Raw genomic sequence first — 71,927 nt, forward strand, 5'->3', positions numbered from 1 at the left:
AGACTCTAAGGCAGGGCAGAAGCTAGTGATGGAAATGTCATTCACTGGAAGGCCAAAACTAATAACATTCCACAGGAATGGAAATATAATTCTTTCCAAACAGGAAACATAGGAATGTAAGTCATGCAACCACAACTCAAAATAAAAAATGTCGGATTTGGGAGTGGAAGAACATGGAGCCAATTTACTACTTTGTCTGAGAGATACAGCAAAAACAGTGGCAGGTTCTAGGTAAGTTATTAATAAAATAATTTATAGTGGCAGAGAAGGCTGATCCAAATGGCTGAATTTACAGCATCCCAAACACAACTTTTCAGAATCCAGGAATTCAAGTCAGGGCTGTTCTTTTGGTGTATGGAACAATGCTCCTGTGGTGGAGCAAAAGTTGGGAAACCATGGTTCCAGAGTTACATCCAGAAAGAGACTTGAGGAACCCTGTGACAACACTGAATTAAAATCCTTCATAAAAAGATCATTAATCCCAAATCCCAAATTCAAAGGCTGAAGCATCAAGTTGAAAATATGTGTGAAGTTTTACTATTGTGAAAATGCTAGAACTGAGAGTCACTGGAATTCATGTTGTACACAAGAAAGTGTAAGGGTTTTCAATTTCAATTTCCATGCTTTAGAACCCCTTACAAAGCAGTGTGCAAAGACAGCAAGTAGCATAAGGGAGTTGGAGCCACAGAAAAAAAGCATGCTCAGGTTGTTTGCCCTTACACTGCTTAAGCCAGAATTTACAGCAAGAAATCACTACCCATAATAGCACTGTCCATTATTAAAGTCCAGGGACATGCTCTGGCTGTATCTCAACTACACACTGGGAGCACTAGGCCACTGCATGCAGCAGTCTCACACACTTTTATGCTGCTATTATTACTTTCAGTTCAATATAAGGAATCCCAGACTGCTGCCCAGGCAGGATGTAGATGGATCCAAACTATAATCATAGAATCATTGGATCATTTAGGTTCACAGAGACCATTAAAATCTTCAAGTCCAACCATTAACCCAGCACTGCTGAGAACACTACTAAACCATGTCCCTAAGTGCCTACACATCTACACATATTTTAAATACCTTCAGGTGACTCAACCACTTCCCTGGGCAGCCTGTTCCAATCCTTGACCAGCCTTTCATTGAAGAAATACACAATCCTCAAGACACAACTTGAGGCTGTTTCCTGTTGAGCTGTCCTTTGTTACTTGGGAGCGGAGACCAACGCCCACTGACTGCAACCTCCTTCCAGGAGTTGGAGAGTCATGTCACCCCTCAGCCTCCTTTTCTCCAGGCATAACAACTCCAGCTCCCTCAGCTGCTCCTCAACAAACCTGTGCTCCAGACTCTTTATTAGTGTCACCACCCTTCTCCAGACACCCTTCAGCGCCTCCAAATCTAATTTGCGGTGAGGGGCCCAGACTGAACACATTTGAGGTGTGGTCTCACCGGTGCCAAATACTGGGGGACAATCCCTGCCCTGTTCCTGCTGGCCACACCATTGCTGATACAGGCTGGGATGCCACTGACCCTCTCAGCCCCCTGGGCACAGCTGGCTCATGTTCAGACAGCTGCCAACCAGGGCCCCCAGGTCATTTTGTGTCAGAGAGATGTCCAGTCACGTTCCCCTAAGCCTCTAGTGCTGCATGGGGTTGTTCTGACCCAAGTGCAGGCCCCTGAAACTTTGTAGTTAGACATCTTTCTGGAACTCCTGAACAGTCCAAAAGATCTCACAGTCAATGTTACCTAATATTGTATCTCAACAGTTTTTCTCTCTCCACTGTACCCTAGTACCTACAATGCCATTTTTTTCAGAAAACCTTGATCAAGAGTACCTTGAGGCTTGGACCCAAAAAAAAATTAGCTTGATTATTCTTCACATTTCATTTCATACTCATGAACAAAAGGTATTTGGATCCCCTATGTCACACATATGGCAGTATTAACTTGCACAACCATGTGATAGGCAATAGTCAATCATGTCATATTTGCCTTTAAAAAAAAATTCACCAAAAGTGGAATTGTAAATGTCCATGAGTCAAATGAGAAAAAATCATCTTGTGCATAAAAATGTTAGGGGTTTAAGCACCGTTTCCCAACCTACTCATGCTAGAAATGGGAGGTCTAAGAGAAGGAGAACCTTGAGTTTTCAAGGGAATATTTCAAATGATTTTTACCCTGTAGTGTGATGAAGTGACATAGTTCAAGATCATGCAATGATATTCATTCACAGAAGAGCTACCAAAGATGATCTCACAAGGGGAGAAATTTCAAACATACTGTAAAAAATGTTGCTTAAAACACTATAAAATAGTGAATTCCCTTAAAATAAATTGACTTAAATTCTTTCTCAACGTGTGACTGCTTGGCATCGTCCAAACCTTTCACTGTTATTCATCTGCAGATGATCTGCAGAGCTTATTATGAGGTTTTGCTACCTGTTGATGCTGCACCTACACTAAACACAGGTTGATAAAATTCCCCACTAGACTGTCCCGAAGTTTGTATACATAAAGGTTGACAGAACTTCCTTCAGGACACATATAGATGTTGGCTTTCTCAACTGGGGCACATTTGGTCACAATCACCAGCCTTTTACTCTCCAATGACACATTATTTCAGTGTTCACTCTAGTCATGCAAATTGGGACATCAGCAATGAAGGGCTGCTTTAATCCTTGAGCACTGATCTTTAAAATAGATATCCTGAGGCACAAAGGTGTTCCAAACATGATAGCTGGCATCAGTCCTTACTTATATACTGACTGGATTATTTTTCCAGAGAAGGTTATTGGCTTTCTTTTCAATGAATATCACCTTCCTAATGAACACCTGAATGCAGCATGCCACTGCCCCTAAGGAAGAAAACCCAGTCTTGGTGATACTCCATGGATGTCAGGGTTTTGTCCACAGTTTCTAAAGTCTCAATAGAAACATTCAAATAACACACACCAGACACCTGGACCCTAACTGAGAAAAACACAGTTTTTCTTGCTTAAGGTAACCCTAAAAACGAATTAATGGGTCTTTCTTGACTGAAGTGCTATAGAAATAGTATAACCACTTCTTCATTCTTCAGGCTAGGCACCCTATTACCCATTGTAAACTTAGCCTATTTATAAGGGATAATTTTGGCATTTGATTTTTTTGCTAATTATTTCCCTGTTAAAATGATAATGAAAAATATCCTCTTATTTAAAAGGTAGGAACATCTGTTGGAAAAAAATTACTATGTGAAATATGAGCAGTGACAAACTTGAAAAGTAGTCTCACAACATGGCTACTGACATATGGTACCCTTGGCAGCATAAGTGGTCATTTAATGAGGGCCATTGTAGGCTGTGCATGTAACTTATGCTTTAACTTTTGTAAACAGCACCTAGTTGCTATGGCTGGAGGCTCTGTATAAATCATTAAACAAATATATTCAACAATTTATACAAAATCAAGAAGCAGGAAATCTCCATTTCCATATTTAAATCTGCCTGTATGTACATCATTATTTTATCAACTTCCCAATAGATGCCCTCCATCTCATACTGTACTGACAACAGTTGGCTTTTTTTTTAGCCTATACCTATAGAATTTTCTATGGAAGTGTGGAAGCATAAGTTACACTGGGGTTTGTAACCTTTCTTTAAGTAATCAAATCAAGAGGGGTCCATGACCAGATTAATAAAATGACTACTTATAAGGAAATGAGCTATGGCCAGAAGTCATCATCATATCAAGAATTACAAAGCAGCCATATACGATCTTTTCCAAGCTCATATCAGGCCTCTTCCAGAAATTGAAAGAGACAGTCCTACAAAGGCTGGAGCACAGTCTTTAAACTTAATGTGAGTAATCACATTAGCATCAGTTGAACTTCTCTGGTGCTTAAACACATGTAAGTCTCTGTGGTATTGGTATCTAAATTCATATGGTTAGACTTTATGGAATACAGAAACTGCAGAGTGCATAAGTCTAAAAAAATACTTCTTTCGTTGATTTTACACCCAAACAGTTCAGAGTTCTAATAAAAGGCACACAGAATAATGGTATAAAATTATTCTTATCCCTTATTCTCAGAAGCATCAGTCAATGAGAAGAAAAGACTATAGCCTATCCATATTTAATTATAAAGAAGGTTTCTCTCTGATTAATTGAATCATTAAACATGCACAGATACATTTCATGGTATTAAATATTAGTTACCTTCCAGTATATTAAGAAGTAAAAATCAGAGTGGATTAAATGGGAAGAATTATTCTTAGAGTACATCTTGCAGTGCATACCACCCCTCACTTGTTTCCCAGGAAACCAAATGAAAGCATAGACATTTCACACAGAACAAGAAAATGTGCATAGGCTGCAGAACAACTGGCAAAAAATCTTGACTTCTTTTTAATTTATTTATGGTTTAGCAATTGTACTGTTTATTCTAGCCTTTACAAATGAACAATTTCAGCACTACTCATAATCCAGTGCTGGCAGTTGGTGTCTCCATTAAAAATACAATAAAAACACTAGTTTAGGCATTAGGAGACATGGAAAAACATACTGAACCAAAATATTCACAGCATATGTTTATAATAACAGAGGATTTATCAAAACATTTTTATCTGAGAACCCATGTTTTAAGTGACAAGCAACAAACACCATACTTCAGTTCACAGGTTTGTTCATGTACATATATATATAGATAGATATAGATATACACAATTTACACCCAGAGAATTTATTTCTGTCCTATAACTTAATTAAAAGAGAATATAAAGGAGAAGATTAAAAAAAAAAAGGAAATCAGGTGTCACTCAAAGAAATGACAAGGCTGAGAGAATAGTTTGGAGCAGAGGCTTTAAGCTGCCATGCTGTGCCTTTCACAGCTGCCTACACTTCATGTCATTAATAACCAGTAAATAAGATCTGCAGGTGGGCATACAGGGCACCCTGAGCCAAGAAGCTGTAGCTAGGGCTTCTGTCTCTAAGATGGGTGGCCGGGCTCATTTGCACAAGGCTGCTTATGTTTCCATACAGAAGTGTAACCCTACTTAGCATAGCTTCAGGGAAGCTGCTACGATAGAGAGAATGCTAATTACTGTAACCAACTGGCAATGATGCATCCAAAATTAAATGGCCTGTGACTGAGCAGATGAACAATTTTTATAGCCCTAAGTTCAGGGAACATGGATAGTCTGTCAAATTAACAGACAGTCTATTTGGTCTTAATAGGTAAATTGAAGTATTTTAAAACACATTTAGATGTGCTATTAAGTTATCAGTTATTAAGTGCAGTTCTCCTTTCAGCTTAAAGGTATACAATTTGAATCTAAAATGCCTGTAGTTATTACATTTAAAAAAATGAAAACACAAAACCAACCAAACAAAAATAAACCTACAACATTTTATAGCCCCTAAAAGCTTAATTTTCAGGTGAAACTGAAACATTGCCTCTGCTCCTACTCTTAGTTCCTGCACCTCTCTTTGTACTTAGGCAAAATTCCCACTGAAGTCAGTAGCAACTTTGAGCATCGAGGTCTTCAGGTACAGACATTGGAGGCTGCCTCCTCAGTGTTCAATTCCAGTGAAAGCTTAGATTTTTTCTTTTCAGAACATTGTAAGATCAAAGTTTTCTACAGTGAACATTTATAAGAAAATCAAAACTAAGGCCAGACATAAATAGTCCTTGATTTTTCCTCATTGCACCTAGCAAATTAATTAGCCATGTATTTCAGCAGAGATGATACAGCAGCCCAGGTTTTCTATAAGCACTTTAAATAAATTCATGTATTCCTCAACTAACTTTATTATACTCTTTAAAGTTATCAAAGATCTTTCTCTGAATACTAGAAAATACTTGAGAAAATGAAAAAAAAAAAGTAATAAACAACATACAAAAAAGTTCCAAAAAAGCAGAGTTTATTGCCAGAGTACAATCCTTTTCAAAGGATGTTTTGTAGCAAGTAAGACTCACAAAGAAAATTATTGGTGCAGTATATCTGGCAAAACAGATCATTTAGAAATTTGTCAGTAAGCAAGACTGGTTCATTTCAGGAAAATACAATTGTAAGCAAGTCTGCCTTAGTGTCCCCCCAGAAAATAAACAGCTGGCTCTAAAACCCACTGCACTTAGGATATTATTACAGAAATGTCACTGAAATCAAGATCTTTACTTACTGGTCAGACTTCACCATTTTTGTCAATCGAATTGAAACAGACATTTCTTCACCCAGCTTTCTAACATCAAACTGTGGGATTCACCTTGTCAGCCCTACGAGAAATCTACAACGTCTGGCCAATTCACTCTAGCAACCCTTTATAGGCCCTGGATTAAAACTAGACACTTTAAGAACACAATTCAGCTAATTTATTTAGGATGTTTATCTGAAGATATGATGTCTCATATCCTAGAAAGCTCTGTTTCTTGGCAGTGACTCCCAGATGTGGTTGGTGAGATCTGCTTTTTGTTGGGTGAAGAAGAATCTAAAAAAATTTCTTACTCATTTTTCAGACAGCCAAGATGGAAGTTGTGCAACCTGTACTCCCTTCAGGGCTCTTTATGAGTTCCTTGAAGAGAGCACACCCACTGATGGAGCCCCCTCTCAAAGCCACCAGGACACCACCTCCTCCACTGCCACGAGCATGGAGGGGTGGGGGGAGCTTCAGGGATGAGCTGCAAGGAGCAAAGCTGGCAAGAACAGCTGCAGCCATCAGTCAAGCCAGAACTGATGGATATTGATAACATCACCACAGCATCGCTGCAGTTTTCTCATTGGCCCCTCACTCCTCCTATTCATTGTTCATTCCAATTACTTCTCTATTTATTCTTCTGTTTCTCCATTTCCTTCCTACCATAACCCCCCCAAACAGATTTGAAAAACAATAGCACAAAGCTTATTAAACTGCAGCAGTTCCTGGATATATGTTACATCCTTCCTTCCCTTCTTCTCTTGTCAATTTAAGATCTGTACAGCAGCCTATTTCTTGACTATGTTTTTTGAGAAACTTGCCTCAGAGGCTAAGACCACATTTACCTGAACTGTGGAGCACTCTGAAGTCACATCTGGCAAGCTATTATAAAATACTAAGAACAGGGTGGGAGATTTCTGGTTTAATCCAGTGACCTTACTATGACAGACAAGAAGAAAAATTACTTGAATTTTGAACACCTTTGCTAAACATTCTTGCAATAAAGAGATGGAGAAACTGGCATTACAGTTTTCAGAGTTAAGTGAGGAAGAAAAGATCTGGGGCTGATTTGGATCTATAGCATCTTTCTGGCAGATGCCTGGTCCTGCAAGGAGCCATGTACACTGCCCTGGTTGCCACTTCACTCCAGAGGTCTCTGATTTTGAGCCAAGGATAACTGTATACATATATTTTAAAAATGTAAAATTCCACTTTTTTATATTTTTAACAAGAAAGGTTTTTCAAATATCAGCTGAATTTAATTAATTCAATCCAATTAATGCAAAATTGAAAAAAACAGGTGTATCTACTGCATATACTCACAGGAAATGCATTGTTTTTCTCTTACGTTATTCTGAAGTTGAAAGAATTTAATTGAAATACACAGCCTTGCATATTCTAGACTAATCGAACTCTGCACATTTAGGGAAAGATTGAATTTTTTTTTAAAAGGCATTTTCATAAGCTAGTACCTTATATTCAACCACCTTACTCATTCTCAGAAGTGCTGAAGTTGTTGAGCAGTGAATTAGTGACACAATACTTCAGTAGGAAAACACCAATTGGGCCATTTTGCAGGTGTCTGCAGCAAAAAGCCAGGAAGAGTTGGGGCATTGTTACAATTATCTCTCTCTATTGCTTTGCAGCTTTTCTTTTTCTTCTTTTCTGCCAGGAAAGATTGTCTGGGATTACCAAACTCAACATAAAACACTGCTGAAATTCACAGTAGCATCTGTCAAACCACTGGATAAACTGGAAAACCTCGTTCCAGCCATCACACTATTGCAAAGAACTCATCAGAACTGCATCTCCTTGGCATCCCTCCTGTTTCAAGATGTTAGCTGCAACTGGCCTCAGAATCCACTTCTGATTACACAACACAGAGAACAGACAAGCATTTTTTAAGGTTACTGCTGGGGCAATTTAACATGTCCCCAGTTGCATACCCTTGCTAGCTCTTCTCTGCTGGAAATAACTGTGCCATCGCAGACAATGCCCTTCTAGATTTGCCATAATGCAAAACAAAGAAATTATGTCTACCATGTTCATAGTCCATGGATAATGAAAGTAAAAAATGGTCTAACTTTGCAGCAAACAGATAAGTAGCAAACTGCTCAGAGATGAAAATATCTTAAATCTTCACAGCTATTCATAAAATAAATGGGTTATCTGAATGCCCTCTGCACATGTTTCTGACATGATCCTTACAGGCTGACTTTTCTGAAAGTGCAGAAAAGCAGTGTGTGTGACAGATTTAAGGGAAGGGGTCTGATAACTTGCTGCAGTGTGATTTAATTTTTTATGGTAAATGAGTGGTATATTTGATTGGGGAATAGGACTCTGGAAATCACATCAGCTTTCTACAACTTTAGATAAATGGATAGTCACAAAAGTGATCCATTCTCCATCAGCCAAAGAAAGGAATGCTAACAGGGGTCAGCATGACTCCATAGTGATGCTGGAGAGCACACCAGGACACTATGCTGCTCATGATTTGAAGCCGTATTTCAGAGCCTCTCAGAAGAGCAGTGCCAGAACAAATAAGAGTTTTGGAGTGACAACAATGGGCAACCAGTTTTGATGTCAGACATTAAAGATGAATCATAGAATTTTTCAGAGTTGTAAAAGATAATGGTCATTACATTATCCCATTACTCTAAAGTCCTCAGTCCAGTGAGATTTTAGGGAACATTGACTTTGACACTCTTTTTCTACCGGAGCACAGGACAAAGAACCAAATGTACTGCAGAAGCCAACCAAGAAATCTGTCAATTTCAGTGTGAAGTACAGCATTCAATGTAAAATACAAAGTAGGGGGTAGAAAAGGATGCATCCTACGTGGGGAATGCTTCAGGTCACTCTTCAGATGTGTGCTCTTACTCCTGATATGGCTATATATCTGTTTCTTAAGCTACAAGATCAGACATAACCAGAAACACACACACACAAAAAAAAAAAATTAATTGTCAAGATGGAGATTATTAGGTGCAACTGGACCAGAAATATTAATAAAATTGCTTGTATTGCTTTTGTAGTGCTTCAGGTGTGATGAGCGTGCTGTGAGGAGGACTGTGTTCCTTCCAAACGCTTGGATTTTTTCCTAGGCACAAGAGAGGCAGTAGCAGGCCCTGCAAGAGCACCCCCAGGTACCCTCACCATCCTAGAATGAGTCACAAGGTCATGTGTGGGACAAGGGACTGCAGTAGGGCTGGGGACATTCAACCTATGTACCCACAAACACACCCCTCACATAGCTTGTGGGACATCTGGCAGAGGCCAAGGGGCAGCCAAGTGCTGCCTGATAATCATGAGCACACCACCATCTGTGATGGACTACCTGGAGTCAGGACATGGCCACTGAGGCTGGGAAGAGAAATATCAGAGCCCTCTTTGCCCCTTCAGAAAAATCCACACTTAGTCACAAATTACTCCTGCTGGGATGAGTGGGATGTAGCTTCGATGTGAAGAGGTGACAGATGCCAGTCAGCAAGCCCTACAGGGTGACCCGTGCGCACACGGGACCTTCCAGGAGGAGGTGACAAACCTGCCGAAAGGTGGCACAATGTGCGGCGGCTGCACTGTTGGCTGGCTGCTCAAATTAAATTTTAATAGAACTTTTAAAAATAATTTCAGTGTAAACCACAATGTATGTGAGTGAGCCTAAATTAATAAAAAACTATCTTTCAAGAATGAAGAATAAATGTAATCTGAGATCAATATTTATGAAGCTGTGATTAATTGACTGATGACCAAATGATTACAAACTTCTGTCTGAGGCAGGTACTCAAATGTATTAGCTTTGACAAAAAAAATTTAAAAAAATACAAACTGGGTCAATGAAAAAATGCATTCCTAATCAATTTTTAATAGCACTTAAGATTTTATGATTTTTTAAACTTTCTTTTTAATAATTAATCAGAAAAATGAATCTAATTTAAACAAGGTGGTGTAAGGTGTTCTGTATCTGTTTGATGGTCTTCTTAATGAAGAAATTCAATTAGGGCTGACTTTTCACTATAAATCTCTGGTTTTAAGGAATGCTCTGATTGGCTGGTAAACATTTGAGACTAGGAGAATAATGGAGGTGAACCGCACCGCTCAGCACAATCTACTCATTAAGATTTTACACAGCTAATTCCAGCTTCCCCTTGCTTAACAAGAAGGGAAGGGAAGGGAAGGGAAGGGAAGGGAAGGGAAGGGAAGGGAAGGGAAGGGAAGGGAAGGGAAGGGAAGGGAAGGGAAGGGAAGGGAAGGGAAGGGAAGGGAAGGGAAGGGAAGGGAAGGGAAGGGAAGGGAAGGGAAGGGAAGGGAAGGGAAGGGAAGGGAAGGGAAGGGAAGGGAAGGGAAGGGAAGGGAAGGGAAGGGAAGGGAAGGGAAGGGAAGGGAAGGGAAGGGAAGGGAAGGGAAGGGGAGACCATGATTTCTGTAATCTCTGTAACCTTATTAAACTTTTCTGATGTTTTGCCTCATTCTTCACTACATCCTGGGGGACAGATCCTCTGCTGGCAGCAGGCACCACAAGGTTTTCTGAAAGGCTTTTGTAATTACAATTTAAATCAAGGCCTGTTGCATCAAACCACCAAACACTGGGAGCAATGCCAGAGATAAGGTAGCAACCAAAACTTGTAGAATAATGGCCTAAATTTGAAGATATTCCCTGCAGAAGCAGTCTCCTAAGTCAGTTAAATCTATGCAGATGGGTTAGCAAGAAACTTTCTATGAATAAAAGATAGCTAAAATTCACCCCTCTTCACTGTTATATGGCCTATTTCACAAAGGCTTTCTATGTACTAGCAAATAAAATAAGCAAATAAGATTAGAAAGTCTGTTTATCCATATCTCTTGATAGTCAGCACCTCACCTGGTACATCTGTGTCTCATTGCAACCAGCCTTCACCCAGACAGTCTCCTGTCTGGTGAAAAGTCCATGGAGACATCCTTAGGCTGAGATATACGAGCAGGGTAAAAGAGCGCCTGCACAGCACAATACTTGTGGAGCTTCTCCCTGCCCTCAGATGTCATTCTAGTATAATACAGTTTGTTTAGATAAAATATCTGAACAAGGATCTAAAGGGAAATCAGCCTCTTGCATGACCCTTAAAAAGAAAGAAGGGCACAGCTTAATGTCCTGAGTATGAAAGCTGCACCGGCTTCAGGTACAACCCAGCATTATCTATTTACTTGTTTGGCTCCTTGCTGACACATCAAGAAAAATGGAAAACATCAGAACTGCAAGATCAAAAAATCTAAAAGAGATCATGAAGAATGGGGTTTTTCTTACTGAACTTCAGATGCCTAGAAGCAAGATGTCTACATCTGAGCTAGTCCTTGAATTCCTTTGTGGGTTTGGAACCTGAGAGCAGAAATATTCTTCTTTACGAGGGTAAAGTTACAGCAGTTAAACTCAAAATGAAAACTTTAAAAGTGATTTGTCATATTTTACTATTTCTTGTGAAGAAGACTAACTGCAACAAGCTCCCACAAGACTGTGAATCTCAAATATTATTAAATCAACAAGTTATTCTCTTTGTCCCAGTTCTCTTACCCAATGGCCAGAGATTAATCTTCTGGCCTCTAGGATTCACTTTATTTCCTTTCTGGAAATACCAAATTTTTTTCACAGCCAAACCCCAAAACACCCTTTTAAAGAGAGATAAATTTGTTTACATTTGAAAATGAAGGCCACATGGGAACTCCCAAAGAGCAGGTGGCAAGAAGAGGCTACAGTCCTCAGGCAGCATAGACAGGAATATCTGAGAGCTACTTGTTTCCACTGAATGGCCTCTGAATGGAAGCTGGTGAATCCCCGAGATGGTGCCACAACAGGAGTCAGTGAGGCCACCACTCTGCAGGGCTCCTCAACAGTAAAATCCTGAGCAGGGGGAACCTGTTTTCACCCTTTAATAACCACAGGGCTGATTTAGGCACCTAGAACCCAATGCTTCTTTACTCAGTTTGAGGCAAATTCTATATTCCCCTAAATCATGCAAAACCATCTGGGAAATCCTTTTATAAAGGCTGAAGATCCATCCAGTCTTGTTACTGAAGAGGAAACTTTTCCAATCCAACTTGAACAGACTTCACTGTTGCAGAAGTGGCCACTGAGGGGGGATAGTTTGGCTATCATTTCTACTTGTGTTGGTACAAAAAATAACCTTTAGGTTAGGTTTTCATGGCATAAAGCCCCACATCCAAATATATATATATTCAAATTATTGGAAGCAATGTGACTGCATTATTTGTTACTGGGCTAATCAGCCAAGAAGACAGACATTTCATACCTACACCTGCTCTTTCCTCTCTCTGCATGCTGCTGGGAAACATGCACAGATCCAAAATACAGGAATTTATATACTTAAAGCAAAAAATATGGTAACTTTATTAATCTTTATGAATCAAACAATATATGTCTCAAGCAGAATAGAAGACTTACTTGTCTCAGATTAGTACTCTGATCAGTTTTTCTTGTCCTTGTATTGTTTTTTTTCAAGCTCTCATCAAAGGACTTTTCACATTTTGTGACAGATGCTATTCTCATATTTCCACTATTAATCCTCTCAGATATCTGAGATTTCAGGAGCAGGTAGTGAAGCTGCTGAAGCATCTCACAAATGAAGCCCTAATCCTAGGAGATCATTCATGGTTAGAGTCTCAGCTTTTAACCCATCTTTTCTCTATAGATTTACCAGCAGTGGCCAGATTGTTGGAAAATTGCCTGACTGTTTGATCCTTATGCCCCAGTGCCTCAGCAGAGGCATGCCAGGCATTCCAGGAATTTTTTTATCTGTTTCATCCTGGCTGCAGCTCTCTTGCAAAAGTATCCTCCATGCTATGTGGACTACGGTGTTCAATAGCCTGGACCTGTTAAACATTTGTTACCTCCTGCATTTGCATGGTATTTCTCAGCTCCCCTCAGCTGCAGATCGTTATCCCTCCAGCTCCTTTCTCCTTGTTCTCTGAGGTCTCACTTTCAGTACTACAGAATTAAGTATTTTCCATACCCCTGAAGAGTTGGTAACATCAACCCATAAATTTCAACAAAACCTGAGGCGCTAGTAGATCACAAATAATTTTTAAAGTATTCCTTCACAGACTATGCATACAACTTCAGCAAAAATCCACTAAACAAATACGTTTAACCTCCTTAAGAGAAAACATGTACCTTTTAGCAGCTTATTCAGAAAAATAAACTCCTTTACAAGTTATTTTTTGTTGAGAGAAAATATATTCATCCCAACAGAGCTTGTTCTCTAACAGGTCACTTTCCAGTTACATACACTTTTTTGAAGCAGTGGAAGTCATGTCTTTGAAAGGGTTCCTGCTTTATCCCAGATTCATTTAAAAGAGTTTCACATGTCAAATGTGAGACATATTTCCTTGCTTTTGATTTCTCTTTCATGCATTTACCCTTTCTACTCTCTATATTGTCTATTCACATTTTTTCAATAAGTCAATAAAAAAATAAAGCTAAGAAAGATAAATAAGAGGGATTCCTTGCATTCCTGTGTAGTTTGCTGGCTGCACAATAAACTTACCCAATGAATTTCAGGCTTCAGTGGTTCTCTTTCAAGGTCAAAAATCTCAAAAATTTTACATTTCCCTTGAAAAAATTTCTCTGAGCACCATTCTACCTAAGCAGCACGTCAGTAGTGCCAAGACTGAAAGAATCTCCTCGAAGTGGATGTCCACTCACTCCAGCCTATCTTAATTAATGGTACGTGCATTATGTTGGTAAATGGTTCTTTTCTTATTTGACAGTAATTTTTCCCAAAGTTTACTAAAAAGTGTTGTAACATGTAAGAGCTCAATTTTTATCAAGCACACGTTATTTAAATCCTCTCCTACTCAAGCATTTTGTTACCACCAAATCCACTAGGTCTCGTCTATGCTGGAATGTCACCATGGATTAGTTCCCTCGCTTTATTTGCAGTGACTTACCTATATCAAATTGAAATGCATCCGTGCAACTCTGCTATGTCGGTCTAAGATACTTTCCTTGTTCATCATTGCATCCACAACTTTATGCTTGTTTAAATTAGCTGCTCAGCATTATAACCATTTATCTTGTGGTGCAATGTTAAATCACTCAGGTCTATAATTTTCAGCATGCTGTGGCACATTTACAAGAAACTACAGGAATCCTGGGACTGAGGTCAAGCGAGCAGGCTCCTAGGAGCATCATATACCCCCAGCACTGCTTCCCAGCTGCTCTCCAGCAGCCCAGAAAGTAGAACACAAAAGCTGGATTTGGAGTCGTTGGCACAAGCTGGGCAGCAGATGCAAAATTTTCATCCTTGGATTTGGCCCCTTGGTTTCCACGGATCAGAATCTTTGTCATGGCATCATCACACACAGCACCTTGCAGGGTGTGAGGGCTTATCCCAGTCCTCATTTTCTTGTTGCCCCCAAAGTTGCATGGGCTGTGCAAATCCCATCTGAGCTGCCCAGCAATGTGATGGGCCAAGCAGCAAAGCTGCCCGTGCAGCGGGAGGGCAGTCTGGGAACCCAGCAGTGATGCCAAGTGAGAGACTGCAGATGGACAGGAGGTAATGGGGAACGGGAGCTCCTGCCCTGGGAGCTTCCCTTAGAACATGAGAACACATTCCCATATCCCAGGAAGTACTTGTGGGACTGAGATGAGAGGAGGCCACCGGGTTGGTTAGAGGGATGGAGCGCCTCTTCTAAGGCTAAGAGAACTGGGATTGTTCAGGCTAGAAAAGGCTTCAGGGTGACCTAACTGTGGCCTTCCAGTAACTGAAGAGAACTTACAGGAGAGATGGGCCAAGACTATTTACAGGGGCACGTAGTGACAGGAAAAGGAGGAACAGATTCAAATTGAATTAGAGTAGGTTTATACTAGAGATTGAGTGGTGAGGCACTGGAACGGGCTGTCCAGAGTTGTGGATGCCACATCCCTCGCAGTGGTCAAGGCCAGGTTGGATGTAGCTCTGAGCAACCCGGTCTAGTGAAAGGCGTCCCTGCCCATGGCATGGGGGCTGGAGCAAGACAATCTTTAAAGTCCCTTCTATCCCGAGCCGTTCCATGATCCTGTAATTCTGTAATAATACGATTCCATAATTCAGGGCAATTAACAGAATAAAAACAGCCGTTTATTTAATGATGAAACCTGAGCACAGCAAAGGTTTACCAGGGGAAAGGAGATCACCCTTGCTACCGCTCCGGCCTCCTCTTGCACAGGCACTGTGCCTGCGCTCCCCATGGCGCCGTGCTTCCCCCCAGGAATGCCGCGCGTAGGCTGAGACCTCCACGGACTCCCGGGCCACCCCCTCGGGGGTCAGCAGCAGCAGCAGCAGCAGAGCCGTGAGGGGCCGCGACTCCCGCCCGCCCTCCAGGGGAGCGCTGCCAGCAAGCGCGGCGCTCCCCTCCGCCGGGCGGCGGCTTGGCCTCGCCGGCTGCCGTAGCGGGGCTGGCGGGGCCGGGGCCGCCCGCCCGCGGGACTTCCGTGCTGCTGGCGCCGGGCCGCGCCGCTCGGGGCCCGCCATGGCGCAGCACGGCCCCAGCGTCACGCTGTCCCTCACGCTGCCCATCACCTGCCACATCTGCCTGGGCAAGGTAACGGCGCCGCCGCTGCCCGGCCCCCGCGGGCCCGCGGTGGGTGCGGGGGGCAGGGAGGTCCGGCCGGTGGCGGCAGCTCAGGGGCCCCGCCGCGGCTCGACGGTCTGACCCTCGCCGGGGTTGTGTCTTTTAAGGCTCTGCGGCTCCGTGCGGGGAAGGAAATTTGTGCGTGGGCCGTTCCCGGCAGTGGCCGAGGCTTGCTGGCACCCTGGAGATGGTGGGAAGCGCGCGTTGTGCCGGCGGGAGCGTCCCGGGAGGTGTTGAATGGGCCTGGGGGGGCAGGTACGCGGGTGTGCGGCTCCCGAGGTCAGGTGTGAGGTTTGGGGGTTTCTCCCGGTACCAGTTGGATACTCTGTTATAAAATGCTCGGGGAGCTTGTGTGTGAGCGTGCGGCTGTGTCGCGGAGGACAAGTGAAACAAAGAGGGGCTGTATAAGCAAGGAGATTTAAAAAAGTGTTGAGCAAAACTGCAGCAGTCTGGAGAAAAAGTTTCCGTTTCCTCTCTCTGACCCTTTCTCAGTTCCTTTCTCTTCTCCCTCGGGAAGCAGAGGGCTCTTGCTAGCCTGTTCTTCTCAAAAAGCCCCAGAGCTAATTTCATGGCTGTCACTAATTGCTTCTCAAATTCTTTGCGCATTCCTTACCACTCTTTTTTTTTTTCCACTCGTTTTCTTTTCTTCAAGCTCTACAATAATCACAATGGGAGACGTAGCTTTTATGTTTGTACTCTGGCGTTTATCGTCTGGTTTGTTTCACCTGGCCTTTACTCCCAGACCTTCTCTGTTGGAGTGGTAACAAAAGAGGAGGCACATATGATGTGTGAAGTAGGTGTGGAGCACTGGTAGTGAAAGTAGTCAGACGTCTCCCTTTTCTTTAGCCTCATAGTTCTAATGGTGTGTTACTTTTAGAAACCCTGTTTACTCATTTCTTGGCTTTTTTTTTTTTTTGTGGAAGCTGAGCAAGATTTTCTGGCTGTTGTCCTGTTACTTTTTCTGTTTATCTGTCGAATGGAAATCGAGGAGAACCCAAGTGTACTCTGTATGTGATGCAGAGTGGATACCTTCCACTCTGCAAAAAGTGAAAAGAATGACAAGAGGAGAGTGGAATCAAACTGAGAAAGACATTTGCTATTTGAATCCATTCCTAGTAACTTTCTGATCTAAGCACTTAATAGTTTGGTTAGGTATTCATTCATATCTTGCTATAAAGCCACTGTGTTACTCCAAGCCACTATTTCATATCTTCCTTGCTGTCTTGCACTGAGCTACTGCATTCACATGTGTGAATGAATTGTGAATCCATTGGTGATGCATGTAATAAAGATATTTGAATGCTTTCATTTTTAGACATGTAAATCTGTTTAAATTTTAGCAAAGCTGACAGCTCTGACTGCCCTTTCTTTTTAATAGACATCGTTGTCTCTAGCTTGGAACTTCAATGAAAAACTTCACCAGAAAAACACATTTTCTTGGGATTAAGGTTTGAGGAAGGAATCTGTTTAGCTTGAATTAGGGAAAAAAATCTTGTCAGTTTTTACTATCTTTGGGGAGAAGCAGGGAGTACCATGGAGGGTTGACATAATCTGATACTTCCCTGGTTTGTAGCATAGACTTCAAATCAAGTAGAAGGCCCACTCTAAACTCCAAATGTATCTCTTGCTATGCCTGCAAAATTTGCAAAGATCTGACTACAAGATACGAACTATTCACTGAATATTATGGTAAGAGGATAAAAAAGGAGATATTGCAGAGAAATTCTTTCAATGAGTTGGCCACTCATTGTTTTTAATGGAGCTGAAATCTTGGGCAGCAGGGACATGTTAGCCCATTTTGTTAATGTGAGCAATGTCAGAAAGTATGTTGGCAAGATGTGCAATGACCATTTAAAATAAGACTGAATTGCTTGGATCAATTTTATGTTTTTTACCTGAATATTCTTTTGGTACAGTCTGGGCTATCTTCTAACATACCTGTATTTTTTAATAGCAGATCATGAGCCATCTGCTTCAGACTGTTTTGCTTGTCCTAGGATGTCTGAAGATCTCTCTTGTTGGTTATGGTGTCAACAGGTTGCTTGGGCTCGAGACACAGTTCTGTGTTGGTTGACACAGTCTAGGATGTCTGGGGATTAGTTCACTGGTGTGTGTCTGATTTTCCATGTGCCTGCTCCTCCATTAGTACTGCTTGAAGGCCCAGAAGTGCCTTCAAAGTGAAGTAGATGTGTACAGGATTGGATGTGGATCTTCATAGGAATGGCATTATGTTGGGGAGAAAAATTGGGAAATTGATCAAAATCACCTAGCTGATCAAGACTTCTGAAATAAACCATAGTCTTTCTAGACATTATGGTCAATGAATGAATTGGAGCTGTGCTGTAATTCAAGTAAAATGCTTTTTTAGTAATAGGTATGTCCTGATCCCCCACCCCCTAGGCTTGTCACAGTTAGTGGGAAGGGCAGTGGCACCACCAGCCATGGTGTGACGTTTCAATAGTGGCTTTTGCTGTTCTGGTGTGCCTTGCTTTGTGTGGATCCTGAGCCAACTGAAGTATAAAACCCCAGCCCCGAAATGAAACTTGTAAAGGTGTGTAAATCAGAAGCACTGTACCCTGGAGAGTAATAAATGTGACTTACTATTTTGCTAGAGATATGGAGTAATCATTCATGTGCAGGAAGTGTGCTTCTGTGTCAGGTTTGGGGTAACTGAGGGTCTTTTGCTCCCTGGGGGGAAAACCTGCACTCATGAAATGTCTTTTCCTGTTTGGATTATTTTATGTTATTCTGCGCTGTATCTTTTCATCACCATCCATATAACTTTTCTCAGGCTGCTTCAGAGTAAGAAAGAGGTATGGCTAGAGAAAGTCTTTTTTTTTTTTTCCTGTTAGCTGCAGGTGAGAAGGTTCTCTTTCTTGAAAAAGAAAGCAATAAGTAACAGGATTTTTAAAGTTAGAAATAATGGAAATTGTAATATTTAAATGTTTCCTAAGTATTGGTGTGCTAATGCTTGCAATAATCACAAAAAAAGTCTTCTTAATTAGAGCTGAAAGTTCAGTCTCTCTTTGTTCATACTTTCAGTAACTTGAGTTTATGTATAGATACTTCCTTTGACTCTCAGGATTGTCATATTGGAAGTCTTAAAAATAATGTGAATCCTGTAAGGTAACAGAGGCATAGAGAGTAAATTGGAGAAGAAGGTGACAGATCGGGGCCTTAATTCATATTCATGAATATTTCAGTGGTTAAACAGTTGGGGTTTAGCTCGTGCAGTGCTGATCATATGGGTACAATTGCTACTGGATATGTCCGGTTTTTTGGCCCAAGTGGTTACTGACTGTCCTTTCCAGGTGCTTGCTTCTCCCTGCCAACATTTCATTTTTCCTTTTTAGTTTGATTACTTTACTAACAGCATGAAAGAGGAATGTCTTGAAAATGATGAGGAACTTCATTTAAAGATGAAGATTCTCTTGAACTTGGGTTTTAAGTGCAGTATAGTAGAATTTACAACAATATATATTCTGACACTTCTGTGTGTAAAAATACATTTCTTGGAAAAAAACAGGAGTGAAGGAAAAACAAATATTTGAAGACCCCTAACACAAATACTAATGTTAACAATAAGAGATTCAAGAGTGCGTATTGCAGTAAGCTGTAGGAAACTGCAGTAAGGCATAAAGTCTTTTTCTTCTTTGTCATATTTGATCCCTCTATGCACATTTACTTTCAAACAGGGTTTATAGTTAAATGACAAGAGAGAATAGTGCATTGTCATTAATATTTTCTAAAAGTTTGTTTACCCTGCTGTTTTGGAAGGGGAGGGAAAGCTTGAAAGAATCTGTGTCTGATTGGAATATTTAATCCTTCAGTTAGCTGCCCCATTCTTGGCTAATGACTTATTTAGTAGCAATGCATATCTAGCAGGAGACTTGAATTAGTGATTGCTGGTTCACATTTCAGCTCTGTGGTTTTGGCCCTGATCCTTTTAAAAGCTGATTTCCATGAAGCTGATTATCCACAGGCTAAAGTTAATCTGTAACACTTTATGTTCCAATGATACCTCTTCCAAAGTGTTGGATGGTGCTGGTAGAGATCCCTCCTTGCCTCACTTTTGAAAATGCACCTACTTTGGTTGTGTTCTACTTTGGGAGAAGAATGCATTTCGCTGGAGTGGGTGGCTGTAGTTCATGGAGGTTGTGCAGTAAAGGAAAGGTGATGCTGCCGCTCTAGCTATTAACAAGCTCTTGCAAACAAGGACCTTAGTTCTGCAGAAATTGTTATAGCTTTGGTGCCTTTAATAAGAGGGAAATTTGGTGCTGTGAATCAGGAGATTGCTCCTAGCTAGCCCTGCAAAACAACACTGTCAGTTTCCTTCGAGGCCAGACTTGCACTGAGACATGGGATTGTGTATTTTTGTATTTTGTTACTTAAAGGAGGTTTAAGGTATTCATAGAGTCTGTTTGGTTTTTTTTCCTTTTTATTTCCTCTTTAATGCTAAAAGGTCCGTCATCCAGTTATCTGTGTGAACAACCATGTTTTCTGTTCCATTTGTATTGAAGTGTGGCTGAAGAACAATAATCAGTGCCCAGCTTGCAGGATTCCCATCACGCCTGAAAATCCCTGCAAGGAGATTATAGGTAAGGACAGGTTGAGGCTTTGAAATAACTTTCTGGTATTTACTGCTGGAGGATATTGCTTTGAGTCCAGAGATGTCTGAATGCCTTTTCTTCTATGTGTTTTTTACCAACATCTAAGGAAGAATTAACTGAATCTTTAACCTTGTAGCTATTAGGGATGTTATTGGAAAGTTCCAAAGACACTATGTATATTAATGGCTAGATTATCCAAACACAGTAAGTACCCAATGGCTCTAATCATTGTTTTTAAATCTTGGTTGGATGGTGCCTTTAACTGAAAAAAATGCATTAAAAATGTATTCTCACCTATGCATAGCAACCTGTTCACCTAGGAGACCAGCAATTAGCTGAGAAGTAGTGTACTTCAGTCCAGAATCTTGAATGAGTATGTGGTTTTTTTTACTTGTTATTTGTTTTGTTCATCACTTTCTCCTTTTCTTTTTTTATTTTTAAGAAAATTACTCCTAGCACAGAAATAAGATGAAGCTACAGCAACTGTGTAAGGCTCTTAACTTTACCAGAGCTAAGAAATACTGCAGTCTTTATTTGAGATAAAATATCCCTGCTATTTCATTCTAAGAGAAAAAAAATTACCTGAATAATCTAACTTTAAAAACTTAACGTAACTTGTATTAATTAAATGTATGCTTGATAACCTGACCCTTTCCTTCAGCTCTGTTTTATTAGTATGGTCTTAAATAACATAGGATTCTGTTAAGGAAAAAAATAGTTGAAAAATGTAAAATTTTCTTCCTGCTGTGAATCAAGATTTTGACTTCTAAACATCACTAGTAGGTACTCAACTTGAACCTGTTCTGAAAGTGAAAGGACTTTAAATCTTCCATGGTAGCCAATTGGTCCAATATTAGTTGCATTTGTAGTTGATAATATGAAAAGTTGTATAAGGTGGATTACTAGTGTTGAATTGACTGAAAAGGAAACAGTATCAGTGCTTCTTTCATCCTATTGTTACTTTAGGAGGAACAAGTGAAAGCGATACTGTATTTAGTCCAACAGTCAGAAAACACCTACGTAAAACAAGACTTGAATTGCTCCACAAAGAATATGAGGTAAGGACAAGGGGGAGTGTTGGGACTTTCCAGACAAACTACAGCTGTTAAACTATGACATACAAATGGTCCTTTTACTTTGAGTCCTGCTGTTTTTAATTTGAGTAAAGGTGTATACTGTATCTACATGAAACTCAGTTGCATTAAAATGCTACCTTTTGACTAAGGTTACAAGAGAGCATTCTGGGGTGCTTGAAGTGGTCCCACTGAAGTCATGGTAATAGTCTTCATAGACAACAGGTAGCCAAGTAGAGCCAATTCTTTAGTTTTATGGGAATTCACCCCCACATGGTATGGCAGCATTTTCCTTATGCATATTCGGTGTAGAGAACTTTTTGTTTTGTCTTCAGTACAAACACAGACATTTTCTAAAATAATTCCCTGTTGCTCAGAGAGACTAAATTCCATCATAAAGAATACTGCTCACTGTAACCTTCTGGCATAGGTTAATTTTTAGCATTATTGGTTTATTGTTTTCTGAAAGTGAGTAAATGCTTGAAAGTAGAGCTGAATGCTCCAATCTCCTGCTGGAAAAATACTCTCATGGGAAGAAGATGGAAAGCTGTTAATAAGGAATGTGCTTAGGTTTTTTTCTCAGCTGTTGTTTTCTCAGTAGCAGCAGTGTGAAGACATCACATATTTTTGAAGGAAACATGTCACGGGGAGGAGAATGAGGGAAAGGAAATGGACTCTCTCTATATTCTTAACACAAGGAAAGTAAGAACTATCTTTTATGACAAGCTTGCCCATAGCTCAGGTTCTTTTAGTTTGAGAGATGGAGTAAGGAAAAGATGCTTCCTGCCTTTCTATTGAAATAAACTCGAAATTCATACAGCTAGTCCTAGGATAACATAAATTTCTTATGAAAAAACACTTATTTTAAATTTGTTGTTTCCATGCTTGGGGCAGGGGCGGGCATGGTTGTTTGTGAAAATATGCCTTGGATTTCTGTAAATGCTCTATATGGCCTCCTTAAGTAGTGTTACCATGATCAACTCATACACTTGAATTGGTAAACAGTGTAGAAGACGTTTTCAGAATAAACTATTTCTTTTATCCCTCCAACAAGAGGCTTTGGAAGGTTTTTTTGCTTCCCTGTGGCTTCAGACTAATACAGCTAGGAGCTTTGTTCTTTGCATTTTGAGAGCCTTCCCTAAGATGTTGCTGCTTTGGCATAGGTGGAACGGCCTTTTCCAGGCAGTGTTCTGTCTGTTTTGAATTTGGAGACTTTCAGCATCCCAACATGTGACGTTTCAGAATAATATGAGAGAACCATTCTTAAATAACAGCAAATGAGTCAGCAGAGGACGACCTTAAGAACACTCTTGATACAGGAAATCCTCCCACAGAGTGCCCTAATAATAGATTCATGTTGCTGAATGCTTTGAAGCTTTTGGTCTGCTCGACAGTTTGTTCAAGATCCTTTATGTAGTCAAGGGATTCCCTGCACTAAAACCTTCAGAATGCTTGAGTGTGCAGGTTGATTAAAATCCTGCCTAAAGCACAGTACATAAGCATACTTGGATATATGTGTAAGTAAAGGCATGCATCTGGGCTTGCCAGAACCCATCTTTCTAAAGTGCTGTGGGAACTTGCCAGTATTATTTAATTAATCTCACAAATTATTTTAATTTCTCTGAATTTCTGACAACTTTAGGATGAAATAGAATCCCTGCAAAAAGAAGTAGAAGATCTGAGAGGTAAAAACCTCAGTTTACAGATACAGCTGAAATCTCTTCTGGATCCTGTGGCATCAGCTTTATCTTGCCAAAATGAGGAAACTAGCCAGTCAGCAAATGAAGCAAGTACCAGTGGCCCAGAAGCCCCAGAGGAATGGAGGAAAAAGCTGAAAACTGCCAATGATATGTGCGAAAAACTGATGGATAATATGGAAAAGCTAAGGGAGGTAATAAATGTAACAAACACGTTTTTTTGGCTATTTTGTGTAACTGTTTTGTGTTAGTTAAATGGGAGTAAGACCTACCATGACCTTCATAGATCTAGAAGAAGGAGGAAAAAAATTGAATTCCAGTGAGTGTTGGTGTATCATAGTATTTCCATACAGCTCTTGCAAGTGTCAGATGTTATTGCTTGTTCTAGTGCGTCCTGTATGTGACTCTTATTTAACTCCACTGTCACTCTATGACTGGGTAATTGGATTATAGTAGCACTTGTCGACAGTATTGATGACCAGATTTTTCAGGCTTGCAATAATCTATATAATATATCTATTTTGCAACATTCAGTGGGCAAACACAGTACAGTTGGCTAAGGCAGATTTTGCACTATTGCCCTCCCTGCTAGCCGATATTTTTGGTGCAATTTGCTGAGGCAGAGTAACTTGACCCTTTGACTGAAAATAGACAAGCTTCAGCATTTTATGACCAGAATATCCTTTACTGGAAACCTGCAGACTTTTTATACATCTTGATGTAATACAGAAGTAAATCTGATACTGCAGAAGCAAAGATGAAGGAGATAGGCATGTGAAATAAACCTCTAAATAAAAGTATCTTGCAAAATATACCTGCAGGAACAAGTAAGATCACCTTAAACATTGAAGAAGAGTGAAATTTCAGATTAATTTGAAATCAAGGTAGAAAAAGCTGGACTTGTATTTATTCAAAATGCTGCCTTGATTTCTTCTATTAGCAATACTGGGTTACTTCCCTCAAAACTGAAGTGTGGTGCATTTAGGACTTTTTAAAAAAGTTTTTAGCATTAATAGTGTTCACACTTTTTCTGTGCTATAGACTCAGAGGCACACATTGTGCTGTTCTGCCATTTTGTTAATGTGACACTTCTAGGACCCCAGGAGCTTCAGATTCACTTGTAGATGGCAAAATAGGATTCACAAGAAGTTCTTGTCTGCCTATATTTTTGTTAGAGGCAGTACAATTTAACTTGATGAAAAGAAACCTTTCTTTTTTCTCTTTCTCCTTTTCTTTTGGGATGACTAAGTTTTTAACTTTTTTCCTAGGTAAGTGAAAGAACACTGTAACAGGAACTGAAGAAGGGGTTTGCTTGGATGTTTTTTTAGTATAACTTTAGCCTTAGCAAGAAAAGAGATTTAAGCATATGAAATCTCTGAATTTGGAAGAGTTAGAAAAAAATAGAGGCTTAGATGGGTTTTAGGGAAGAATTCTTAAACTGTTGTCATAGAATCATTTAGGTTGGAAAAGACCTTTAAGATCATTGAGTCCAACACTTTTTTCCCATCTGTTCCCTGTCCAAGAGCTGCTCAATTCCATAAGTACCTAAAGTCAGTTGGCTCTGGCAGACCTTGTCTCACTTGTCAGCACGCCCATCCCTCTTCTGAACAGCAAGACACCTTTCCCACGCACATACTGTCTGGAACCAGAAACCTTCTCCCTGAAAGTACCTGACCCAGGAGTTTCAACCAGACAGCACTTCCCAGCTAGACAAGATCCCTCAGTAAATGTGGTTGTCACAACGCGGGAGGGGACTCTAGGGAGGATGGGGCAGAGATGCCCTGGGAGAAGCTCCTGTCTAAATGCCAGTCAGCGGTGCCTCCCTCCCCAATTCCAGCAAGTTCTGTATCCCTCCCTTCCCCATTGGACCCGGTTGTAAGACCACCCTCTCCCCCCCTCCCATTGGTGTACCCCTCCTCACCACACGTCTGCTCCTCCTCTGATCCCCCTTCCCATTGGTTTCCTGTACCCTGGCCCCACCCACCTCCCCTCTGTTATAAACCCTGGCCCCTTCCTTGTTCTGGGCTCCACCACCAGCTACACTACCAGGCTATGTGTGTCCCTGCTCGTCTCCCTCTCCCTCTCCCTTCCTGGACCCTCTGCCTTGCCCTCAATAAACCCGGTTGGATCCTCAGCTGTGTCTGGAGCCCTCCTTCGTCTCTTGGTTGCTCAAGAGAATGTCTATCTGGGACTGAGCATCAGGAGGGCTGGGGGAATGGCTCTTTCGGATCCCGAGGAGTCAGCTCTGCCTGCACCTGCCCAGGAATTCCCCCCGCGGGGAGGAAGATATCCCGCATCACCACTTTCTTTTTCAAAGATAGACTGAATCAGGAAATAGCAACCACCTTTGTCATTAGTATTCTAGAGCAGACAAATATAGGAATGCCCAAATAGTGCCCATTATTACTTGGAGTGGAGTCATAAAAGCTATGGGAGTGGTGAAACAAACTCCATGGGAGAAAGTGTAGACTAAGTACACTCATTAAAAATGCAGTTACATGAACTCATTAATGTAGACATTGTGCTGTAAGTGGGGGTCCCTTGCATATTACTGACTTGGAGAGTAGAGCACTAGAAGGAGGAGGACTGAAGAAGGACACCAGAGAGGTTCAGTTCCACCTTGCCATGTGCCACATGAGTGCCTTGCCTATCAGTGCTACACAAATAATGAAGTTTTTTGCTTTATTATGTAGCCGGGGGAACTGAATTTTTGGAAAGACAGAAAGGGCTTGGTCATCTTGTCAAATGGTTTGATGATGCTTTGGAACTGAGCACTCCTGAATTCTCATTCATTGCTTTCAGGATAGTTTTTAGTGCTTTTATTTTTTAAATACCGAGTAGTTGACACTCAGCCCTGGGCTCACCCTTCCCTTCTTTGCCACAAGTCTCTAGTTATTCTTTCTATACTTAGGAATATTGTGATGTTGGGGATAGGGGCTGTTTGTTTATATTTTCCTGCTCCATTTCTCCTCCCCCTCACCTGGAAAGGTTGCTAGGGATATTTGTATGAGCATTTAAAGTTCTCTGCCTCTCTTCTTGCACTGTTTGATGCTTCTGAAAAAGTACATTTCACTTTGAGCCCAGCTGCATAGCTCTTTCTTCAGATCTAGCTCGAGATCATACTTTTATTATGCAGTGGAAGCATTATCTAATTGAGGCTATGAATTACGAGTGCTGGACTGTTGGTGCTGTTTCTAGCATAGGGAGATTGAGCAGACTCTAGGAAGTGCAAAGAGTGTATTCTGCTTGTTAGGATAGTGGCATTCATTGTTCTGAAACACAGTGGCAGGAAAACTTCTCTCAATATGAAGAGTATTGTTAACAAAGGTGTCTGCCGAGCTGAGAAGAAGAATTGACCTCAATTCAAGGAGTAAGAATGGTTGTGAATCAAGAATCTTAATCAGAATGTCTTGGAAGAAAGTGAAGAAAGACTGCAAATAGCTTGTCATAATGGATTTACATCCACAGGATAACTATGCTTTAAAAACAAGCCAAAAACCCACAAAGTAATCTTGCTCTAATTTGGAATGGAGGAAGCTGTTCAACATTGGTTTTGCTGATACCTGCACATTGTAATGTTAATGTACTTAACGTATTTAGTCATGTGGAAAAAAAAACATGGAATTGCCATTAGGACATCTCCTTAATGACTTTCTGTGCTAACTAACATAGCTGTGTTTATTTCCCTAGATAGGACACTTGCAATGTATTTTGGGAATATAAATAAAAAATGTCTGTTCGCTATTCAGTTTTGCAAACCATTTCCCATGGTGATTTTTAAGTGGTGTCCCTGTCTGAGGGCTGTTTCCTGCCCGCACATTTCTAGTTCTGTCTCTTTAAAAAGGAGAAACAGCTTGTCCTATAAATATTAGAAGTCATTTCTGTTTCACTGTACACTTTTTTTTCCCTTTTCTTTTCCTTAGGCAAATAAGAAACTGAGCGTGGAAAACAATAGCCTTTTAAGAGAGAATTTGCGACTAAAAGCTGAAGTTGATAGTAGATCACCCCAAAAGTATGTGAATATTTTAAAAGCTACTATCTTTTATTTATAGACTGTTTAACTGTTGTAGGCCTGTTTAACCTAAAGCTGTGGTAGTGTACATGGTGTTGCAGATGTGTCTTCAGGTAGACTTTGGAATTTTTATCCTCATGGACTTAGGTGAGAAATGAAACTTAGAAAATAGCAGCAAGTGGGTGAGAAATGCAACTTAGAGAATCGCAGCAAGTCCACAGTGTAGGAATATGACTTGACTACAACTGCTATTCCTTTGTTACGTGGCCAGTATTGAGGTACTAGATTTGTATTGAAACACTGGATTTGTGTCTGGGCAACATATGCAAAATTGAGCTTCTGCAGCATGAGAACATTCTCAGAACTGATATTTTTGTTTAATACTCTGTTTAAAACAGTTATAACACCATCAACAACACCCTCAAAAAGCAAAAACTTCACCATACTCATTGGAGCTGTGTTCTAAGGTACCTCTTCTTGGGGGTACTTTGTGAAGCAATATATTGATATTTTTAAAGTTCTTTTCCTTTCTTTCATTGGTTTTCTACCTTTCTTCTCCCGTTTGTTTAGATATTAAAAAGCTAATAGCTATATTGGCCAAAGGTTTATACAGAGCCTTTGAGGAAGGGGACTGGGAGGTGCCTGTGTAATGGGAAAAGAAAGCTCTCTTGATTTTGTTCTCGTTCTGGCAACACAACTGCTGGAAGAGGAAATTCATCCTTGCCAAAGAACTTACTTGCCACATTTCCAAAGCTTGTTATTAGAGACAACAGGAAAGAAGATGCATGATCCTTTTGCTGTGGATACATGAAAGCACATTGTGCCCTGAAGACCCTTAATAAGATAGAGCCCTGTTTAAGGCTGTGGCAATGACTTTTATGGCATGGTGTATCTTTTCCCATAAGACTCAAGAGTGAGTTGGCAAGGATGGCAAACTTAAAAAGTAAATAGATATAACTAAAAAAATCCTAGAAAAGAAGAGCTAGAAGATGATCTAAATTGATTTTTACTTTTCTGATATCAGGAAAACTCCCCAGTTTCTATTTCCAAGAAATTCCCATTTCTTCTAGCCTTGTGCATGCTTGACCATGATTGCCTAAAACAATAGCCTGTCACTTTCTGTTTTAGAAGCCCAGATATAGCCAAATGGTATTACAAATTGGACAGTGTCAGGGTTTGTCTTGCAATCCAGATGCCCCCTAGATTGGCCTGTTCTGCTATTATTTTTATATTATTGTTTTTTAATGTTATATATTATTTATATTATATATTTTATATATATTATTTTTTAGTTATTATTTTTTTTAGTCTCCTGAACAAATATCACATCCTGCCTGCCTTTTGGGAATTATCTTTGGCCTGTGATAACTCTAGAGCTCTGTGTGGGATTTAGGACATTAATTGAATCAGGCTTAAACTGGGCTAGGAACAGTTCAGACATTTCTAGAGTTTGTATTTCTGTACCTGATTCTGCTGTATTGAGTTTTGCCTTTGCTTTGAGCCCAGTGATGTTCTACAAGAATTTAAGTACATGCAAGGAAAAGCTTGTCCTGAAAGAAACCCTTCAGTACATTAAATTTAGCAATTTTGATCCATTCAGCCCTTACCCATTCATTCCTCATCAAATCTTAAAGATTGATTTTGTCCAGGTCTTCTAGATATGTATGACTTGAGAGAAAAAGTAAGTTTGTGTTTATTTGGTTTTGCTCTGCACTCAAGAATCTCCAGTGTTTATGGCTTTCTGAAGTCATAATGCTTAGAACTGATACTAGACTACGAGTGAAGTCTTGGTAGCACTAACTAGAGCAGAAAAACTGTCTTCTGTCCTCTAAAACATCTTATATCAATATCTCGCAATACCTTTTTTGTTGTTTCCTTTTACCTGACAATTCTAGCATGATGGCCAGTACCAGTTCTGCCAAATTTCTATTTAAAAATTTACCTTCCTTCCTCATTTTGCATTTGTGCTTTTAGTGTCCCCTTTCAAAGTGTGGGAATTAACCCATTTATTGGCTTTCTTTAGGTTGATGTTTTGATGCATATCAAACTCTATTCTGTCCAATTGCAGGTACATCCTTCAGATGGTGAGAAATCTCTCCTATCTTCATGTTGTTAGAAGACCTTTTAAATTAACTTTCATCCTTGTGGTCATTAGTCTGGTCAATATCCGGACCTAACATCAAGACATTTTTAAAATATTCTTTCGGCTCTGATGGCAAACTTTGATAATATTTAAAGGGTCTTTCAGCTAGGCTTCACACTTTGAACAGGGCTTGAAATAAAGGAGTTTTTTAACTTGCCTGTCGAATCAGAATTGAAGGCGTAAGCATCAGAGCCCAGCAATGTCACTAGAATTAAATTTCTGTGCAAGTACATGGATTTACAAGTATAGTTGTTCCTGTGTGCTTTATTCAGAAGTTTTCAGAAGGTAATTTTTGGAAAAGTGTCTGATGTAATTTCTCTAATGTAATTTAAAATGGCTACTGAATTGGATTTCTGTAATTTAGTGTCACCACTGTTGTTTTATTTTTCATATATTCTTTAGCTTCAGATTTTCAGGTGTGGATTCATGCTTAAACAAATAAGTACCTAAATAAAACAGGTATCAAAATATTTTGTAAAGGTTTTGTTAGTATTCAGTCCCTGTACATCCCAACTGTAGTTCATTTTGTGCATGATGACATTGGAGCTAAATAGCTCAACATAAATTGTTTTAGTGGACTTTGCTTTACAGAAGAGGGAACACTAATGGCAGGTGAATGATCCCTTTGTAACACAGACTCTACCTCTTACATCACAGGGAAAAGTATAATTAGTCTCCTTCAGTGGTCAATAAAAAACTTTCCTTTTATCATAGACTTGGATTGTTTTTTCTTTGTTCTTATCCATTAAAACCTCCTGAAAAATGTCATGTATGTCAATACAATCGATATTTCAGCCATGTCAGGATTTTTTATACATTTTTTTAAATTGATGATGCTGATTTATTGATTAGCTTTTTATTTTTTTCCTGAAAACATTTTTGAGACTAGACCTTCATATACCATACACCGTATGGAATACCATACCATCATATAGTTGGGACAAAGGTCTGAAAGGCAAATGAGGGTAAGTTTCTAGCTCTGATTCTTACCTAAGACCTGCATCAGTCCTCCATTTCTCAGGGAAATCAGACTGATTTGTGGTTGTTGTTTGTTCTTTCTTTACCTTTTCCGCTGATGAATTTTCAGCAACTTCCACTTTCACAATACAGAACAAACAAAACTTCTGTAACTTAAGTTTTGCAGGATAATAAAGCCCTATTACTTCCAGCTCTACTTGAAATAGAAAACCGTTAGGTCTATTGGCAGGGCACAGTGGATCTAAAAGCGTTTTTGGCAAAGGGATGTTTGCTTTTTACCTGAAGGAAAATAACTAGCAAGTCCATCTACTCCAGGGTATAGTGTATTTTATGAATGGTTAGATTCGAATCGGTTTGAACCAGACTTCTAGGCTTCCTAGGAGTCTTTTTCCTAAATATTTAATTCCTTCTGCCAGTTAAAATCCCAGTCTGAGAAACTATCTGTAACATGCATAAAATTGTTGCATTATCTTTTTTCGCTGGTTTTGCAAGTTGTTTTATTGTTGCAGTTTAAGGAGGGAGGAGCAGTTCTTCAGTTTTGTTGTTTATCTTGTCTAGATTTGTGACTTCAGGTACACTGAAATCTAAACCTGTTGACCTGTTGATTTTCTTTGTCATTCTTTACAACATTGAATTTGCACCTAACTCAAATATTTCTGCACATACCAGAATACAAAATTCAATCTGCATTTCACCAGGCCTGTAAATAGGCTTCTAAAAACCCATATCCATGGTGCAGAGGGTAAGAACATTTGCTGTCTTCCCTGATAGAAAACTGGGCTATGGTATCACCTCGCTGCAAGTTTGCTGGTCCAGAGGAGTGACCATTTTTGAAGACTAGCTGCAGTGTGGCCTTAAAAGTAAAGTAGAGGAAAGTAGCATATAAATAGCCTTCAAATGAGCTTTGAGTTCTTGAGTCATAGCATTAAATCCTGAGAAAGTGCCCACTTCAGGCATGAAGATCTAAACTTTAGGCAGATGGGTAAGGACATTCAGATCACACTCTGGTTTTGTGGGATTGGGTGTTGGGTTCTTTTTTAGTAGTTCTCAAATAATTCTTTCTAGCTTTTTCTATTTGCTGACCCTGGTGATAATCTGCCTTTCTTACGTGGAAAATCAATGATTCACTGATAGATGTTAAAATGCTTGGAGAGGCTTTGGATATTTGTCTAAATTCAGCCAATTCCCTTCATGAAAGTGGAAGCTCACTTCAGAGAATGAACCTGACTTGTCTGTTCCCAGTGGACAGTATGTCTTGACTTTTTGTGGGTTTTGGGGTTTTTTGCTTGCTAGGAATAGGCCCTCCTCTGGCAGTAATGTTTTTTTTAGTTCTGATGTCTATGCAAATATGACACACTTTTAATATAGTTGTATAAAATCTGGGAAGTTGCCAAGATGTTTCTGCAGATCACCTTTCATAGGTGATATAGAGGGGAATTGCAGAACTGATACAGCTGGTACATGATACCACCAAAGAACTGTAGAAACTAGTAGGTCTTTCAGCTGGTTTGTTCCTGAATTTCCTCCCTTTCTTCCCATCTAACTGCAGAACCCAAGGGAAAAGGTATATCTAAATGATAGGGCTGGGTTTGGTTGTACACTCTGGCATTGCCCTAATCTCAAACTCTAATAAGCCCTGAGTGTACCTTGTCATTTTCCACTTTTCATCCTTTGTTTCCTTTGGAGGACAGATCATGCTCATGCATCCTGAGCTGCAGGGTGGTCCCCAGCCTGGCTATCAGGTGGTTAGAATTGGAGAGTCAATTTCCATTGCACCCTTGCAGCCCCAGTCTTTGGGAAGTGGTTGTACAAAAAAACTGTCCATTGCAGCTCCTTGCTATCCAGAAGGAGAAATGTTTGGTTGAGGTTGTGTGCTTTTAAACTGACCCAAGGGCTCAGCCAGACAGTTGTGCTGCAGTTAGTGGTCACTGATGAGTAAAATAAAACCTTAAAGCTGAATTTGCAGAACTGATAGGGAAGAAGAGAAGGAAGAAACAACTGAAAAATTTGTTCTTCATCTTCACAAGCAGTTTCTAAATGGACTTCTTCAGAAGTTGTCATGGTTTAACCCCAGGCGGCAACTTAAGCCCCACACAGCCTCTCACTCCCTCCTCACTTGGGGTAGAGAAGTGGAGAAGTAAAAGTGAAAAAACACACGGGTTGAGGTAAAGACAGTTCAGTAGGGAAAGAAAAGCTGTGCACAAGCAAAGCAAACCAAGGCGTTCATTCACCACTTCCCACAGACAGACAGGCGTTCAAACATCTCCAGGAAAGCAGGTCTCCATCTGTGCCTAACAGTGACTTCAGGAACCAAACACTGTCCCTCAGAATATCCCACCTTTACTTCTTCTTTTCCCAGCTTTTTACTCTGAGCATAATGAGTTAGTGGTCTGGAATATCCCTTTAGTGTGTTGGTATCAGCTGCCCCAGCTGTGTCCCTCCCCAACTTCTTGTGCACCCCCAGCCTTCTCACTGGTGGGTTAAGAGGCAGAAGTTGCCTTGTAAGAACTGCACAGGAGTTGTTGTTGAACTGCACAGAAGCTGTAAGAAGTTGTTCTTACAACAGCACTGTTGTAAGAGCAACTAAACAGCAGGAGCAACTAAAACAGCCGCTGTGTTATCAGCATTGTTTCCATCACATACGCAAAACATAGTTCCGTAGTAGCTACTGTGAAGAAAAGTAACTGTATCCCAGATAAAATCAGGATAGGAGTATTCAAACATAACTGAGGGAGCAGTCGTGGAATAATGCAAAGGAGGGTGACTCTGTGAATGTTAGTTCTTCTTGCTCACTATAAGTGAGAGATGACTGCAGCTTTCCAATTGGTGTCAGGTTAGCATCATGCTGGACAAGCAAAGGGACTGTGACTGAGGAAATATGAAGTATGGTCCTGAAATATGAGCTTGAAATGTTCATCTAGACATCCAGAGTCTCTATAACATATCCACTACCATTCCTGGGGCTGGTAGCTGTGATACAGGGTCTGTAGGTTCATCCTTCCAGAGTGATATGTGGGGGCCAGCAGTCATATAAAAGACTTAAGGTGATGTGAAATATTGTTAGGTGTCTGTGTTAAGGATCCAAATCCCACTGGAAATGTGTTCCTGTTCACTTTATGAGTGATGATTTTGTTTTTCTGGGCTTGCAGTTTTCTATACGAAGGATGCGCTTGAAATGTAGTGAGATCCAAAGTTGTCGTTTCAGTGATACAACTAAAGAACAAGACCCTAACACTCAAAAGTCTGTCCATGTGTGAGAATATGGCTTTCCTTTTGTTATATGTGTGCTCTTTACCACATGTATACTAAACACCTTAACTTCTACCGAAGAATTCATCCCCTTGTTACCAAGTGTGAAATAATTCAGATACTTCAGGAAATATATTTATCTGGATTGTCAGGTGAAACTTGAATTTACTGTATTGCATTCTGTTGTTATTGTCATAAGACCATAATTTTTTGGCTACAGCAGGGTTCACTGTGCATCTGAAGGGATAAAAAGAAAAAAATCACTTACGAGTGGTTTGGTTTGGGGAGATGGGGAGGGTTCTGGTTTCTTTAACCAAAATATGAATGTTTTCAGACTCTCTTCTGGCTTGCTAGATCAGTCAGTAAAGCACCTATATCTGGAGTAATTGGTTGTCTTAAAAATCTATGTCCCTGAAAATTTGGGAAATAAATGTATGCAAGTTTTTAAGCAGGAACAGAAAGCAAGTACTGTTCTAATGCCTAACTGCAGAAGTAACTTTGTAGGCAGCTTGTCATATGTTACATTTCTGAAAACCAAAATTCCCAAGCACATCCCTCTGCAACAATTAACATATTAGTGATGCTATTTGCCTTTGAACAACATACTGTATTTTTTTAACCTGAGGACACTTGTTATAAAAGTTACACTTGAGAATACAGTGCTTCCTCATAAGCAAATCTCAGGCTGTCACTAATGCTATTTGCATTAAATAAACATATTACACCATTCTTCCATTAAAAAGGAATTACCAGGTATGCATATAAATATAAACATGTTTTAATTTTTATGTCAGCGTGTCTGTTAGAGGAGACTCCAGAAAATCTTCCTTGTTTTACAAAAGCATTTTTCCCTCTCTGTCACTTGACCATTCAGCTAAATTGTATTTTTGCATCATCTTTCTATCTTTTTTTAGGGAGGGTGGGGTTTGCTCCAGTAAGACTGTGTGAATAAGTCTGTTAGACAAAGGCAAAATAAATACCTCTGGATCACCTTAGGAAGTGGGAAAGCTCTTGCTTGGGCCCCGCTGTGCCACAGTGACTCCATCCGTATCAAACTAAAATATGTGTTCCTTTAACTGGAGGAGGAAATAAACCAAAATGTGTTGTGCATAAGGATGCTTATTTCATGTAACCCCCTTCCCCTGAAAATATAATGGAAATATTCTTGAGCTGTGATTCTGCTTTTACCTAGTTTCATAGGGGAGAGAGAAAGTCTTCTGTGCCTTATTTCCTATTTCTGTCTTGTGTGCAGCTAGAAATGGACCAGCAGCTATAAGCAGTCAGGAAAACTTGTTTTCCAGAGAGCAAACAAATGAAAAATTGTCTGTCTTCTATTTTTATGAACATGAAGATAATTGGGTAGAGCTCCTGTGGAGGTGAAGGGGTCCTTGCCTCCATCGAGTTGCAGTCCAACTAGCTTCTTTTGGGGAAAAAAGAAATCTTAACTAAAATACAAAATTTCTACGTTGCCATTTCTTGTCTACAAGGAAGTGAGTGGTACGCACCAAAACTGTGTGAAGTTTAGGCTGATCTAATTTAAAAAGTGGTCTGCTAGGTGTGACAGAAGTGACTTAGACTGTTCTGTAAATCTTATCCATCACTGAACCATCTACACCAAAGTCTTCAGAGTTCTCTAAATATGCAGAAGCAGTTGAGCAGTGAAATATATCAGTAGATCTGGTCACTCCTGCCCAATTTTTTGGGGCTTATGATAGCCCTTATTGCTTTCCCCAGCTGTCCAGTTAATTGTATTGAAGTTGTCAGCATACAGCAGCTTCCTGCTGCTTCGAGCTCACAACTTGAAGAAGCAGAATATGGTTTGATTGTTTGCTGGAAATGCATGCATATATTCATGGCTGTTTTGCCAGCATAGTTGGAGGCCACAGATACCCACCTTCAGATTTCACTGATCCAAGGGTTGCACTGGAAGCATTTTTTGAAGAGGTGAGCTGATGAAATGGGGAAAATGGAATGGAGATTGAGTGTGACTCAGAGGGAGGGACTGGCAGACAAACAAAGAAAAACATAGAAATTTCAGGCAGTGTTTAAGCTGAAAGAGTGAATGGAAGCCTGTGCTATAACACAGAGCTGCAAGATGGAAAATGGAAATACAGTGTAAGCCCACATAGAGAATTGTCCTTTCTTTGTGATATAAATAAAATCTTACTTGTCAGAGTTGCAGGCTGGCTGCAGGTCCTACCCTCCTTTCTAATGATATAAGAACATTAATTGTTTTTTCTTTCTGTAAATTGAAAGCCTTGGATGGAGCAGGGAATTCCCTGGTGCTCACCTGTCAGTGGCAGGTTAGAATTAGTCAGGGCATATAGCTGAAACTTTCACCTGCCCTCTGGGAAAGGTCAGTCTTGAAAGCTGGTGGAGGATGAGGGGAAGGGGAGTCCGTATCTTGGCAGTTGAAAATGTGCTCAAGCTGGAAACCCCATGAGCAGACAATTTTCACAAACCACAAGCAGCAGATTTTTGTATTGGAGTTAAGACAGAAATCAGATTGTTCTGGTTGTAAGGCTCAGAAAAACAAGTAACTCAAAGTGGATATGCCATCCACAGGATGGGTGAGGAAAAGCTGTATATCTAACAGGAAATTGTCTATCTAAGTATTTAAACCACCTCAAAGCACTAATGCAATTTCAGCATTTCATATCAGCATTTTGTTTTTGACAAGGTGACATTGTGAAAGAAATGTATTGTAAAACACTGCTGTACTGTAGGAAAATGATTGAATGTAAATATTTCAAGATGTGGACCACTGTTCAAATGTTATCATAAATCTTTGCCATTGTTTTAGGGGATAATTCTTCATGCATATTTGAGTTGAATTGATAGAACCAGCCCCTGGAAGGGTAATCTGCTTGTTACTGCCTTGCTACCACTAATACTTTAATTTTGTCTTTTCATGTATCACCTCTACCTCTATGTTATTTGTGATGATTTCAGTGGGTTTTTTTAGCAGAGAGAAGTTTTGACTTTTGTTTTCTAATTAACAGAGTCTTTAATAGCTTTGTTCTGTCTTGAAATGAGCTTGCAAACCTTCACAAGAATGTCGTTTTCCAGCTTAATATTTTCTTTCTCTTTTACTTATTGCAGGTTTGGTAGGTTTACAGTAGCTGCACTTCATTCCAAAGTGGAACAAAGTGAACGTGAAATGAACCGTCTGAAAAAGGCACTGGAAAGAAGTGATAAATACATAGAAGAAATAGAATGTCAGCTTTTACAGCTGAAAAAGACAGGCAAAGGAAGCCAGACAGTGAGTGCTGTTAGTGAGAGAGGGCTTTCCACAGATGCTGAAGGAGGTGAGAGCAGTGAAGATACAACATGTTTGAAAACCCAAGCTGAGGAAAAAAAGGCTTTGGATACCAGTCAGAGTCCTGACAGTCTTGAACAGCTGACAAGTGGTGGAACTTGTTTAGGCTCTTCTAGTCAAGATGGCTTGAACAGCTCAAATACCCAATGTGCCCCAAAGAAAGAGCTATTTCCTGGATGTCACAGGGTTCTCCTGGATGAAAACAGTGCAAATATGGATGCCTGCTTAGAAGACCAGTGGAATAAAATTGAGGAATGCTCCCCATACAAAGATGAAGAACTTTATGATATTCTACCACCATGCACTTCCTTTCTGTCTCTCAGTCGCCTTCAACTGAACACTCCTGATGGAAAAGAAAATGCAAGAAAACCATCAACATTCCTGAGAAAACTGAAATTTGAAGGGTTTCATGACACTTTAGATGATTGCAGCAAAGATTCTTCTGAGCACAGCACAAGCAGCTGTAATAGCGAAAAGAAGCTGAACTGTTTTACTGCAGGAAAATCAGGGGTTTGGGGCACCTGCCCAACAAATTTTGCTGAGAACTTAGATTTTGATGGATCAGAGCAAAATTCAGTAGCTGGTCAGTCAGATGAGACAACGGCAAAGTCCAGTGATAAAACAAGTTCTTGCTTACCTAAGAGGTTGCATACTCTCTGCTCTTCTGAGATGAACCGCACGAGAACCTCCAGCGAGGCCTCTATGGATGCTGCCTATCTCGATAAAATTTCTGAGCTGGACTCAATGATGTCCGAGTCAGACAACAGCAAGAGTCCTTGCTATAATTTCAAGTCCTCTGACCTTGACGGTTCTTCAAAGTCAACAGAGTGCGCTAAACTTCTGAATGGAACAGAGAAGAATCTGGAAGAGATGAATGAGGAGCAGAGTATGAAGGGTCCAGAGACAAGCGATCTGGTAGCTGACAGAACTGGCTGGAAACCTGCTATGTTTTCCAACCTCTCCCCGTCTGACGTAGATATGAATGATCACTTTCCACTGTTTACAGGCCAGAATGTAGCGGCTACTGATGCCAAACCTCCGAACTCTTTATTTCAAAGGGACTTTTCCCCAAATGTACTGTTCAGTAACTCACAAAGGTTATTTGAGGAACAGAAGTTTGGTTCATGTTTTTTAAAGATGTCATCTGATCTTCAGAGTCAGATTAATCCTCCTTGGGTGTCTTCCTTTACAGCTGAAAGGAAAAATAAAAACATTAGTCAGTCAACCAAGAGGAAAATTCAAAACAGTCTTTCCAGTGCTAGTCCATCAAAAACCACCAAAAACTGATTCTGCTTAGGAAATCAAACGTGACTGAAAGTTGTAAACCTGCAAATGTTTAATATTTACAGGTGAACTTAATTTTTAATGACTTCCATGTAGTTCTGATCCTGTCGTTTTCGACTGTGTGAAAACTGAGCATTCGCCTGCCCATTGCAAGCTCTTTCCCAAGGAAAAACCATTCCAGATTCTTTTGACTGGGCATTTTATTTACCTGGGGGCTTGGGGGTTTTTGATGCTCTTTAAGTTATCAGATTACATGCTCTTCCAATTGTGAGCACAGCTAATGGCTCCTTGACGGTTCTAAGTGGTCTTGTCAAATTAGTCCTTTATTTAAGAATTAGTTTTAAAGGTTACATTTCCCATTCCTAAAGATTACATTTTGTGCATGTAAGGCAGCTACTGGCCATATATCCTATGGATTCATGAAATTGCTATAAATTAATGTCAGTTTTGCCATAAAACCTGCCTCCCAGAGGAAATGTTTCTGCTTAGACTATTTCATAGCATTGTACTGTACTGAAACTCTTGTTTTAAGTGGGTGTAAGGTAGCAGCCCCTTTCTTTTCAGGGTCACAGCACTTCAGTTAGAAAACATCACTTTTAACACTGTAATTATGGCTTGTCTCTTTTTGAAGTAAAGCACAATTTTTAATTTAGTGCCCAAAAATCATTGTTATTCTAAATGTGTTTAGTATGCCTGTATAGACCATAAAAATGGGTTTGTATGCTAATGATTTGTTTACCTAATGTGCACTGAACATCTTACATTAATACTGTACCATTTTACATTAATACTGCATGCTTTTCTATGTGAATTGAATAAAACATATTATAAGCACTGTAATCCTTCATGTTGCCTCAAATATTGAATTAGCAAAAAAAATGAAAAAGGGGGAAACTTCTTTTCCCCTAATTTGAAAAATACATATCTAAGTTTTGTAAAGCATAAATCTGAGCTTATTCACAAAAAAAAAAGAATTAAAAATCTCCCTTCCTCCTCCTTGTTAGACATAGTACCATTCCAGTGTCAGCATCGATACGGTTGATGGAAATGGCTTTCAGCCTCTCTGGAGGTGACTCTTCCAGAAAGTATTGCATAGGTCAACATAATGTGATGGCCTGCTACAGGCAGGAGACCTAATTAAGCAGCAGAGCAAAATTGGTTTCTTTGCATTATTGTGTTTTAAGTTTTTTTTAAGGCCATATTTAATTACAAGATGCAGGGTTGGGTTTTTTTTTCTGTATAGGACTCTGATGGCATTTCTTAGAAACAGACATCCTAGCTTCATCAATACCTATGATATGAAAAATCCATATGCTGCCTTTTGTCCCTTTGAAAAGAGTGATAGCCACTTGGAAAATTTCAGTGGACTGGCTCATCTTGTAGAGTTAGGTTCTGTAAGCTGTTTGAACAAGAACTACACCTCCCATTGTAATGTGAGCATGCATTTGTGCAATTGATGTGTTCATTCTGAACTGGGACTTTTCTTTTTTGAGCTTTACCAAAAAATCATCATTCAAGCCATGCATGCAAGGACTGTTTTGTGATGATAGGCAGGATGGCATTGTGCTTGCATATACTGCTTTCAGTGTACCACCTGAATTTTTAATCTTCACAGAAAAATCTAGTTGTTCAATTTAAATATATTTTTCAGAAATTAGGGAGCTCTCAAAACCATCTGTAAATTATCTGTTGCCTGATTTGACTAAGAGTCAAAAAATGCTGCCTTCCTTCAACTCTTTGGGAGAAGAGACAAACACTTTATTAAAACATCCTTGTGTTGCAGAGCAATCACAAGCACACAGTAAGTGCTGTGTGTTGTGGGTTTGTTTCATTGTGATGTGGGGGGAGTGAATTTATGGGCTTCATTTTACACTCTGATTTTTCACATTTCACTTCCAGTTACAGAGGCATGAATACAACTGGTGTCATGCCTGAAATCAAACTAGAATAAAGGAGTTTTTTTCATGTTTCTCATCCTTTGAGCAGGAACACCACATACAGGCTTGCTTTTCAATACAGATGTTTTGACCACACGTGTCTTGCAGCTTGAATGGATAGAAGAGCCAAGCCTAAGGTTAAAAGGTTGCGTTCCTTTTGGCTTAAAATTTGGTAGTGTGATCAGTGCAATATCAACTCCAAAATTTCAACTTAATGCAATGACTGGGGTTTCTTCAGGTAAAAATTTCTCAGCTGTACATGGAGTTTCAGTTCTCCAGGCTGTGTTCTGTTGATGCCTTCAATGCCTAATCTTCTGCACTTGATAAACTGGCCTAAACTAGAGCTCATTGCTGTTAATTTTTTAAGGTAATTACCTAGTTATGTAGTAATGTAGAACTGGAATACACAAGATCTACTACTTTACTATTAGAATTTTATTGAGACAATAGACATTTCCAAGTGATATACAAAAGACATCTATGATGTCTAATGATATTTAATACCTCATAAAATTACTTACCTAGTAATACCTACTGTACTAAATAAAAGGCAATTTGCAGATTTTAACACATGAGAGTGCTCCCCAAGACTTAAAGTAGCTCAGGGAAGTGAGTTTGCTACCGGTCTAAGTTTGTTGTTAGTGAAATCTTTCGGGTTATTTGTAAAAGCAGGAGTTCTAAGGTCAAGTTTTTACTTAATTATCCTCAGTTTTACCCACACAAAGTCTGGCAAGTGACCTGCTTATCCACCATTCCCTATAGGCCTTGTGAGAGTCCGTTTCTGCTTGGTATTGCTTCCTCAGGTGAGGGGCTACCAGAATAGCTCTGCCTACGAGCACCAGACACGGACTTGGGCTGTGTTTGGCTTTAAATGTGCTCTACTGTCTCTTCTTGAAGAACCTTTAAAAAGGGGGCAATGCAGTTTCTCTATGCAGTTCAAGGTGTGGTAACTCATCCTTCAACCTTCATTTCTCACCTTTTTCCTTCACCCAATAATGCCCTTTCAAGACAGTTTAAACTGACTGAATATGATCCTAATTCTTGCCCAGCATCCAAGTCATACCTCTGACTCCCAGCAACTGTAGGCTTCAAATACAGCCCTTACACACCTCTTTTGTGCTGTGGTTATGGTTAAAAATTTGCAAACTGTGGACACTCCTTCCTTGCTACTTTTTGGCATAAGAGCATCCCCATGTAAATGGGTTAAGGCTTCTACACTTTTTCCTTCCCAGGTTTGAACCAGGGAAATGCAGCTCTGAGGTAACTCAATATGGAGGTTTGTGGTTATTCCAAGGATTGCCCCTCTAATCCAGGCTGCTAATCCAGGTCAGGCCTTTCCTGTACCTCGATCCCTTGCAGCAGTCCTCTACCGCTGTGACAGGCTACCTGCTTGTCAGGCCTGGCCTAAAGGGGTGGCCTGGCTGTCCTGCCTTTGTGGCCCAGCATTGAGGTACTGCCTCAGTGTCCCTCAGCCCTAAGAGGAAAAGCCATCTTCATTAGCTGAAGGGTGGAGGGGAAAGCACAGCTGGCACAGGAGAAAGCTTGTGTGTGCTTTGACAGCTGTGAATGTGGTGAGAGAGAGCAGGAGAGTGAAACCAGGATGCAGAACAAATGAAGCTGAGTATTCCTGGTTTTCTCAGCTTTTCTCCTAAGTAGAAAGCATTATCTCCTCCCTAAAGCTCTTACGGGCTGTGTGGGTGCTGCTTTTCAGGGAAGCTAAGACACAAGTAGCCAAGCTGTTCATGGGGCCATCGGGTGCGCATTCCAAGCCAGCACAAAGTGCCTGGGGAACCCAGGGAAGGGATGAGAAGAGTCCCTGTCCCTTTCCCGAGTCACTCTCCCCTTGGCAGCATGCCTGGGAAAGCAGCACGGACTAGCCCCAGGGCTGGGCGGCTCCGAGGCCAGCCGGCTCTCCCTGAAAACGGTGTCGGGAGTGCTTTGTTATCCTGGCCGCCTTAGAGCTGTCCCCAAATTTTGGGGAGAGAAGTGTTGGCTCTGGCTGCCTACCAGGAAAGCGGCACGGAGCCCGTATGCCCTGCCCAGAGGGGGTGTTGGGGATGCGCCTGCCCCATCCCTTCCCACCAGGGTCTCGACCTCCACCTGCTCCACCAGGATTACGGTCCCCAGCTCGGAAAAAAGGGCGGGGAGGCCGAGGTGTCCCGTGTCCGTGGGCCGCGGGCTCGGTCCTCCCCGGTTCTGTCCTCCCCGGGCTCCCCCGCCCCACACAAACCCTCACTGCGGTTTTTTTTCCCACCTTCACTGTTAACAAAACGCGGTGATTAAGACTTGAAACCAACAAAGAGTTTTTCTTCCACCTTAACCTTGCACACAATCCTTTAACAAATTAATTAATCCTAATGAATTAACACTTCATTTATTTAAACGCGCTACAGTTCATGAATTAAATTTTCATGCAGTGATTAAAGGCTGTTAAAATATGCATGATTTCGTTAAAATTTTATAATAAATCAGGGCAATGTGTTACATGACAAGGCAACTACTTCCCAGCCCCTCGGAAGGTGCTTTGATTCGCGCTGGGGGGCGGGGGGAGCCGAGCGCTCCGCTCCCCGTTTGGGCAGCCGAGCGGAGCCCGGGGCGCGGTGAGACGCGGCCGGCGACCGAGCCCTGTCCCCTCGGAGCGCTCTTCGTGCCTCTCGCGGGACACAAAGCTGCGTTTTTCGGCTGCTCCGCTGAAACGTGGCGTCCGTGCAGCGCGAGGGATCGTGGACACGGGTGAAAGCCAGCAGCCGGTTTGCCCACGGAGCGGGGCTGCAAGGGAGCAGGGATGTTTCTGGGATGTTTTGCTGGAAGGGCTTCTCGGTGCGCTTTTTAATTCCTCCGCACCACTTGAAAGAAAGAGCGAGAAACTTTACTACCAACAGGACCTGTAGTGTTTTCCACCGGACCTCTCCCTAGCTGCTCCGGTCTCCCTCCTTTCCCGAAAGGGGACGTTGTGATCTACCTTGGGACTTAAATCACCATCAAGCGTTTCAATTTTTAATATGACAACATTCTACACTTTGGCTGCAAAAGCAATTATTGCGGCTTGTACATCAGTAATTAGCCGGTCTTTGCTGATGTAAGGAAAGTCCTCATTAGGACAAGGAAATACTTTTTGTGCATTCACCCAAGGGTTGGTTGTGTTTTGTTGTGCGTTTTGGTTTTTTTCTTCTGAAGGTTAATTTTGATCATTTAAAGGGAAAATAGCTTTTACTTTAAATGGGATATTGACTTCCTGTGAACTTCACCAAATAACACATGTACTGTAGGTTTTGTCTCAGTGGTCCCAGTGACACTCAGGGTAGGACAAATACCGTGACTGCAAAGTGTAAAGCTAACATTTGCTGAAATGAAAATATCCAGAGGGTTTAGAGTGAGCGGTGAGATCCACATTAGCTATTTTTTTTAAGTCGGGATATATAGCAAACTATGATCAGACGTTAATAGTTAATATCATAAGCTTTAGTATATTCATCTTTGGGGAATCCTAAAAAGAGAAATCAAACACAATGGGTTACAGTAATTAATTTATAAATCGTTTCACTGTGGGAATAAGGGGTTACTTTATTGCTTTCTCGAGATAGGCAGTTCAGTCAATTAAGGAATTCTGCCTATTTCTTGCATTTGAAGCCGGAGAAAACTACGGGAGACAAGTAAATATGTATATATGTGTGCCTCCCTTGCTTTATTGAGCATCTCGGGCCATAAACGTGGGGCTACAGCACGGTCGTGTCGCCAATGAACTCTCTCCTCAAAGCCTGCGAGTTTATTGCCATCAGTATTCATGAGGCTGGGCGTACCCACGAGGAATAGAAACAACAGCGAACATTAAAATAAAATCTATTACCAGGCCCGCGCGATTCTGAGCCTGGTTCAAGCCGTCTGCCGGGGGAGCTGGCAGTGCGTGGCGGGGAGAGGGGGCCACCGGGGGCTGCTGACAAGGGGTGCAGGCTCCCGGCGGGCCCCGGGGAACCCCCTGGGGCAGCAGCCCCCGCACTCGGTGCGGCCAAGCAAGCAGCAGGGCAGCGGCGGCGCCGGGACCGGCTGCAGCGCCTCAGTAGCGGGAGTTACAGGCAGACGGCAATTTTTAGCGTTGCTTTACAAGTTAGCCTAAAGTTAGCGCTCTAGTTCTTGAGGAAAAAAAAAGAAGAAAAGTTTTTCCTCCTGGACTTGATAAGTGACAGACCAAACGGTGCTCCACAAAAACCCCTCTTGTCCTTCTTCTCCCCTCTCCTGAAAGATCAGACACAGGGAAGATTTGGCTGCAACTCCCTAAGGAGGCATCTGCAGCCGGGGACGCAGCGGGGAGCGGGGGGGCCGGCAGCAGCAGCCCGCCTCCTCCCCGGGGTCGGGAGGCTTCGCTCCCCCGCACGCCGTCACCTCCGTCCCTCGGGCGGCCGCGACCCGGGCGGTTTCAGTGATCGAGCGAGGAGTCCCTGACGGGGGGTGTGTCTCCAGCCGAGTCGGTCTGCTTCCCCCCGAGGAGAACCAGTAGGATGCATACCGCAAGCTGCAGAGACGGCGCGCCCACCCCCATCCCAGGGTTCAGAAGACACCTCGGAGGTGGGATCCTTAGAACTCCTAAAGGTCCTCACCTCCTCAGCCTCCGGCCAGCGCTGGGGGTGGAGGTGGGAGAAAGGCTGAATCCTCTGCCTTTCTGGCGTTAAAAAATAAGCCAGTGAACAGAAGGGGTCGTTTTAAAAGTACTGGATGGGGGTTGATGTTCCTCCAGCCAAGGAGAAGGTCTCGCCCAGCAGCACCTGCCGTAGCCGTACGTTCCCGTTCCTCTGGTGGCTGCTTGCCCTGGCTGTCTGCGCTCCCTGCGTGCCCTCGCTGCCCCGACCCACCCCCTGCCAGCTCAGAAGTTAAAGACCTGGCCGTAGAGGCAAAGCAAGTGCCCGGAGGTATGTAGGCAGGAAGGCAGGTCACCGCTTAGCCTAGAAGCCCTCCCCTCGGCCGCCTTTGCCACCGCTTGCACATTTTTCCCTTCTCTCAGCGTTTTCCTTCGGGAAACCTGATGAACTTGGTCTGACAGCATCCTGGAGAGTGGGGTTCGCCAGAGGCACACTGATAAGCACCCATGCATCCCAAACGGAACAGCAACCCTCGCGTTCCTCCACGGGACGAGGACGTGATCCCGGTAATCCGCCCCCCTGCCCCGCCGAGCTCAGCCCAGGAGCACCGCGGCTCTGAGCTGGATCTCGCCATGGTCAGGAACGGCAGTCTGCTCGGCTCGGGCCTTGCTCCTGGAGCTGGGCACTTTTCAGCAGCTTTGGACAAAAACCGTGATGTGCTCCACTTTCTTACTCCCCATCCCTTTCCCAGGAGGATTTTCCTTTACAATGGATGGTAGCTGAGAAGTAGCTAGAATAACTCATGGCTAAAAAAAAAAAAAAAGAGAGAAAAAAAAATCAATAAATAGACAAAGTATGTTTTGTTGATTCTGATACAATGATTTCGATAAATAAGGAGAGCCCAATCCCAGTTTCAAATTCACCCTCTTCAGAGATGAAGTTGCATTTCGCTACCCCAGGGGACACGGTAATGGATGGAGACCTGGCTCCCTCTCGCACATGTAATTGGCAGACGTTCCCTCCTTCCTCCTGGACTGGCTAGGGAGCTAGGGAAAGGCTTATGAAGACAAATGTGTCTTCACTTGGGGTTGTGGTGTGTGCTGTTGTGTGCGCGTGTGTGTTTTCCTGCGTGACCTTTCGGCTATGTTTATGCGCATAAATAAGAGGCGATCAGGAGAAACGGAACAATTCCGATGCACTCCCTGGCTGTCACATTCCTGATCCAAATACCCCGCTGCCTCTCCCCGTGTCTTGCTTGCCTGCAGCCCTGCTGAAACAAGCAAGGCAGCATCTGATCGGTCACGGAGGGACGGCTCCAGTGTGCCCCAAGGGACAGACAGGATTCACCTTGGGCCGTTCGCTAAGGATTCGAACTAATCTCACAGGCACAGTAGCAGCTTGGCTCCTTCCGTTGTTTTGCCTCCGACTTCATAAAGCAACTACAAGAAAAAATAGAATCTATTCTAAAACGGGACAGACATCCCAAATCACTCATAATACCAACAGGGTCACTCAGCTGTTTGATTCAAAGGCAAGAGTATTCTAAGGATGAACCACAGAAAAGGAAGGGAAAGAAGAGAAAGAGAGAGAGGAAGAGAAGGAGAAAGAGAGAGGGAGAAAGAGAGAGAGAAAGAAAGAGAGAGAAAGAGAGAGAGAGGGTGAAAGAAAGAGAGAGAGAGGGTGAAAGAAAGAGAGAAAGAGAGAAAGAGAGAAAGAAAGAGAGAAAGAAAGAGAGAAAGAAAGAGAGAAAGAAAGAGAGAAAGAAAGAAAGAGAGAAAGAAAGAAAGAAAGAAAGAAAGAAAGAAAGAAAGAAAGAAAGAAAGAAAGAAAGAAAGAAAGAAAGAAAGAAAGAAAGAAAGAAAGAAAGAAAGAAAGAAAGAAAGAAAAAGAAAGAAAGAAAGAAAAAGAAAGAAAAAGAAAGAGAAAAAGAAAGAAAGAAAGAGTTGGTGATGGTTTTGTGCTTCAGGCCACGCCAGTGCAACTTGGGTTTTCCCAGGGAGCAGGAGTTGGGGCTGGGCAGCAGGAGGAGATGCAGTCTCACCTCCTCGGCTCTGCCCGTGCAGCGCGCACACGCACGCCCCGCGTGGGCACAGCGGCTGTCACCCGCGGCGCCTGGCACAGCAATAGGTGCAATAAAACTACACGGGATGGGGGAAAATTAAATTACAGGGAAAACAATAGCTTCTGAATGGTTCAAACAAACGTCTGCCGCCGCCCGTCTTCTCCAGGAGCCGGTGAACAATTCGCGGCCGGAGCGGGGAGCGGCCGGAGGGCGCTCCTTTCTCTGGCAGAGCTCCGCTGCGCGGAGGGGCAGCGCACCTTTGTGCTCCAGCGCCCAGGGCCGGGCCGGTTCCCTGCGCCTCTCCGACAGCAGGGAAGGGGCGCCCAGCCCCGCACCCCGCCCATCCCCGCCCCATCGGGGCGCCCCGGGCCGCGCTGGCGGCCGCGCAGCGCGCACGTGTGGCAGCCACAGGTGCCGCAGCCGCCCGGTGCTCGGTGCCGCTCGGTATAAGAGTGGCCCCGCCGCCGCCGCCCCGGTGAGACGGGCGAGGGCTGCGGGAGATGCAACAAGGCGCGGGGAGGCAAGGACCGGGGGCGGCGGGAGGAAAAGGAGGAGGAGGAGGAGGAGGAGGGGGAAAAGAAGGAGGAGGAGGAGGAGGAGGAGGAAGGGGGGGAGACAGCTGATGTCTGTCAAAGCCGGAGCCGCCGCGCTCTCGCGAGAGCCCGCCCGGCGGTAGCCACGGGATGCGGGGCTCAGGTGCGGGCAGAGCGCAGCGCAGCGCGCCCGGCGCCGGGCAGCGGCAGGCAGAGAACTGAGTGAGGGAGGGAGCGAGGGAGACGGCGGGGGCCGGAGGGAGCCTTGCCGCCCGCTCGCCTACCCAGCCCAGCCTCGGCCACCGCGGCAGCGGCGGCGGCGGGGGCAGGGTCCGCTGCGGCACCGCCGCCACCACCGGCTCCGCCACCGCCACCCGCCGCTGTCAGCGGCTTCCCCCGGCGGGAGGAGAGAGCCCGGAGAGCACTTTTCCCCCGACTTTAGGAGTGTTTGTGGATTTACATGCCAAGCCTTCAAGATGATGTCCATGAACAGCAAACAGCCTCATTTTGCCATGCATCCCACCCTACCTGAGCACAAATACCCCTCTCTACACTCCAGCTCGGAAGCAATAAGAAGAGCATGTCTACCAACTCCACCGGTAAGGGACAGACAGCTGCAGCTCTCTTCTTTCTTTCTCTCCCTTACAAGCACACACTTTTCTTTCTTTCTTTCTCTCTCTCTCTTTCTGTATACTGCATGTATGTGTATGTGCATTAATAAAAAAACCGCTGCGAGGCACATTTTGACAAGCGGCGCTTAATGTTTTTTTCATGTCTTCCTCTGCAATCATCTGAGCGCCTGTGATCTTTTTTGAAAGCGGTGTTCACACGAGTCTCCGACTTCATCCACTTTCTGTATTAATTTTTATGACTCGGCCTCTGAAAAGGAATGCGTTTTATGTGCTCTTGTGTTTGACACAATTCCCCAGCTGAGAGTTACAGATCCATTTCTTCTCTTCCTTTCTCTTCTCCTTTCGTTCCATTTCCCCCCTTTTAATTTATTAATTTATTTGTTCCTTTCATTCCTTCCTTCTCTCCTTTCCCGATTGCCCTTGCTTCCTTACCTTTCTACTCTTTGCTTCTTTTCCTGTTTTGCTCCCTCTTCTTGCTTCCTCCCCCTCCCATCCCCCCGTTATTCTACCCCATCCCTGTCTCCCCTCACTTCCCCGGGCTGTCGCCTGCTATACCACGCTTCCCCCAATCTCTTGGCTCTTCCCCCCGATCCCGTATTCCCTTACACGCTGATCCTACTGCCGCCTTCCCGGCCGTCACCCTAACTTTGCCCACCTCTCTTTCCCCTCCCTCGACTTTCCCCCTCCTTTTCCACGGCGCTCCCGCAACCCCACGCTGTCTCCCGCCCGTCCCCTTCCCCCTCCGCACTTTGCCCCCTCTCTGCCCCCTTGCCCTCCTCTCCTCTCCCCGCACCCCGCTCTGTTTTGTGTCTCCTGCAGCTGCAGAGCAATATCTTCGCCAGCCTCGATGAGACCCTGCTGGCGCGGGCCGAGGCTCTGGCCGCCGTCGACATCGCCGTCTCGCAGGGCAAGAGCCACCCGTTTAAGCCCGACGCCACGTACCACACCATGAACAGCGTGCCCTGCACCTCCACCTCCACCGTGCCCCTGGCGCACCACCACCACCACCACCACCACCATCACCAGGCGCTGGAGCCCGGCGACCTCCTGGACCACATCACCTCCCCCTCCCTTGCGCTCATGCCCGGCGGAGGCGGCGGCGGCGGAGGCGGCGGCGGCGGCCACGACGGGGCGGGCGGCGGCGGCGGCGGGGCCGGCGGCGGCGGGGGCGGCGGCGGCAGCGGCGGGGGCGGCGGCGGCCTCATCTCCACGTCGGCCCACCCGCACTCGCACATGCACGGCCTGGGCCACCTCTCGCACCCGGCCGCCATGAACATGCCGTCGGGGCTGCCGCACCCGGGGCTGGTGGCCGCGCACCACGGCGCCGCGGGGCAGGTGGCCTCGGCGGCGGCGGTGGTGGGGGCGGCCGGCCTGGCCTCCATCTGCGACTCGGACACGGACCCGCGGGAGCTGGAGGCCTTCGCCGAGCGCTTCAAGCAGCGCCGCATCAAGCTGGGGGTGACCCAGGCCGACGTGGGCTCGGCGCTGGCCAACCTGAAGATCCCGGGCGTGGGCTCCCTCAGCCAGAGCACCATCTGCCGCTTCGAGTCCCTCACCCTCTCCCACAACAACATGATCGCCCTCAAGCCCATCCTGCAGGCCTGGCTGGAGGAGGCCGAGGGCGCCCAGCGGGAAAAAATGAACAAGCCCGAGCTCTTCAATGGGGGCGAGAAGAAGCGCAAGCGGACTTCCATCGCCGCCCCGGAGAAGCGCTCGCTGGAGGCGTACTTCGCCGTCCAGCCCCGGCCCTCCTCCGAGAAGATCGCCGCCATCGCCGAGAAATTGGACCTCAAAAAGAACGTGGTGCGGGTTTGGTTTTGCAACCAGAGACAGAAGCAGAAACGGATGAAATTTTCCGCCACCTACTAGGGGCGGGCGGGAGGGGCGGCCCCGGCATCGGGGGCACCGGGGGGGGCCGGGCCGGGGCCGCGGGGGACGCCCACGCACCGCCACCGTCGCCTGAGACGCCGTGGGAGGCTCCTGGGGACCAAGGGACGATGTAGAAATTAAACGCGAACTACTCGGGGAGAGGGGGGGGGCGTGCGTGTCGGGGGGTGCGCTATCAATTATTAAAACAAAAAAGACACCGGGACACCAACGAGAAGAAGGAGGAGAGAGGAGGTAAAAACGCTCTAGAAGCCCAGGGGGGGTCACTTCTGCGGCCCTCTCCCCTCTCTGCCCCCCAGCCCCTCGACAGAAAGCGGGAGAAAGAGCAACTTAAAGCGTAAACACACACAGACACACACCAATAAATACCGTGACAGCAACAGCCACAAACCGAGAAACCTAAGTCACAACTTTCCGAAGGAAAACAAAACCGACCAACAAACCCGGAAGGCGAAACTGTTGGTGATGATGATGCTACGTTTGGTTTGGGTCTCTTTTCATTACTTTCTGCTTTTTTTTTCTTTACCCTGGCTTAGTGATGAATGAGGACAGCGGTGGTTTGGTGCGGGGAAACTTTTTCTTTAGTTGACTTGGGTTTGGGTTTTTTGTTTGCTTGTTTTGATCTTTATTTTTCTTTTTTTTTCTTTTTTCTTTTTTCTTTTTTCTGTTGCATTTTATTTTCCTTCGAACGCGGTTTTGCGCGAGGCTTTGGCGATGGGTCTTGTCTGTGCCGGGGGAACGGTGAGAGCGGGGCAAGGGCCGGCAGCGGGGGAGCGGACCCCCCGAGGCTAGGGAGCCGTCCCTTTCCTCTCCGTGTTGCCTCAATAATCATAGCTAGCTCAAGAAAAACAAGGGGAAAAAAAAGTTACTCCACAACCCCTTTGTCTCTCCTCCCTCGCCTGCGTGGTTTGCGTTTCCAGCTGTGTCCAAAGACGGGTCCCTCTCTTTGCAGAGATGCATCTGGAGGCAAATGCCAAGCCTGCCAGAGCGGGGATGCTCTCCAAAAGATTATGTTCAGACTCATTAAGGCTCATGGTTAACTATGTTCTTTCTCCTCCCTCCCTCCCTCCCCGCTGCTCCCAACCGTATGCCCCCCGGCATCCCCACCAATTCTGCTGGATTTAGGTTAAGGTCCCACCTTGGTTTCCTCCAAGGGCTGGAGGTTATTGCACCCGGTAGGCAAAAGAAATCACCGGTGATGGGTTTGGAATGACATTTGTTTCTGAGGGATGTGCACGTTGGGAACAAACACACGACAAAAAATCCACTTGGGCTTAAAAGTCGTTTATTGTATATCATAAACGTTACGTGGAGGAAGGCTTTTGGAAGGGGTGTGTGGGGTTCAGTTTGCACTATCAGTCTCCTGGATTGGAAGCGATGATGTTGTTCTTTAATAACCATGCTGGTATTGCTAAAAATCATCAAGGTGCGTTACATGTCTCACAGATTGAAAACAAACAAAATTATCAGGGCTTGTTCGGTAAAAAAGAGATTGACGTGCAAAAGCCATCTCTGACTCTGTCTCTTGCCGAGAGACTGCTGAGGCTTTCGAATAAAAAAAGAATTTCTGAAAAGAAAATACCTTTCAGTTTAAATCAAAACAATCAATAGACTGAAATTATGCATGACATGACCTGAAAAAAATTTTAAAAACGAGAAAAAAAAGAAAAATAGAAAAGGAAAATAAAAGAGGGGGGAAAGGCATAGAAAGATCCGTGATAAAGTCTCGATATTATTTATTTATTTATCTATTTATTTATCTATTTATTTTATTAATATTATTATTATTATTATTTTGTGTATCATTGTTTGCAGCGCAAACATTCTATGCATTTTGAAACTGAGCACTAAATAGACTAGCTTCTGGTAGAATCTTTTGTGGATGGTGTAATTTCACAGTTTAACTGCCTGTTTTCACCGAAAACACAAACGTTCTTGTCACGTTCTTGTATTTAGATTTAAAAGAGGGGAAAAAAAAAAAGAAAAAAAAAGATAAGAAAGACGATTGTAAATATTTTCTTTAATGCACAAAACAACAACAACAACAACAAAAGGTTACAAACTGCAACCACATGTGGATCCTGAAATGTCTCACTGAATAATCTACCTGTCCATGTATGTTTGCTGAGCTTTCTCCTTGGTTGTGTCTTTACTCTATTTAATTTCTATCAGAAATATTTCTGTACGCCAAAATACAACAGGGAGATGTGTCCCAGCATACTTACAAATAAAACAAACGTAAAAACAGAATAGTTATTATTATCATTATTGGGTGCATTTTAAAAAAAGAAAAATATTTCCACGGCTGGTAAATTCAAGGTATGGCCGTTAGACGATAAGACTAATTCTACCAAAAAGAAAATAGTGAGAGATGTATTTTTCTGCTAAATCCAGAAATCATTACTTTGAGATAGCTCTTATGTGAAAATCGGTGCTCTGAATAAAATTAACTATATATTAGCTGCGTGTGTTTCTTGAAGTTTATTCTATAACTGCAGAATATAAATCAAAGTAAAATTTTAAGAAGGACTTCTGAAGTATTTCTTTTCAGTGTGCTGGAAAGGATTATGCACCTACAAAATATGTATAAAAAAGAAAAGCTTGGGTGGTTTCAGGTTTATATGTTGTTCTGACTGGCCTAATTGCACTTAATTATGTATCAAGATACTTTATTTTTATTTTGGGTTAATAAATATGAAAATCCTAAACTGATCTCTCCTTATGTTGTGAATGCAATTGTTCATTAGGAACGTATAGGATGCCACCTACTGCTTCAAGTGATCAAAGAACCTCTTTCTATTTTCTGATGACCTGTGACTAGATCAGATGCCAAATGTAAAAAGTTACTTAATAGCTGGGATTATTTCTTCTGTAGACATATTTTAGCCAAATCTTTTTAATTTTGCCGGTAAATCTGTGAACCAAGACACGTGATGTTCAGAAAAGAATAATACGTTTAAAAAAGCTGTGATTTTAAACAACTGTTGATGTTAAAAAATAAGCACTAAAGGTATTTTTAAAAAAACCCATAGATCTCGTCCACCGGAAATTGACTTGTTTCTGTTGTTATTAACTTGAAATGTCATCAGAATTTTTAATAAATGCATTTGTAAAAATATTATTTTATAGAAAAGTATTACCGGATATCATTTTTTGGAGAGTCAGGAATGAACAAATAAAAATAATTACAAATGCCGAGTTTTCCTTTTCATCTGCCCCAAATGATATGGAAATGTTGAAAGTGATACCACATTTGTATCATTCAGTAATGACCGATGTATGTATTGAAAAGTTGAGGAGTTTTGTTTTGTAACAAGTACAATCCTTATCGACTACAAAGAAAAAAAATAGTATGTTAATAAAACAGATGGTGAAAATAAACGCTTTGCAGAGTTTCCTATTTTTCATGGTAGGAAACTGTGCAAAACCAAAAACGTCCCACTTTCTGTTGGATGAATCTGAATAGTTCATAAAGCCACAAAATTCTCCTGAGACTTTTTAATAAATAGGAAGGAAGGAAGGAAGGAAGGAAGGAAGGAAGGAAGGAAGGAAGGAAGGAAGGAAGGAAGGAAGGAAGGAAGGAAGGAAGGAAGGAAGGAAGGAAGGAAGGAAGGAAGGAAGGAAGGAAGGAAGGAAGGAAGGAAGGAAGGAAGGAAGGAAGGAAGGAAGGAAGGAAGGAAGGAAGGAAAGAAGGAAAGAAGGAAAGAAGGAAAGAAGGAAGGAAAAAAGGAAAAAAGGAAAAAAGGAAAAAAAGAGTTAGTTTGTAAGATTTAACCGAAGGACTATTAAAACTTTTGCATCCGAGGGAAAAAGTAAGATAAAAGACGAAGAGGCATTTATTCCCCAACAGCGCGCAGCTTCTCGCATAGAGAAGAGCCATTTGTGGCCAAAAAGATACAGAAATCCCCCCCACTCCCCATGTGCCAGGGGCCGAGGCCGCTGCCGGGCGGCGGCTCTCACGACTCCTGCACTCCAGCCTGTGCCCCTTGCCGATGAGCGTTTCGCTGCTGTCATCCCTTGAACGGCCTTTTTCTCCACAACCGAGGTATATCGTCCCTCTCCTAGTGTTTCCTAGTGTGATTTTCCAGTCCTAAGTCTGCTAGACGCGGTTTGGCTCCCGGAATTTCTGCCTAACACTTGCTCTCCGCTTGCTTTCAACTTAGATTAGGCCATCATAAGTGAGTAACAGACACCCACTGCCACGGTCGTATTGATTTTTACTCTCCTGTGATATTAAGACTAATTCGGTCCTGGTTCAACAAGTAAAAAGGCTTCCCAGAAGGAGAATGAAGTGTCCTACAGCACTGACTTTATGGTTTATGTGCCTCCCTCCCCGCCTCCCTGTGTTACCCCTTTTCTCCGAAGAGAAATAGATTTGTCGAAAGATAATTATTTTAACTCTGACGGACTCGAGCGCATAAAGCTTGATAGCGCCGGTGGTGCCCTGTGTTATTCTGGCATTTCCCAAACGATTTTAAATCCCTCCAGTTATTTATATCTCGCTTTTCAGCCGGCGCTGTTTTTTTTCTTTTTTTTTTTTTTAAGCTTTATTATATTTACCTGCTGATTCCAAAGCAGAGGCAAGCCTAATTGATTTTTAAAAGATCAGCAGCAGAATTCTAATCCGCTTGGGAACCTGTTTCCACCTGCCAGACGAGGGTCTGATTATGGGTAATTATGTTATTTAAGAGTTGATAAAATAGCGGGGCCCGGCGCTGCCCGGGCCCCTTCCGCAGCCGGGGCGCGGAGGGGACCCGCGCGGGGAGAGCCGGGCGCGGCGGGGCCGCCGCCATCACGTGCGCCGCTGCAAACACAATTACGGGGCCGCCGTTAATAATTCATGGGCTGAGATTTAGAAAATTAATAAAATGAATTATAACAAGAGGCTAATTAAAAACTTTAGTAATTGTTGTCAAGACAGCTTGATGGGAGGCGTGCTGCACGACGCTCCCCCCCCCCCCCCCCCCCCCCGCCTTCCCTTCCTTCCCCCTTCCGCTTTTGATAAGCTTTTTCTTTTTCCTCCTTTGCGACCCCTTCGCACCTGAAGGAGGCTCGGTTTGGGAGAAAAGCAGTGGATGAATATATAGGTCAGCTGAATATATAGGTCCCAGAGATGAGACCGAGGTGCTAAAACTGCAAGCAAGCCTCTTCTCATCGTAGCCAGATAGATAGGCAGGCGGCTGGTGGGTGGGTGCGTGGATGGATGAATGAAACCCAGGGCTCAAAAGTTAATTTAAAATAAGATGTCACATATAAATCTTTGAAGAAGCAGTCGTGGCAGAAAGAGCGCCTGCACCGGAGGGCCCCAGCCCCGCCGGCGGGCGGACGGGCAGCGCTGGGGGCAGGCAGCGCCGAGCGGGGCGGGCAGCGCCCGCGGGCACAGGCGCGCACTTTCCGCCTTCTCTTCCGCGCCAGCGAGGGCAGCGGCAGGCGGTGCGGGGCCCCCACCGCGCCTCCTGCTCCGCGGGGGGCGGAGGCGCCGCGGGATGCTCGCCCTCCCCCGCCGAGAGCCTTTCCGCCTGCTGCTTGGAGATGCAACTTTGAGGCGGACTGAGCGCGGCGCTCCCGCGGGCAGAGGGGGCCCGGGAGCCCGGTCCCTGCACGGGTGCGGGTTTAGAGCCGTGCCGCCGGCCAAGCCCTGCTCGGGAGCTCGCCGTGGCTGGTCGTCCAGGGACAGATGCACATGCAAAATCTGCTTCCCAAACTGGAGTCACAGCCCCTCTGGGAAAGCAGACGTCCTCCTTTGACGTCTTTTTAACTCCTTCAGCCTGCTTACCTAAGTGTACCAAAGCATCTCTAACTCTGGGGGAAAAGTGGTTAAACACTTCTTTTTGTTTTAATATAAAATTAAAATTTATCAGGCAGTCGGGGGGTAGGGAAAATTACTTTTAAAAATGACGTCTTAAGACGTTAATCACTCTAAACGCTGTACTTAAAGTTATTTAAAAGGTTTTATATAAAAATTAATAATTTTTTTAAAAGACACTCGGCCCTGATACGTTGAAGATAAATTGTAACTTCCAGCTGATTTCCACAAGCGAGCCATAAAAGACTCCGAAGTGCCTCGTTGGGTGAGAATGCCGAGCGAGCCTGCCGCTCGCAGGCTGCAGCGCGGGGCGGGTCCCGGTGCGGGGACAAACCGCCCCGAGCCAGGGTCCAGCAGCGGGAGCAGACAGACGGCTCATGCGGAGAGGGCTTTTCATCCCTTGCCCGGGTGCAAGAAAGAAATTTAAAATTGTGAGGCAGAGCTAAAATATGTAAGAGCTGTGTGTATGCTTTTGGTTTGATTTTCTTTTTTTGTTGTTGGTGCTTTTTTACTTTATTTTATAAAGGGTGTTCCTTGACAAGAAGATAGCATGTCAACATGAACACATCTTTTTAGGGGCTGCGCGGAAAGGAGACGAGGCGCCAATATACATAACTTAGCCCTTGATTGTGGTCATTATATAAACCGAATTACTAACAAAAGTTTGTTTGGTTACTAATTATAGCTCACTAAATCTCTGCCTCTCTTCACTTCAGCATAATGTATACAAACTTTTGTACACGCGGATCAGAATAAAACAAAGTGTTGACAGCATCCAGCAGTGGAAATTCACTTACACAAGACTTTTTTTTCACTGAAGTGTTGACAATAAACATTTAATGAAGGCAGAGACTTGGATGTCTCCAGACAGTGTCAGAATACTTTAAACAGACCATTAGCATGGCTTCTTCTACTTCAAACAGAGCACACTATACCATAACATTATAAAAATACAAAGTATGAAACAAATAATCTGTTTATACAGATATTTTAAGCTGTTTTCACCAGCTCTGACATCCCCTGTATTTAGTAACAGAAACTTACTCATTTCAGATTACTCGCGCTTAAAAAATGTTAAATACAGTTAATGCAATATTAATCGCCCTTTGGTGATATAAAATGCAATATTTTCAGGCAGCTATTGAGCTTTTCTAGAGGAAGAGCTGATGAAAACAGTCACAGCTGAATAGTGGAGAGAAAAAAGCTCTGTATTTATTGCTTTTGTTTGGCTTTTGGCTACAGAGACAGGAACATTCTAATGGGGTAAGGACATTTATTTTATCTGCAATCTATTGCTGCTAGAGCAGGAGTGGCAGATGGGGTTTGGTGTTATATTCACAGAGTAATTTAGAGCAAATCCTAATAACTAATAATGATTTATGTTAATTTCAATCACTTATGTGACTTTATTAAAGCACTGCTGTAAGAGGAATAGAAGGGGAGGGGGGAGAGTAGATACTGGAGGGAGACAAGCTGCGTCTGTCTGAAACCGAACCGCGTGCTTGAAAGGTTGCTGTGGTGGGCTCCAGCGAAATTTCTGACGCGAGCAAGCAGGTTTTGCTTTTGAGATTCTCTATCGCCGGCGCTTATTTCTTTTAAAAAAAGCCCCGTGTAGAAACCCCGGCCACCGACGAGAGGCAAAGCAGAATAGAGAGGGAGCAAGAGAAGAAGAGAGCGTTCGAGGGAGACTCGTGTTATGCAAAATGTATTGATTGTGTGTGAGGAATCTGCGATGCTGATGTGCTGGGCTCCCGAAAGAATAGAGGAGGCTACTGGCGAAATAGCTAAGAAAGCCCTAAATGTACATACAGGATACTAAACTTTTATTCCGGGCTGCTTCAGCGTGATAGAGATCTACAGTTCTCTACTCACGTTGCATCGGCTTTACTCCTCACCGAAAATCTCTAGGAGGCTTTACCCCACGGGATTTTGTATTCTTATTAGGGAAAAGAAAATAATCATAATAAAAAAGCAGCTACGGCAATGACCCTTTCGTATTTTCACCCATAATCTTCAGTTTCATTAGCAACTGCTAACACTGAAATGTGCATACACATAAACACAGACGCACACGTCGTCGTGTGTGCATTGAAAGAAGAGATATTGGTGAAAGCCAGGAAACCTCAGAACAGCTAGCGCTGCTCTGCATAGGGTCGGTTTGATGTAAGAGAGAGGAGTACTTACAGGATTTTGAAAGGGGGGGTGCTCTTCGCTTCTGGCAATTTACTTTCCCAGGTACCTTTATGCGCTTTTCTGCCTTAAGGCATACAGTCTGAAAGTAAAACAACATCAAAGCTCCTTATTAACACTAGTTTACTGAAATCAGAAGATGAAGCTACCTGAAACGTTTAATCTGGTGTTAGCATTTATTTCCCAACTAAACAGCCAGAACAAAGTTAAAAAGAGTCGGGGCAGCTATCTACAAGGCAAAGTGCAGGGGGTGATGTAATGTATGTTTCTGTCAGAACCCTTGAAATGTATCAAATATACCTCAGGTTTTGCTGCATTCTAAGCCATTTTTTGTCTCATATAATTCCTCCTTCCAAACACCACGGCTGGGAATAACCTCTCTCCTACGCCGCCAGGTGCATTAGGTGCGAGTTCCCTAACTTTTGGATCACTGGCAGGAAAGTCTTTTCTGCACTGTAAGATGGCACTGCATTGTATATGTGACCGGATTCCACAGAAGGCAATTTTTGTGTACTCTGTAGTACAGGACTTATATACTTAGCAGCACTTTTTTTTTTTTTTTAATCTAGAATAAAAAAAAAAAAAAGAAAAAGAAAAAAAAAAGAAAAGAAAAAAAATAGGGAGGGAGAGAAATCCTTAGATTATGTACAAGGAGTAATGCCGATGTTGTTTCCTCTTCTTCGTTTGAAAGCAGCGCAGGACTTTCGAATCCGCCTGGGCGTGCACGCCTGCTTTTTGAACTGCAGCACGGCGGAGGCGCCGCGGGCGGGCTGCGCGCAGGCGGAGCGGCGGGCGGAGCGCGGCGGAGCGGAGCTTCAGCACCACGGAGAGCTCCGGCGGCCGCGGCGGGCGGCGCGGGGCGAGGGGCGGCTGTCTGTCTGCCTGACTCTCCCTCTGTCCGTCTGCGGCTGCACAGAAGCCTGTAATATGTTAATAGCCGTAGGGTATGCCCGAGGTGCCATCTCAAGCTGCTTCGCACACCATATGTCAGGCCGTTAGCCACATGGATCTATTAATCAAAGGGGGAGAGAGAAGAGGAGCGAGGCAGGGAGGGGGGGAAGGGAGCTTTCCATACCCCACCCTGTGTTGCTGTACACTTTCTCCTTTCATTTCTCCCCGATATAAAGACCCGGAGTACCTCGAATAGGCAGCTGTAATTCTCTTTTGATCTGCTCTTTTACAGCCTCGGTGTAACCAGCTCGGGTTAGTGGATGGCGATATTTGAGGGAGGAAGGGGCAATGCGTCGCGTTTCCCCCGACAAAGGATTTGGTTTTAAAGTGCTGCTCAACTTCTGTGACAAAGGGGGTCTCTGTCCACCCCTTCAGCCATCTCCTTGCGGAGGGTGTGTCTGAGGAGAAGGCTTTTTCTAGCGAATCAAGCATCGTCTCCCCCGCAGGCAGCCAGAGCTCTGGCCATCCTCACCACTTTTATATCTGCCCTATTGCCTATTCCCTCACATCATTTCTTCAAGAAGGTTTGTCCCACGTGAGATCCACGAAAGGATTGGATCCACAAAATTACTGGGAGAAAGCAGTCTGTATAGGAGAGTGCTGTAAAAGCTCCAGTGTATGTGAATTTTTCATGCAGCTCTCAATGCCCCCACAAAAAATTCTGCCTTTCAGGCTCAGCGCCTGAGAAGATGCACGGGCTCTCAGGTCTGGTTTCTACTTTTGTTTGGAGGACAGGGGTTTGGGGGGACTTTGTCTTCGGGGTTAGAATGAACATGTTCGCACGGGCTCCTCCTGGACCTCGTTTGCCAGTCCGTAGGTAACGCGTTGGGGCACAGCCCCTGCAATTCACACTTCCGACCTAATTCCGAGGCCACCGGATTTTTTTTTTTCCTTTCACGATGACCGAGAAGGAGAATGAAAGAGACTGACCTTTCGTTCAGATACCTGCTGCATAAAGTTTTGAATTTCTAGATTATTATAAAAGCAGCGGCTCAGGAAAACGGCTCAGGAAAGTTACTGAGTGGTGGAGGAGGGGAGGGCAGGATCATTTCAGCGAGCCCTTCCTGCGGCAGGGACCGTGCGGGTGGATGGGGCAGGTTCCCTACCGCTGATCTCCGGGTCAAGTGACTCGCATGTGTGTGATGCAAATGATGGGAGAAACACCCGAAGAAAAGGAAAGGATGCAGGCTACAGATAACACAAGGATAAGCTTTGCAGGTTTATATATAAAGCACGAGATCCCCTAGCTGGTTGAAATTCCCTCTGTTGGTACAGAGCATCACAGAGAGGCAAGTAAGAGGGAAGGGGTGCTTGAGACTATTTGTGCAATTGCAGACATAGGATAGAACCCTATTGATACGTATTATAAGGTACAGTGCATAGGTTATGTTGTAGTCTGTCTTTAAGATTTACTTTTGACTTATTTTCTAACACTTTTCCTTTTTCTGTTGCTGGAAAAATAATGAGTGCATCTGTGCTTAGATCTTAAGCTGGCACCCATCTTGCAGAACCTTTGCTTTAATACAGATTGCATTAAACCTGCAAAAATATGAGTGCCTCTCAAAGCAGTACTTTACATAAAGACAGGGAAATGCATGGGCTGAGTGTCAGTTGATTTTCTGCATTTCCACCTAGCAAAGAGTCTCTTATTGCCTTTAAATTTTGGTGCACACACCACCCATCATTTTCTTCCTCTATTTAAAAGGTAACCCATATATCTGTCGTTTTAGGTTTCCAAAGACTCGTAACTTAATTCCTTCAGGCTATTCATCAGCACAGTAATTAAACTAGCAAATGGATGTAAATAAAGTGAAATTGGTTTCATGACAGATGAGCCAAAGAGGCCTCTGACATGAAACAAGCCAGGACAATAATTATTTCTGCACCGGGCTATATGAGGAACTCCATCTAGATTTATTAGGTGCTGCAAGTTATTTGCTGGGAGAAAGCAAGACAGGAGGACTCACTTTAATTTGACAGGATTTTTTTTTTTTTGCTTTTTGCATCCTAAGTAGGTTAGAGAGATAAAAATCTGGAATTAACTTTGGCAATACTCTGAGATGCCTCTACCCACAGTAAAAACACGGCAGGGAAAATAGGTAGTACAGGAAAGGCTTATTAAACAATTTCTTCCCAAACACTTAATAGGAGAAAATCTACTTTAAACCACTCCTCTCGAATCCCCTGTTAAAAAAAAAAAAAAGAAAAAAAGAAAAAAACATAACAATCCAGACCACTGTAACAGCCTGCGTATGCTTCTCTTTTCTACAAATATGCACATGAAACAGTAGAGGCAATAGAAAGAAGGCAGATTTGGAGAGCTTGGGAATTCTGAGGAGCTTCTCTTAAAAAATAAATAAATTATAATCTCGGCTAAATGGTGTCTGTTAAGATCACCCCGCTCCCTCTTCTCTGCCAAGGAAAAGTTTATTGCCGCGGAGGAGAGAAGAGAAAAGGGCTGTGAAAGGGAGGGTATGGATTCTGCAAGGCTCAACTGTAATTGGAGCCATCAGGTCCAGCTTGGAGTGGAAGTAATATACAGAATAAATAAAAAAAGGGCTCTCACAGCAGGTGCAGATTAGTCCCTTTTCCCCTGAAAAGATTAGAAACTGACTGCTTTATGCTTAAACGTACTCTCAATTATTTAAGCGCCCCTTCGTGATTAGCAAGTAAAAGTAACGCTCCAAAGCTCTGAAGAAATGAAGCAAGAATAACACGGCTTTCGCCCGGCTCACGCAGGCTTTCCAGCACACGGCTCGCTCCCTGCCGGCTGGCAGCGCTCAGACCCGGGAACTCTCTTTGGATACACACACCTGTAGGGTGGGAGGGGGGGAAGGAGTGAGGGAGGGGAAAAGGAGGGAGGAAGGAGAGAGGGCAGATTCAGCGTGGTAAAAATTCCTCTATCAAGGCAGCGCAGGCTACTGCCCAACCTGGTTTCAGAAGCGATTTGGATCCGTGGACAGATTTTCACAGGAATGATGGACCCTCAACATCTTTTCCACTGGGAAGGGGAAAAAATCCCCCAGTCTCACACCAAAATCCCAGACACAACGCTTCCCCCCCCCACCCCTTCCCCAGGCATTCTCTTTGAATGGGCTGGAAATGAACCGCGGACGCCTGTGTTTGCATACGGCAGTTTGATCAGGGTTCACATCTTTCTGCAATCAAATCAGAGGCGCTTTCCTCCCTTCCTCATGGAGGGGACTATGATAACTGCAAAGCCGAGGAGAGATCCTAAAGGGACTGAAATCCCCTTATGTCTGAAGCTGTCCCTTTTAACACACACCAGACTAATTATTTAAAAGTTCTTGTAAAATTAGAAGACATAGCCCGATCCTTTAATTAGAATACACTGTGAATAGGGATAGCATATGGAGGGGAATGTCAAGAAGAGGGTGCCAGGGGCAGATCCTAGGAAATCTGTATTCATTTCTGCCTCCTATTTGTTCAGTAATCTCTACCATCATAACTAAATCTTGGAGCACTGATGTAGTTCGAGTTGTTGTTGACTCAACGTCAAAATTCAATCACTGGGGGTTTTGCATCAGCCGGGCCACTTATTTGTCTAATAAATCCGTCATTTTGTAAGAAAAATATTTGAGCAGCCGTACTTGACCTCTTGGTATCCACAAGCCACATTTATTTCTACCAGTTTACAAATGCAAAGTGGAGATGATCATCTTAATGCCTCGAGGTACTGTGTTGATTTCTGATTGGATTTTAGATGGAAATGTCTATTTTAAATACCCCGTGATTAAATTGTACATATAATAGAATTCATGCCTCTTCAAACCAAATCGTGATTTGCCAATCCCAAATTTATTTTAAAGGAAATATTATTTAAGCAAAGACGGTTTCTTAAATGATTTGTGACACCCCCCGCGGTAGGATTTTATTATAGCTGGGCATCCTTCTGACCGGAAAACTTATTTTGACCCTGGAGCGTTAATATGTGATGGAAAGGACGGGGTGAGGTGGTAGAACTCCCGTTCGAGGGTCCTGCCTGGCCCATGCCATCCCGAGCTGGATGATTTGCTGCCTGTTTATATGCATATTTCTTCCGAAAAGGGGACCGCGCTGCACAAGTTTAATTGCAGCTAGGGGAAAATAACTTTCTCGAGAGCTTTTGCATTGCAGGGTGGGGTGAGATGGGGACGGAAGGATGGGGCGGTCGGTACAAGATCAGCGTCCGGAGAGGGGAGGTTTGGGAGCCTTCCGCCTGGCGGGGAGCCGGCTGCAGCCACGGCCACATGTCCCGGGAGCCCCGGAGCTGCCCGCACCCCCGGGCCGGGTCCCGCTGCCCCCGCGGCAGCGCCGCCGCCCCGAGCCTCCCCTCCCGGGCAGCGGGGAGCTCCGGGCTTGGCCGCTTTCGGGGAGGGGTGGGGGCCGGCTTGTCTCCTTCAGCAAGCACCCCCCAACTCGCTTTTCTGGCTCCCACCCCTCGAGTTTTCCCCTTGGGCGGCTGTCGGGGTCTCTCCGTCTCCATGGAAATCGAAGGGGCGGCTGTCAGCCGGGCAGCGGTCATTATTCCCGCATTAGAGCCAGCGATCGATTCCTTCCCCAGCACCCACTGGCGCTGGACCACTGAGGGCCGGGCTGGAGCCGCCGGCCGCGGGGGCACTTGCCCGGGAGCATCCCCCGACCGTCACCGCCTGCGAGCTCCTGCAGGAGCGGCCGGTGCAAGGAAGGGGGGAAAAGGGAAATATTCCAGCATATTGGAAATATTAATGTTGGCTTGTAGGAATTAATGTAATGGGCCACGGTTATTAACAACTTATAAAGGCTTAAATCAATATAAATTAATTTAATTATGATTTCTAATTGCATTATGCATGATCAATTTGAAACACTACATTAAAGATAATTAGAGCAGGGTGCTAGTCACTAATCACTTCCCTAATAGCTTAATGAAAAGGAATGCCATGTATTACCTGTGAGGTGGACCCATGAAATAATATGAATGCTTGTTTCCCAATGGAAAATAGTTGTACCTTTTAATAGACATCTTAATCACTTTACTGTAAGCACAGAATGGGTTTGGACTTTTTACATGGCCTTGGTTAAATTTTCCTGGTGTTGATTGAAGCGCTGATAGTATTAGTCCACCTATTGAGCACCCAAAGGAAGACTAACTTCTATGTAAAAGTGTCATGCTGTCCTCAGAAGCTAGTGCCAAGAGGTCACGGTAGATGGAGGTCCTAGCTTAGCATAATGGGTTTAACATTTCCATGACATCATCAGGGAATCTGAAAAAGAGTCTAAGGATAATCAGAGTGGTCATTCAGAAGCAGAGTAAATATTTTATGAGGATATATAGAAGACAGGAAAGAAGGTTGTCAGAAAGGTGAATCTCTACTTCTTCATGCTCTATGAAGAAGGTTTTTCGCTTGGTACCAATTTTGATTGGGAACTCATGTATTGTTCATAAAAAGAAAAAAGGCAGATCATGACCGTTGGAGAGGTGAATTCTCTTTTAGGGGTTGATCTAAATAAATTTGTATTCGTGGTTGTCTTGAGGGGTTACAGATTATTTTCCTTTTCTTTTTATATAAATACATCCTTAACAGATTATTTGTCCTGGATATTGTCACTTACTCAGGGATCTGCTCCTACATTAACAATGAAGTTCATTTATTGCTAAAATTAAAAGTGACCAATGTAAATTAATGCCTTGTACATGGACACAGTGAGGCAGAGTAATTGAAAATGCTTTCCCTGTGATTAGCTTTATTTTCTTATCTTTGCTTGATAACTGAAGCAGTACATGCAGCATATGTCTTGGTTAGACTCATTATATGATTCATAGTTTTCAGAGAAGTAATGTGTAATTAGGGAAACTGAGATTTGAGGAGAACAGTAAAGAACAGTAGCACATAATACTCACATTTGTCACAGCAAGACCTGTTTGAAGAATTCTCCTTCTTTTAAGTCCTGATTGAGACCTAGAAGCTTTGGGATTCCTGAGGATAACATTGAATTAAGTATGTGAATAAACAGAAGAAGTGAAAAAGAGAGCTTAAATGTCACCCAAGGTGTATAGCCCTTTAAGGCTAAATTATTAGGAACCTACTGATTTTAGTACTGAACCATGACTGCAGACAACTCTGTGGATGGAAGGATTCCAAGGACACACAGCTGTTCTTTTACACAAAGATTCCTGTCTAAAAGTGCATAGCAGAATAGCTGTCCCCCCACTCCACCATGTCCTGCAGAGGAAAGCTAGAGGCAGAAATAAGCTTACTTTGCATAAGAATTTTTAAGCATTTCAGTGAAATGGGACAAATTGCAGGATGAATCTGGTCATTCCCTCTGTTGTTCACAGTTTGAAATGATGTGGCCTCATACTGCCAAGATCCAGGGACAAGATCTGAGAGCAATTTGTGGTTAAAAAGCACAGTTATCCAATCTCAAACTTGCTGTTTTTCTTAACAACACCACCAAAAAAATCCTTTGCAGAGGCCCTTGGTTCTTGAAAGGAAAGCTCTTATATATGGAAGTAAAAATAAATATATATGGCATCTAAAACCTCAAACTCAGGGTGGGATATCAACATGGCTTAAAATATCTAATGAAAAAAGCCTGATGAATACCAGTGGAGGCACATTACTGTGGCTTCTGTATCCCTTCAGCTACAGCAGCTATTCCAGCTGTTGTGACTTTCTTGCATCCTGACCCCTGCTCTAAATAAAATTATTTCCATGACTTAATCTGTCACAAGTGAGGAGTCCCCAAGCATGAGTCTTCAGCTAAAGAGCTCACAAGGAGAGAAATAGTCTGGATTTCATAAATAGCCCAAGGACTATGTAAACTCATGTTGAGATATGCCTTAATCTTCTCTTGAATAAACATTGCACCAGCCTATGTTTTTCCTTTCTGCACCAAACTTATCTACCAAAAAGCACAAGTGAGCTATCAGCTTATACATATGCTTCTGAGAATATTGATTTTCCTCCTTTTTTTTTTTTCTAAGTAGGAGCATAAAGAAAATCTTTGGTTTTCAGGGGACCCTTGGTTAGGAAAGCTTCACCTCTACATTGTTGAGTGGCTAGGTTGAGAACTACGTGGGGTCTGTGCTTATGCTGGTTTTTTCAGATAGCAATTGATTTTAGATAGCACTGCACACCAACGAGGGGGCATGAGTGCTGTTTGTATGCCAGGGAAAGGAATGAAAATAACTCTGTGAGATATAGTGACAACTGAAACAAATATATTGCTCTGTAGCTACAGACCTACCCTGTGCTTCTCTCTCTAAACTAAATCCAGTTGTTAATGAAACAAGTACCTTAGTGGTTCAATCATCTTAGTGCTTCAAACATGTTTGCATGCTTTTGGAGACTTTCTGAATGATTGACAAATTTGCAATGGTGGCAATTCACCAGAGCTTTAAGATTAAATTTTGTAAATTTTTACTCAAGTTTTTTTTTTGTTAAATGCAAAATTGATTTTTTTGTCATCTAAAATTAAATGAAAGGATAATTTAAATTCATTTTAATAGCTATTTTTATAGTTTATAGATATTTAAATGTCTATATTTTAAAAAAAAAATATGTTTGCTGCCTGGCATTTCAAGGCATCCCCTTTTCTGATGGATGGATTTTTTGCAAAATTCACTGACAGCTGCAGGCAAATATGTTAGCAGAAACTTTAATAAGGTCTTTGTTTTTTAAAGCTTCAAAACTAAACCTGGAGGCTTTAGTTTTCAACAATAGAACTAAGTACATTTTAATAAGTGGCTGTTTTAGTGCAATGCAGGTAAGAGAATTGTGTCTGACCAGGCTGTCATTGTGATTGTGATAGTGAGCTGTCACACTTGGTGTTTACATGTTGGGTTGCCATGCTATATTTAAAAGAAATTAATGGTTCAAAGATTGTATCACAGTATCAGCTAATTGGACACTGGGTACCATGATATTTTGAAAATACCCAGGGTTGTGCCTGAGAAGATTCTTAGTAATATGAAATAAAGGAAGGTCTTTTTAGCATCCATGGGAGACTGAAGAGGATGAGGCTCTTAGCATGTAATTAAATATTAATAATAGGGAGAGGTTGGACTTATTTTTATTCTCTAAAACATTGTTAATAAGTCGCAGTCTGGCACTGAAAACATTAGGCACATTACTGTGTGTCTCACCTTTTTAACCTTGTTTGCATGTTTTAAGTAAACATATTTTAAAGGGTTTTTTTTGTGATTAGTGACAAAAACAATATGTATGTTAAATCAGCACTGGGCTTGGGAGAGGAGCACATTCTGGCTCAAATTCATCTGCTGCGAACTGAGTAAATCATGATAGTCACCAACAATTTCATCAGTATTTAAACTGCAAATGGTTTGGTTGTCCATAATAAAGGACAAGAAAGTGGAGCTTAAAGTTATCCACAAAAAGAAAAAAAAAAGTAGAAACATTAAAAAATAAACTGGATTAGGAAACAGATGAATATAATGACCTTCCTTACTCTCAATCATATGCTGCCAGATAAGTGTTAGAGTCTGAAAAATTGCACTAATGAAGCTATTTGAAGGCTTTTGTGGACAACTGCTTACTCTTTGAAGATTAAATGAATGATGTTGATGTGATTAATCTTAGTGCAGGGAGTGATGCAGCAGCCAGAAAATACCTTGGTGATTTTCATAATTAAACTGAATCAACATTTCAAAGAAATGCCAGTGTTATCACTTGTATATTAGAATTACATTCATTAGACAGAAGAAACAAATAATTTGAGCAAACAAGATTTTCCTTTTGGTGTACTGAGACTTCTGTCATGTCTCAGAGTATCTTACTATAAATCATCATTACTGTTTAATTTTATCCCTGCTTTTTCAGTTACTTTTTTCTGTTTATTTTTTCTTAACCATCTCAACGATTCACTGTTACTTGCTTCCTGATTACTTATTTTACTATTAAATAACCTTTCTAGGTTTGCCAGTTAAAATTGCCTGCCCACTCCAGGGTTTCAAATCATTGACACTAAAGAATAACGTGAGCAGTAGCTGGCTTACATGGATAAGGGACTCAGGCATCCCAATGATCTCTAGCTTTACAAGGGCTCATCTCTAAAGGATAGGACAATCCATAGCATACAGGAGTGACTACAGCCTGCATAAGACTAAGAACACAAATGGTTGTTTACAATGATCTGTGGAAATAGCAGCTTGGGTTAGATTCTGCATGACTAACTCATTTCCTAAGAATCTTACATATTTCAGTAGGACTGCCCAAAGTAATATTCCTTAACAGCTGCTAAATTGGCAGAATCTGGGTTCACATAATTGAGTCACCTTAAGTGGTCTTTAAGAATGCATGTTTAAAATATTTGAATAATATATGCACACTGTTTTGTAACATAAGGAGCTCAAGGTATGATATGTTTTCCATCAAACATTCACAGACACATGGGTGGACACACACATGCACATATATACTCAAAACCAGTAAACTTGCTGACCTGCTAAACAGTTTTGGTAGAAGGAATGAGCATGAAAATACAGTCAGCTGCTTCTTTAATGCAAATCCAAGTGAGGGTGTAGGGTTAATGATTTCTGCATCAATACAAATTCACTGTGTTACTCCTCCTATCACCACTTCAGATTATTGGAAAGGTTGCTCTGTGACTTTTGGTAACCTTGATATTTACAGTGCACTGCTAGATGTTGCACAATCTTTCCTTTCACGGTTGCTTAATAGATATAAAAACCCCCAAACTTCTCTAGCATAGTGCATAAAAACAATCTTTTCACCTTGAGGACATCAATTTTAGCTCATTCCATAATCTGAAGTAGAATGAGCTTGATGATCTGCACACAATCTCTAATGGGCAATTTTCATCACAACCACCAAGCAGTAGTTTTCTTCCATATTCATTTAAAAAGGTGTACATGGAATGCCCACTGATCCCAAGGAGGAGATTTCTTTTTAATGCTGAGATATGATATAAGGATGATGCTCCCTCTCCCCATCTGACCTTCAGTCCCTTCCCCCAGCCCTGTCTTTCTGCACAGCATACTCCATTTACTTGTGCGCATTTTTCCCATCCCACCTCTCTCTTCTTCATACTAGAAACATTGTATTTTCTATCTCCCCATACATCATTCTGTCCATACCTTTTTCCTTTCTTCTTTATTCTGTGGTGTGCCCCTTAGGCTTGGCACTACTCAGCACTGTGCTCCATGTGTGGCTTAGTAGGTGCTCCTTACTCTCAGAATAAATGTGATTACCACCAGTACCAAGGCACCTGCTGTAATTAATGGTCTGAAAGTGAATCTGATTAAATTCATGTGTTGGTTGATTTCATACTCACATCTGTCATGCTGGGTGGCATCTCTGAATTTATCAGCCATCACAGAGTGAACCTTGTGACCAAAGAAATTGGTCAATGAGCTGTGTGTTCATCTCACCTACTTTTAACCATAAAAGAGATAAACTGCTTAGTCTAAGCTATCACTTAGGTTTCTGCTATTGTTCATGAATAGAGAGGTAGGCATTTCTGGATGGAGATTTATTTCACCTGAGGACACCTGGCTGTGATAGCTGAGCTGAATAGCTCTCTGGAGGTTCCCATCCTTTTCATGGCACTGGCTCAGATGTAAAGCTTCAGCTAATTAACCAGCCTTGGAGAGCTGTAGCTCCTCACCTCAGTCTTTGTGGCCCAGGTCTGCATGAATTTCAGGTGGGTCTGAAAAAGAGCGTGGGAAAGTAGGGAGTCTGTTCATTCAGGATTTTATTTTGGCTGCAGATGTGTGAACATGAGAATGACTCCACAGTCATTCATGTGGAAGGAGCAACAGCAGATTGGTTGGCTGGGCTAGAAACTTCCCTCACCTTCTCAGAGATCCAACTTGGTTTCTTTGCCTAAAGTGGGATGGAGGAGGGGAGAGTATTATAAAAAGGGGAAGTGTCCTCTACTCCCAGGGTCAATAGCAAAATGTATTTTGTATGACTGTATATTGAGCTGGTCTTTAATTTCTGTTACTTGCTTCTACTCTTAAAAATTAATGCAGTGGGCATCCCTCGTGGCATCTCAGATATTTTAAATACAGTCTGCCTTTTTCTCCTCTCCCCTTTCTCATCCCTGAGCTTGACCTAGGGCTGCACAATCCCAGCAAAAGGCCCAGGTAAGATCAGGAGCTGAGTGCAATGCAGTGCACGTGCTGCCAATGTGAGGGCACAGGTCCTGGTGAGGATGGTGCTGCACTATTGGGCATGAGAGTCTGAGGTGATTATCTGGCAAAGGTACAGACAGGACAGGAAAAGCAGCTGAGATAGTTAGCTGTGCTAAGCAGCTTCCACAAAGGGGTGGCAAGGAAGCAACAGTAGAGAGTGGGTGTAAGAGCGATATTAATCTTCTGTTACACCATGCTAGCTACATGGATGTCATCAATTCCTTTTGTGTAGATACAGTAATACTGACTTCTTCCTTTGGGACAGAACAATTAATTAGGGTGAGATTCCTTTCAGCGGGCTTTAGACACTCAAAAAATAGGCATTGAACCTGAACTGTTTGTTCAAGGTCTCTTTGGAGTCAGTGTAAAGGTAGAACACCCCATGGGAATTCAGTCTACCTCTGAACAAGTATCTCATGCAGGATAGATGAATCACTCCTTGGAGGTACCTATTTCTCTTCATTTTTAAAGGGTTACAGCTAGGGAGAATCAATCCTTTTCCTCCTGTAAAATATTTATGTGAATCCAATGGTCATCTGACCATAAAACAGGCAGGCAGGAGGAGCACACTGCCCAGCACAGGCGTGTTGTATGCGCACACCAATGTACACACATGTGCACTCATGTGGCTCCAGAAGTACACGGCCTTCATTCATTTAGGGAAGCAACACATGGAGCAGTTCCAGTGAAGAAAATTTAAAGACAAAACCTGCTGCTTCTGTTGGAGATTTCCAGTTTATTAATGCTATTGGCAGCTGGGAAGACTACTTTTTCAGACTTTTGAGAAACAGATTGAAGAGGGTGGAAGGTATGGGTAAGCCTTTGTTAACCCCTGACAGACTGCTGTTGTAAACAGGAGTTATAATGACTATTGGTTGAACCATACTGTTTGTAAAAAATATTTAGCAAGTATGGATAGAAAGAGTTCAAACAATGAAAGCAATGAAAATATCTTCAGAAACAAACATTTTAAAAAGGAGTTAAAGTTTAAAAACCTGCTCCTATGCATCATACATAAACACAATGCTCATAAAAACAAGGAAAAGGGCTAGAAGGAGTATCTTTAATTTTGCTTTCCCTGTACAGTGAACATTCATATTAAACAAGAAAGATGCAGCACATAAACCTTAATTTTGAGCTAGTTATTCTTGAGGTTCCTTTATATATCACTTTATTGTATAATATAAATTTTTATATCTACCTATTTTTAAAAGTATGAACAAATAATGTATCTAAAAAGATATTGTTTTATAACTGTTTTGTGATAGAATATTTATAGTAGTTGTTTATCCATAATAATGTTGTATATTTAACACAAAGATGGAAAAAGTACAACACTTGGCTCAAGACAAAACAATGTGTTTTTATGGTTTACATTTCAGTATTAATAATTGAGTATACAGATGATTTTGTTTCCTCTTTAAAGGAGCATTCTAGGAAAGCTACACTTCAAAATTACTAAAGAGTTTTTAGTAATTTAGTTTTTAGGTGTTTGACTGTAAAATGGTTTGTGATGAAGTACAGATGGCCTCATTCTTTATAAGAATGGTCCTTAGTCATATTAAGTGGTACTACTAAAATTTTTTCTATCCAGACCTTCAAATGCCTTTCATAAGTGATATGGAAGTTTCAGACAGACAAGTGAGACGTGATTCTGTTCATCGGATCAGGAGACTCAAAGATGTTGGTGGTGTTTCTTGCTGAGGTGCCAAGTGCCACTGGAGAGGTGGTAGGGTAACCAGGATATCTATATTGTGTTTTGGACTTACAGGTACAAAGCAGGACCTACACACTTGACTTATAGAGGCCAGGAGTGATATCTTATGCTGTCTGGAAAGGCCTGAGATGCTATATTTAGGAAAAGGAGTCCCTCACTGACCTAAAGAGACATTGATTTTATGGAGACATGACTTGCACCCTTGAAGTTGCCTTTGTCAATGATAAAGGGAATCTAGGCTGACTTGTCCAGTCATGGGCATTTAAGCTGTAAAAGTAAAGTTAGGTGAACTGAATTTTACTTTTGAATTTTACTTTCTGATACCCGAGTCCAAAACCTACT

General features: G+C 42.7%; 2 protein-coding genes across 2 annotated transcripts; both read left to right on the forward strand.

Annotated features, from left to right (window-relative positions):
• Nucleotides 1-15,605: 15,605 nt before the first annotated feature.
• OBI1 (ORC ubiquitin ligase 1) lies at nucleotides 15,606-39,114 on the forward strand. The gene is made up of 6 exons (XM_084226066.1): nucleotides 15,606-15,740; nucleotides 20,233-20,368; nucleotides 21,347-21,438; nucleotides 23,096-23,344; nucleotides 27,074-27,162; nucleotides 36,635-39,114. Exons 1-6 carry the CDS (start codon nucleotides 15,669-15,671, stop codon nucleotides 38,136-38,138), a joined length of 2,142 nt encoding a protein of 713 aa, XP_084082192.1. The 5' UTR covers nucleotides 15,606-15,668; the 3' UTR covers nucleotides 38,139-39,114.
• Nucleotides 39,115-47,717: 8,603 nt separating this feature from the next.
• Nucleotides 47,718-49,742, forward strand: POU4F1 (POU class 4 homeobox 1; the record flags this gene model as incomplete). Its single annotated transcript, XM_084224518.1, has 2 exons — nucleotides 47,718-47,840; nucleotides 48,693-49,742. The coding sequence occupies 2 exons, from the start codon at nucleotides 47,718-47,720 to the stop codon at nucleotides 49,740-49,742; spliced, it is 1,173 nt and encodes a 390-aa protein (XP_084080644.1).
• Between the last annotated feature and the right edge of the window lie 22,185 nt (nucleotides 49,743-71,927).

Source organism: Fringilla coelebs (assembly GCF_963513975.1).
Source record: "Fringilla coelebs genome assembly, chromosome: 2".
Taxonomy (NCBI): domain Eukaryota; kingdom Metazoa; phylum Chordata; class Aves; order Passeriformes; family Fringillidae; genus Fringilla; species Fringilla coelebs.

What these genes read in the sequence shown, in the direction of transcription:
- OBI1 (XM_084226066.1), top strand. Translation starts at nt 15,669, where the DNA reads ATGGCGCAGCACGGCCCCAGCGTCACGCTGTCCCTCACGCTGCCCATC. An exon ending in TGCTCCACAAAGAATATGAG is followed by an intron (nt 21,439 to 23,095) that starts GTAAGGACAAGG and finishes TGACAACTTTAG; the next exon opens with GATGAAATAGAATCCCTGCA. An exon ending in GATAGTAGATCACCCCAAAA is followed by an intron (nt 27,163 to 36,634) that starts GTATGTGAATAT and finishes TACTTATTGCAG; the next exon opens with GTTTGGTAGGTTTACAGTAG.